We start from the raw sequence: 72,089 nt of genomic DNA, 5'->3' as shown, positions 1-72,089 counted from the left end.
TGCATCTTTCTACTACCTAATACGAATAGGTTTAAAGCTCTTGAAAGTAAGTCCTCTTTTTGTTTTCTTCTTCTTCTTGATTTATATCAGTTATTTTAAGTTTTTTCGGTGATTTTCGTGGTAATGTAAATCAATTAAACATATATATTTTTTAAACAAAAAGACTATTTTTTTCCTTTCATTTGATCAATAACATCATGATTCCCACTATCTTTATATTTACTGGTTCTTCTCCACAATAACTTTAATTAATACCTAAATCCACCACTCACATAATTCATAATATTGGTTTTCATCCTTTAGAAAAAAAAAATAATGTCTCCACTAAAAACTGTTTTATGCTTTTCCCTGCCTATAAATAGTCTTTTAAAACTAAATGCGTGTGCTCACCACACTCTTATCTTCTTAACCATATCTAGCTAGCTATGGCTAATTCCAACCAAATAGCTTCTGATCCCAATTTCACGGTCCAAACTCTTGATATGGAGATGAACATGAATCTTGATCAAGAAGAGTCCACCTTTGACTACTCAAAACGGGCTCAATGGCTACGTGCAGCCGTCCTTGGAGCCAACGATGGTTTGGTCTCAACCGCATCCTTAATGATGGGTGTTGGTGCAGTCAAGCAAGATATTAAGGCCATGATCCTCACCGGTTTCGCCGGCCTAGTCGCGGGTGCTTGTAGTATGGCTATAGGAGAATTCGTCTCGGTTTACTCCCAACTCGACATCGAGTTGGCTCAGATTAAGCGAGACAAGACTAGAACCATCAATGATGGGATCGGTAAACAACAGCCCTTAGAGTTAGAAGCCAAAGAGACTGAGAAACTTCCTAACCCAATCCAAGCCGCAGCAGCCTCGGCTCTCGCGTTCTCTATCGGGGCGATGGTGCCACTTCTGGCGGCCGCGTTCATAAAACAGTATAGGGTTAGGGTGGCGGCTGTGGCGGCGGCGGTGACGGTGGCTCTCGTGTTTTTTGGTTGGGCTGGGTCGGCTCTAGGGAAAGCGCCATGGGCTCGAGCCACGGTTAGAGTTACTATCGGTGGGTGGGTGGCTATGGCCATAACCTTTGGGTTAACAAAACTTATTGGCTCAAGTGGGCTTTGATATGTAAAGAAAATAAAAAAAATATATTTAAAAAAAGGGTGAGGTATTGTAGCTTTATTGTTTGAATTAATGTCATGTTGCTTTTAATGTAGATGAGATGAATGGGCGAGGAAAGTCATCATGTAAGAAAAATAACAAATCTAATTAAGATTAATGTTAATTGTAATATATTATATATCACTTTTGTATTTTACTATTTTTGGTGATTTGTTTTTTTAAATTTATCTTACCGAATTTGAAATTACACACTTACTATACTAATAAAATCTATAAACAAATTGGCCAAATCAAATTGACAACAAATTTGATCGATTTATTGAATCACTAACATGCCTACTTATCAAATAAACTATATAACATTATTGTGGATTGTCATATATTTTTTTTTTAATTTTAAAAAAAACTATACTAATTATTTATTGGAGCACTAATTGTACTTATTATATCAAATAAATTATAAAACACTAATAATACATTTGAATGCACATTTGAACTAATGACCTACAATTGAAAATACTTTGTTTATATTACTTAACACCTATTTACTATAATTTTTAATAATTATCTTTTATTATTTAAATTATTATTTGGGAGCTCAAAATTTTAACTTATAATTATTTTAGTGCCGGGTATTTTATTAATTAAAAAAAGAAATATAAATTCCTTTCCGAAAATGGGAAAGGAGAGAAAGGTTGCAATAACAACTATTATTATTTATACCGACGCATAATTTCCGGCGCAAACTAAGCATTGTATAACATGGCGGCAAATAATTATAACCGTCACTATTTTCCATCAAACTTCTTTCTTGCCTAAATTAAGACCTTAAAACTTTACATAACAATGAATCTTGTGCAGGATCTCAGAATTTGAGGCCCAATTTAAATTTTTTAGAACACTTAAAATAATAAATATATATATTTTAAAAATTTTAATAATATAAAATGAAATAAAAATGATTAATATGTTATAATACAGAAATAAAAAATCAAATGGAGATAAAAAAAAAATATTTTTTATATTAAAAAAAGAAAGAAAAAAAATTAAGATTAATAATATAATATATAACTTAACCTCCTAATCTTGTGACAGTAGTAAGTAAAGCTCTGATTTTTGGGCTTACCTAGAGACTATATCTATTATATTACAAAAAATTAAACAAGTTTCACCATGGTCCACTTCAACATATTTTTTTTTGGATTTTGAAATCCTTTGGGCTGCTTTCAGGTGGGCCTACAATAGTCTATGGGCTGGATGGACTTACTCATGCCCTCTTTAACTCTAACAATGGAAACTAATAATTGAGAACAAGTAGAATCTTTAAGGATTAGCTTATAACAAGTAGTTAAAATCAATAATTTATGTAAAATTGTTAGTTTTTTTTTTATATAAAATCTTAAAAGTTTAATTTGAAAAAATATTAATTATTATTATTTATATATATAATTAATTATTTTATATCTAACCAAATTCAAATTTTTTTATATAAAAGTAATTAAAAATAATAATGAGTAAATAACACTATAAGAAAAATTATATTTATAAAATTAATTATATTAATTTATTTATTTGAATAAATAATAACTTTTTTTATTTATAAATATAAATATGTTTCTTAATGTAAAATATTATAAAATCGTAATTTAAAATTATTTATAAACTCGTAAATCGTGAAATTTTATTATCGTAAATTTAAAATCATAAAAATTATCTATTTAAGATTTTATTTATAATTAAACTAGTTAAGTTATCTGAAATCGTAAAGTTGTATTTTTAAGAGTTAACTCGAGATTTTATTACTGTTTTAACTATTTGTATGAAATCTTTTGTTAGAGATTTGAAAGATTGTGTGAATATATTTATCTGACATTGATTGAGTTTCTTTCAATGAAAATATAGTGGGACGAGAGATTTAGTAAGTAAAGATTGAATGGCTAAATTGAATGAAAGATTAAGAAGAGAATTAATTTTTTTTAAATATAATGAGATGAGAGTTTCTAAATTTGAAGTGATAAATTTTAACATTGGTTTTAGTGTACACCCTAATTATAATTAGGGCTGGCCTCAATCAACCCATGTTTGAGGACTTATGAAAAAAAAAAAAAATTATTATTATTTATTTATTTATTTTTTAATGTTATATTAAAATTAATAATTTTGTATTACATTTAATATAAGTATTTAGTTTGAATCTATGTAAGGTTTGATTGGGCTATTTAAAATGTTTTCGTGATCTTTTTAAACTATCTTGATTTTTTTTCAAACCTACAACTCTAAATCCTTGTAGCAATTAATATTACTCTTGATAACATAAAAATCAAATAATATCGTATTTAATTAGATGCCTAGAAAAAATAACCTATAAATTAATGAGAATAATTCAATATATATAAGTTATATTATCTATTCACCAATGCTGTAAATAATCATAAAATATAATTGGAGTTTAGTAGCTCTATGTAAATATAATTTATTTATTTTTTAGACAATTTTTTTTATTAATCTATATATAAATATATTTAAAAGACATCTCATTTAGTTAAAAGTTGAAAAAGGGATAATGTTTAGTAGCTAGATTAGATATATCTAATCATCTGTTTGATAAGTTTTAGATATTGATCTCATAATAACAATTTAATAATTTTTATTCAAAACAGAGGTAACAATCAAATTTTAAAATAAGAAAATTTTAAAATATTTTTTTTAACTAAATAAATGTAAAATAAACAATAACCAAAAAAGGTAATGTTTTTTAATTGAATAAATGCAATTAAATTGATTAACAAATATAAATAACAATTTAAAAGAAATTTTTATATTTATATTTGAAATAATTTTTTTATTATAAAAAGTTAATATTAAATAAGTTAAATGTTATAAATACTAGCAGAAATAAAATGTATACTTAAATATTTGAAATTTTGTATTTACAAACATTACTCGTTCAATAAATCCAATGTTAGGGCTAGGGTTGGGCCGATCAACCCCTCGGCAGCCCAATCCTAAAAAACAATCCTCAATGTCTATAAAGTATATAATCATAGTAAAAAATGAAATTCAATTTTTTAATGAAAGATTATTTGTGCTAATTCGAATTATATGTAGTTTATTATTATTATTATTATTATTATTATTATTATTATTATTATTATTATTATTTTTATAAAAGAAATTCTTAAGTACGTTTGTACTATTTAATTTACCAAACCAATTTATTTATTTTTTAAATGGTCACGAGTTCATATAATTTACCATTAGTTCATCCAAACCGTTTTTTTAATTGACCAAATTGAAACTCAAATTGACGCCAATTGTTTGGTGGTATATTTTGGTATAAAAACGATCAAACAACATTAATTTATGCATAACGACAACAACAAAAATAGTTACAAAGAAATGAAAAAAAAAAACTTAAAAGTCCGATACCTATAAATCTATCCAAGAAATGACAAAAATAACGAGCTGAAAAAGAACTGTCCACATAAAAGAAACATCGATCACATCCATAAGCATAAAAGACAAAAACATGAACCATACAAACACATTCACAATGAAGCAAAACCATACAAGACTATAAGTGTTTTAATTAAGAGAGGATGAGAGGTAATATATAACCTAACCTTCTAGCTTTGTCATGGACCATGGTTTTACCCTCTTATTTCACACATCCTTGCCAACCCTCCCAAGTGTAGCTATATACATAAATAAAAATTTTGAGGAAAATTATAATTTTTTAAAATGAAAAAATTCGTTTAAGTACAACGATAAAGCATTACATGAAAAAAATAAAAAATAATACTATATAAGTTAACGAGCTCGTAATTCTAGAGAAGAATAATTAACTCCCGACAGATTCTACTGACTTTTATAAACTAATCTTATAAAGCTTCATAATAATAATATTATGAATGATATGCATAAACGACTACGATTATTGAAAGTTCGATGATTTATCTCTAACCAGATAATCCACCAAAAAATAATTAGGCTAATAACCACATATGTAGGAATGCCATATCAGCCGCACCAATCTAAACTTTCCAACAACTACATAAAAACTCGGGCATCACTCAATGAATCTCACTCCACAAAAGACTTCAAATACTAGTCATTCATCGATAATGCAAAAATAAGTGAGTTGTCGATTCAACCTATCCGTGACACATATGACTAGCCACAATATGATATTTTTTCATGCACATATCATCCGTTAGAGTTCCACCATGAATTAAAATATTGGTCTATTAATTTTGAATAAAATCTTTGACTCTTAAAGTTGTTCTCAACGAAAAAAATTATAATTATTAATATATATATATATATATTATATATATATTTTAAAAGAGATCATTAATTTAATTATTGAAGATGGTGTGAAAGGTGGATATGGTCGAAAGCAACTGAATTAATTGCGTGAGAGATAGTGAACATTTATAAATCCAAAACCATAATTGGGTCATGTTTGGAATCTTACACATTTTAATCACAAACTATATAAATTAGGAAAATTTTCGTGCGATACACACAGATAAGGATAAAAATAAAATAAATTAAAAAAATTATAATAATATTTATTCAATGTTTAAAATTATTAAAATAAAAAATATAACACTCTCATTTCACATTTTATTCACTTCGATAAAACAATTTATTTTCTCACATATTTCATCACATATTTTTTCGAATGAATCTCTCAATTCGTGACTTTACACTTTCACTTTGTCAATCAAATATTTGATTCATATTTTTTAATAATTAGCATCCTGACCTCACACTTTGGTCAATTAAATATTTGATTCATATTTCTTTAACCACTTTCAAATGATACTCGTCTATTATTCATTGATAAACCACATCTCAATCACATTTGGTTAAAGGTTGTACTTGTTTTGTTAGGTTGCAAGTTCGAAACCTACAAATAACATTTTTAAATTTATTTTTAACCGTTTTAAGTTTATGAGCGGGTCAACCCACAATCCGACCAAAGTATCCATTTACTCTCACATAAATATCCAAATTAACCACAACTCTCGACCCGACAATCCGGACACTTTAAAAATTAAGCATCATTATATATATATATATATATATATATATATATATATATATATATATATATATATATATATATATATATATATATATAGATTAGTTAGTTAAAAATTTGAACTTTTATTGTTAAAATGTCTCGCGTTCATTAAATTTGGTGTTGAATCTTAAATATAAAGTGTTGTTAGCCTAGTTGGTTAAAGGGTTGTACTTGTTTTGTTAGGTTGCAAGTTCGAAACCTACAAATAACATTTTTAAATTTATTTTTAACCGTTTTAAGTTTATGAGCGGGTCAACCCACAATCCGACCCAAATATCCATTTACTCTCACATAAATATCCAAATTAACCACAACTCTCGACCCGGCAATCCGGACATTTTAAAAATTAAGCATCATTATATATATATATATATATATATATATATATAGATTAGTTAGTTAAATATTTGAACTTTTTTTTTTGTTAAAATGTCTTGCGTTTAATCAAATTTGGTGTTGAATTTTAAATATAAAGTGTTGTTAGCCTAGTTGGTTAAAATGTTGTATTTGTTTTGTTAGGTTGCAAGTTCGAAACCTACAAATAATATTTTTAAATTTATTTTTAACCGTTTTAAGTTCATGGGCGGGTCAACCCACAATCCGACCCAAGTATCCATTTACTCTCACATAAATATCCAAATTAACCACAGCTTTCGACCCGACAATCCAGACACTTTAAAAATTAAGCATCATTATATATATAGATAAGAAATTATGGGTTTACAGTTTTGGTTAGAGTGGTCTCAAAACCAAGTATCTATTTACTCTCACATAAATATTCAAATTAACCACAACTCTCGACCCAGCAATTCGGATACTTTAAAAGTTAAGCATATATATATATATATATATATATATATATATATATATATATATATATATATATATATATATATATATATATATATATATATATATATATATATATATATATATATATAAAAAAGAAATTATGGGTTTACAGTTTTGGTTAGAGTGGTCTCAAAACCAAATAATATGATCAATCATTAATTAAAATATCAAATAATTTTACTTTTTTTTATAGTATTTTAAATTTTAATAATATTTAATATATTTTAAAATAAATAAATACTTCTAGTTCCTGAACGATCTTTACTATTTTATCCAACTCATTCAACTATTTATAGATAATAATGTGTTTTATTTAATAAAATGAGAGTTGATTTGATTGACATTTTAACAAATTGTTGTTTTCAATTTTGCAGGCTAACAAACATAAAATCTGATTTAGTAACTTATTTTAGTATAACTTGACCGAAACCATTCACGAATTTACTTTGAAATACCTATAATATTTCATAGATATGGATTGAAACAAATTTTCTTTAAAATATATGGTTTGTGTTTTAGTATTTATAGTAATTGAATATTTAAAAACTATATTTTATTTTAAGAAATTCACCCACCCGTCCTCATCCTTTGGGATATATACTTATTCAGGGTGACCCTTCCTTTATTCCTAATTCATAAATTAGGTTGTAACCCTAATCTATTAGTTCCAATTAATTATTTTCCAGCTCCCTCATTATTAATCCCTTCCATGCCAAACTTTCAACATCAACCCAACAAATTACTTAATATTTTGTAGCCATAAATACTGAGAACTTTTAAAATCTTATAATTATATAATTTTAAGTCTAATTTTAATTAATTTCTTACAATTTTAAATTTAAATTAATTTAATTTTACGATTTTATAAATAGGTTCCATTGCATAGGATTTTACATTAAAAATAGAAAATTTATATTTATAAATTATATAAACAATCATTCGTTGAAATAAATTACTTTAATTGATTTTATAAATATAACTTTTTTTAACTTATCAATGTATAAAATACTTATTATATATATAAATAATAATATATAACTAATATTTTTTTTCATTATTTTAAATAAACTTTCGATTTTACGAGTTTTAAACTAAAAAACGATTTTAATAAACTCTCATTTCTTTAGAATTTTGCATCTAATTAATCCCCTTTTAAAATTTTTACATAAAAAAAAGTCAGCCCATGATTTAATTTAGTTGTTTTTCATACTATTGTGCCTCAAATAGTTTGTCTAAAGTTTGAGTTGGAGTTATATGGGTTTCCTGAAAAATATATTTTTTTTAATAATGTATTTGAATGAGATACAAATATTTTTTAAAATATTTTTTTAATTTAAATATATATATTTTTTAGATTAAAATTTTAAGCGGTTATTTGTTATTATTATTTTATATACTCATAACAAAATAACAAGGATATACTAACTTTTTTCTACGCCCAAATAATTTTATTAAATAATGTGTACATTTTGTTTGTCATACGTACTGACATGTACATTTTGTTAAATATTATCATTATTATCATTAAATTTAAATGCATATCTCAAAATATATTGTGTACATATATATTTTGACTAAAATGTTAGACCAAAATTAATTTTAAAAATATTTAATAAATGAAAAAAATATAATATATTAAACTAAAAAAGAAAAAAATTAATTAAGTTAATTAAATCAAGACAATAAAACTTCAAATACACAAATTAAAAGAAATAATTTGAAGATATTTAATTAACAAAATATACAAATTATGTTCATATTGGAAACCATTTTTTTTATTCAGGATAATGATATTCTCTTTTATTTTTATTTTAAACATATATTTTATTTTTTATTTAGTTGATACATAAATAATAATTTATTAAAAATATATTTTGATCAACAAAGTAAATAATGACGATTTTTTAAAAGATAATAATTAACTAATTACTTAATCAAGTTATTATTTTTTTAAGCATGTTTCATTATATCATCATCTATACATTCATCAATATATAACACGAAATTTCCCAAAATTGTAAAATGTTATATCGATGTGTTTATGTGTCATAATAAAAAAAATTCACCTAAATTCTCTAAAATACACTATAATTTTTTTTAGATATTTCAAAATTACATTAAAAAAGAGTGTATTAATGATAAAAAATTATATGACTAAATATATGAAGTTTGAATCAATAATTTTTTACCATCAAATTGAGGGGAGGGTTTTACAGTTCATCCGTAAATATTTTCAAATAATTTATTATTTTTTATACAGAACTTGGCGAGTTATCTCCCGTTTCTAAACAAAATAATTGTATTGTATATATGATATCCTTGTACAAATAAAAATGGTGTCCTTCAAAAACAATTAATTATACACTCATATATATATAGTCTTACATTAGAAGGAAATTTTTATAAACATGATTATCCATAAATTTCTTGATTTTCATATTGAGTAGCTTAAGGTAAGTCCATCTTTATAATGGGTGTTCGAAGAAATGAGAGATTGAATATCAACTTTGAGATATATATTAATATTGGTGAGAGAATTGACCAAAACAACTAATTTAATTTTAACTATTTAATGCTATTTTAGACTTGAATTTCTATAATTTTCTGGCCAGATTATAAGTGCCTATATAAGGATGTTCTCTATCCCCTCTGTATATACATCAAAATATATCCTCTGCAAGAGTATATTTATTATTATTTTTTTGAAAAATTTTGTTTTCCTTAATTAGATCCGATGAACATTATAAATGGGGAAGATAGAGGCGCGAGGAATTACAGTGTCACAGTCACTGAGCCGGATATCAACGACGATGATTCAAGAGACAAAAAAGCTTACATAGCCGGAATCTTAAATAAATATATCCAAATTTTAGATAAGCAAAGTCGGTATTTTATAGGTGCGTTATCTTATTGGGATTAATTTAGATGAAATAATGTTGGAATATTTCTTAACTGTGTATATATATTAACAAATATAAACATGTCATAATATTTCTTAAAAAAATGTTAGAAAAAACTTAGAAAACGAATATTTGCATAAAAATCCTGTCACGTTTTTCATCATTTTGAATTTGCCCTGACATCCCATCATGATCATAATTGAGGAGTTTTTTTAAAACCGTAGTTAAGTGCCAAGAGAAAAATCTGGAAAAGTCAGATAATTTTGATTTATCTCTGGCAGGTTATCCAGTCAATCTGGACTTTGATTATGGAGCTCTAGCACATCTTCAAGCTTTCTTCATAAACAACATTGGGGATCCATTCATTGAAGGCAATTATAGCATGCATTCACGAGAATTTGAAATTGCTGTTTTGGATTGGTTTGCCAATCTATGGGAAATTCAGAAGAATGACTATTGGGGATATGTTACAAATGGTGGCACTGAAGGAAATCTTCATGGCATTCTAATTGGGTAATTAATTAAGTTATAAAATATCTTCATGGAATAGATGATCTAGCTAGCTGCTTTCAATTAATCAAAGACCATGCAAATATGTTAATTATATAGGAGAGAAGTTCTTCAAGATGGGATATTTTACACGTCACGAGAATCGCATTATTCCATCTTCAAGGCAGCAAAAATGTACAAAATGAAGTGTGTCGAAATTGATACTTTATTCACGGGTGAAATGGATTACGAAGATTTCAAGGCCAAGTTACTTCGTAATAAGGATAAGCCGGCGATAATCAATGTCAACATAGGTGCGTGTTTATGTTTAAGAAGTCCACGATAATAATTGTATCTAAAATTGTTAATTTGTTATGCTATTGAAGGAACAACGATAAAAGGAGCAGTTGACAATGTTGATATTGTTATACAAATTTTAGAAGAATGTGGATTCTCACATGATAGATTCTATATTCACTGTGATGCAGCATTATTTGGAATTATGATGCCTTTTGTGGATCATGTAAGTTTGTGATAAATAATTTATTAATGACTTTTGATGGATAATTTATAGAAATTGAATTATGTTTGACTATATAGGCACTTAGAGTTACTTTCAAGAAGCAAATTGGAAGTGTAACAATTTCAGGGCACAAGTTTATAGGATGTCCAATACCTTGTGGGGTTTACATAACAAGAATGCGACACATTAACACTCTCTCAAAAAATATAGAGTATATAGGTTCTTCCGACACCACTATAATGGGAGGTAGAAGCGGTCATGCTCCAATCTTTTTGTGGTATGCCTTAAACATAAAGGGTTATAATAGATTTCGGAAAGAAGTTGAAAAATGTCTTACAAATGCTCGTTACTTGAAGGATCGGATTGTGGAAATAGGGATTAGTGCCATGCTTAACGAGTCGAGCAACACGGTTGTATTTGAGCGGCCTCTAGACAATGAGTTTGCCCATCGATGGCAACTCGCTTGTGAAAGAAGCATGGCGCATGTAATTGTGATGCCCAATATAACCGTTGAAAAGCTAGATGAATTCTTGGATGAATTGTCGAAGAAACACTCTCAATGGTACAAAAACGGGGAAGGAGTTCAACCTCCTTGTCTTGCAGCCGATATAGAAGAAACACTCTCAATGGTAAAAAAACGGGGAAGGAGTTCAACCTCCTTGTCTTGCAGCCGATATAGGGGGAGACAATTGCCTTTGTCCTATTCACAAATAATTATACTATTATACTTATGTCAATGCATCAAACTATCTTTATTAAATCAGTATGATAATAATTAATAACTTATAAACCCGTTGGATGCAGGAACACACAACTATTTGAACAGCATTATTTATTATGCACTTAATTTGTAATATTATATATATATATATATATATATATATATATATAAATATATATATATATAAATATATATATATATATAAACATATATATATATATATATATATATATATATATATAAACATATATATATATATATGTTTAGGATGATATTAAATAATCGGGAAGAATGCTAATTTTATTACTGAACTATAATGAAATATTCACGTATATCATTGAACTATTTTTGTTCGCTCATATCACTATAGTTGAGATTAATGTTCGTCTATATCATTTGTTAACAAAACATCCAAATCCGTTATCTTTTCTGTTAAAAGATGACACATTTGATTGACATGTCATTTTTTAAAAATTAATATATATTATATTTTTTTCATATTTCTAAATAATAAAACTCTTACATTTTAGATATATCGATTCATACATTTACCCAGATAGATTCACCTTTCTAAAACAGAACAAGAATCCAAAAATATAGGAAGAGAAAGGTGAACAAATTCTGAAGGGATAAGAAAGCATATAGGAAGAGAACAAAAACAATAATCCAGAAATAAGCCTTCAACAAAAAGAAGAAGATTTGTAAACTTCATTACCTGTCATCATTGTTCATTGTGAACTTTGTTTGAGACTAATTAAAGTAAGAAGAAAAAGTTGAGGTCTAAGGCTCGACTAAAGTCAAAGTTCGTTGTGGTAGGGTTCTGAAATCAAAATCTCATCTCTCATTGCCCTCAATTCTCTCGCTAACTCGTCAGTCTTCCTTCAGTTCCTTTATCTGAGAAATCGAATCCTTTGAAGAACAAGAATCGGAGAAGAAGAATGGTGGGCCTAGCTAGTTAATTAGGGCAGGAGAGGAAAATTATTAATGACTTTGTAAATATTTTATTATTTAAAATTTTAAATAAATAAAAATATATATAATATATATTAATTTAAAAAAGATGACATTTCAATATATTAATTAAAAAATATGACATGTCAATTTCACATGTCATCTCATTTAACAGAAATTTAACGGGGTTAGAGGTTTGGTGGAGTAGTGACATAGATGAATACTAATCTCAACTTCAGTGATATGAGCGAACAAAATTTAGTTCAATGATATATCTGAATATTCTATTATAGTTCAGTGATAAAATTAGCATTATTCTCTTAAATAATCTATTGTATTAAAACCATATAATAGTAACGTGATTATATATGTTGTCTACTTTCTCATTGTTTGATTATATAATTAGTAAGGTGATTATGATATAGCTTTTCTGATAAACATTTTTATTAACGTGTGAAAGATAATTGTTGAGTCTAGTTTGTTTTATATATTTTGAGAAGAAGTATAAATTATATATAAAGGCTTGTTTGGTTATGGGGTGTTTGAATAGACCTAGATTATTTACAAAATTTTAATATCTGAATTATGAGATTGGGCTATTTATTGGAGTAAATTGAGATTTCAGACTTTTTTTTTTTTCTTTCAAATTTCACAATTTTAGACTTTTTACAACGATTTCAAACGCCGTTAACTTATTATATAAGTGTCATTTATAAATAAAAAATTAATGTCATTAATTTAGTTACTGAATTTGAACTATTGAGAATTTTGACTACCGATTTTGTAAAAGTTCAATACCTAGCTAATCATCTTTTCAATGTAAGATAGGACTAGAGATGTCAATGAGGCGGTTCGGGGCGACGAATGTTTTTATCATCCCGTCCCGTTTTTACTTCGGAGATTTTTTTAATACCATCTCTTTGCCGTTCGATTTCGAAGAATTCTCGCTGGTTACCGTTTATACCATATTTAAAAAAAAAAATTATACAATAAAATTATATAAACAGATTTTTAAATATATTATATATTTTATTATAAAAAAATAAACTTACACTTTTATAAAATATAATAAATATATATATTTGTGATTTTATATATTTAATTATATTTTTAAATTATTTAAAATAAATAAGATAAGATTGGAAGACATAAATAATATATATCCTCGTTCCATTCCTAATCCGGTCAAATTGGGAAAAACACTCCAGACGGAGTAATTTGATTCGGTTACGCATAAGATTTCAGCTTGTCATCCATCCTTATATAGGAGCTATATATTTTTTTAAATAGGAGAAAAACAAATAAATAGAGTAATTTTATTATTGAATAAATTTATTAGATTACATTAGATTATCTTGTAATTTTCAAACTTAATTACTTATTCAAATATAGAAAAACAATAAAAAATAAATTAATGGGAATAAACATTTTTTTAATAATAAATAATTAATTGCTACCAAAAGATAATTATCAATAATCTTTAAATAATTAAAGTGATATTTAAGGGGTGTGTCTTTGACAATATTTCTCTGTCTCTCCTATTTGTACCTTGTTAATGGAGTCATCAGGGGTATCAGAAGAGAAGAACCAAATGTTGCCGGAAACCTGTCATCCGCTCTCCGACGTATCGCCGGGAAAGATCAGCAATGTCGGCGCCGGCAAACTTGTCCAGAGAAGGGAGGAAAACAGAGAGACTGTGCCTCGTAGACTACTTCTAGCAGTGACAGAGCCAGGAAGAGAAAAATAGGGAGAAAGAAGCTTCTATATCCATTGTGATGGAGCATTATTTGGGAGTATGATTCCTTTTGTTAAGCATGTAAGTTTGTGACAATTATATTATTAGTAATTTTGTAAATTTGGAATAATGTTTATGGTTGTGTTAAATTTTCTTAAATAGGTCCTTCAAGTTTCTTTCAAGAAGCTAATATGAAGTATTACTATTTTCAAATACTAGTTTGTGGGATATCAAACGCCTTGTGGAGTTTATATAACAAGGAAGTAATACATTGACTCTTTCGACAAATATCGAGTTTTAGGTTCTTCGGACCACTAGTGAAAAAGTGATCTTTACCGACAGATGATACCGACATATATATATACCGAAAAGGTTTTTAAACCTTTCGTTGATATGAATTTTTACCGAAAGATGTATATAAATCTTTTGATATTAACCTTATCTAATAAAAACGAAAATAATTTTAATTGTTGAAAGAGGTAACTACAAAAGATTTATATACATATTTCGGTATTGACCTCATCATAAAAACACGAAAATAATTCTAAGTGTTGGAAGATGCAACTACCGAAAGATTTATATACATCTTTCGGTACTAGCCTCATCCAAAAAACACAAAAATAATCTAAGTGTTGGAACAGGCAACTACCGAAAGATGTATATACATTTTTTCGGTATTGACTTCATCCTCAAAACACGAAAATAATTTTATGTGTTGGTAGAGGTGAACGTATTGGGTATTCCCCAAAACACATAAAATAATTATACGTGTTAGAAAAGGCCAAATACCGAAAGATTTATATACATCTTTCAGTATTGGCTATTCCACAAAAACACGAAAATAATTTTAATTGTTGGAAGAGGTTAATATCGAAAGATTATATCATTGCTTTCGACTTTGCATCTTCCCCAAAAATCTCTAGTTAAGATCATTACCGAAAGATATTTAACATATCTCTCAGTATTCCACATATAAACCGAGAGATTGACAAATCTTTTAGCATTGACCCTCTCTTCTAATTGGTTTTTCACTATCTTAGTTTGTCTAAACTTCTAAGCACATCAAGTGTGTGTCATTTTCTAAGTATATGGATTGTGTTTAATTTTTTAAGTGTATATGATTGTGTTTGATTATATATAATGAAGTATGTAATATGCATGTTTGTGTTTGATGATAATTAGGATCTGTGTAGTGTTTAATTATAAGATGTGTGGGGATTGTGTATAATTTTAAAGCTAGATGAATGTGTGCACATATTTGTAGGATATTAAATGTGTTAAATTAATGTTGTTCAAACTAAGAAAGTGAAAAAATAAAGTTAAGTCCAATACCAAGAGATATGTTAAATATCTTTCGGTATTTAAGGGGAATACCGAAAGATATACCCATATCTCTCGGTATTTCCCCTCATATCCCATATCTTTCGGTATTCCCCATAAATACCAAAAGATATTTAGCATATCTCTCGGTATTGAACTTCTTTGTTTGCTAAACTAAATATTGTTTACTTTCTAATTAGCTTGTCTAAACTTCTAAACTAATCAAGTATGTGTTATTTTGTAAGTATATGGTTTGTGATTAATTTTATAAGTGTATATGATTGTGTTTTATTATATATAAAAAGTGTATATGTATATTTGTGTTTGATGATAATTAAGATATGTGTAGAGTTTGATTATAAGGATGTGTTGAGATTGTGTAATGTTTTAATGATATGAAATGTGTTAAATTAATGTTGTTGAAGCAAATTAGAAAGTGATGCCAATACCGAGAGATATGTTAAATATCTTTCGGTATTTAAGGGGAATATCGAAAGATATACTCATATCTTTCGGTATTTGACTCTTCCAAAGAGGTCAACCCTAACCGAATTTACCAAACCAATTTATTTATTTTTTAAATGGTCTAAATGTGAAGTCTAGAATTTATGATCACGAGGACACGAGTTCATGTACTTTACCACTAAGGTATGAGTCTCCATCCAAACCGTTTTTTTAATTGACCAAATTGAAACTCAAATTGACGTCAACTGATTTGTGGTATATTTTGGTGTAAAAACGACCAAACATCCTTAATTTATGCCTAACGACAAAAAAAAAATAGTTACAAAGAAATGTAAAAAAAAAAACTTAAAAGTCCGATACTCATAATATCTATCCAATAAATGACAAAAATAGAGAACTGAAAAATAATCATCCAAATAAAAAAAAACATCGATCACATCCATAAGCATAAAAGACAACATAAACCATATAAACACATTCACAATGAAGCAAAACCATACCAGACCTATAAGTGCTTTAATTAAGAGAGGATGAGAGGTAATATATAACCTAACCTTCTAGCCTTGTCATGGACCATGATTTTAACCCCTCTTATTTCACACATATCCTTCCTAACCCTCCCAGTAGCTATATATACATAACTAAATCTTTTAGAAATATTATATTTAAAAAAAAAAATGAAAATAATGGTTTAAGTTTAACGACAAAACGTGACATATATTAAAAAAATATATAAAATAAAAATAAAAAATGGTACTCAATAAGTTATCGAGCTCGTAAATTCTCGAGAAAAATGATTAACTCCTGACAGACTCTTCTAGCTTAATTTTCTGATCTTAATCTTATAAAATGATGTAATAATAATAATATTATGAATGATACACATTGAACGACTACGATCATTGAAAGTTTGATGATTAATCTCCAATCAAATAATCCACCAAAAAATAATTGGGCTGATAACCCACGTATATATGTAGGCATGTTATATCAGCCGCATAAATTCAAACTTACTAGCAACTATCTAAAAACTCGGACATCACTCAATAAATTTTAGTAATAATCCATAAAAGACTTCAAATACTAGTCATTCATCGATAATACAAAAGTAAGTGAGTTGCTGATTCAACCTCTCCGTGACACATACAACTAGCCATAATACAACATTTTTTAATGTATATATCATCCGTTATAATTTCACCATGAATAACGCTATATCCAAATAACGAGATATTGGATAAAATCTTAGATTCTCAAAGTTTTTCAAAATTTTCCAACGGAAAAAATTATAATTAAATTTAACTATTAATATATATATATATATATATATATATATATATATATTTAAAAGAGATCAATAATTTAATTGTTGGCGATGGGTGAAAGGTGGATATGATCGAAAACACATGAATTAATTGCCTAAGAGATAGTGAACATTTAGAAATCCAAGACCATAATTGGGTCATGTTTGGAATCATACACATTTTAATCACAAATTATATAAATAAGAAATTATGGGTTTAAAGTTTTGGTTAGGGTGGTCTCAAAACCAAATAAGGTCTCATTAATTAAAATATCAAATAATTTAATTTGTTTTTATAGTATTTTAAATTTTAAATATTTATAATATTACTATCATTTAAAAATAAATAAATACACTTTTTGGCTCTTTAATAATCTTTATTATTTTATCCAACTCATTAAACTGTTTTAGATAATAATGTGTTTTATTTAATAAAATAATAAATTGAGAGTCGATTTAATTGATATTTTAACGAATTGTTGTTTTCAATTTTATAGGCCAACAAACACAAAATCTGTTATAGATTGAAAATTTGCGGTTTTTATTTAGCGATTTAGAAATGTATTTCAGTATCACTTGACCAAAATGATTCACGGATCTAATTTGAAATACCTCTAATATTTCATAGACATGAATTGAAATAAATTTTCTTTATTGTGCTTTAATATTTATAGTAATTGATAACACTAATTATTTAAAAAATTATATTTTATTTTAATATATTCCCAATATAGAAATTCACCCACCTGTCCTCATCCTTTGGGATATTTATTCAGGGCGACCCTTCCTTTATTCCTAATTCCTAAATTAGTTTGTCACCCTAATCTATTAATTAGTACCTCCCCTATTACTAAGTAATAAGTTTGGTCATAATTAATCCCTTTTATGCCAAACTTTTACCATCAACCCAACAAATTACTTAATATTTGCTGGGTTCTCTCTTAAAATTTAAATTTTTACGATTTTAAATTTAAAATAATTTGATTTACGATTTTATAAATAAGTTTGATTGCATTGAATTTTATATTAAACAATTATTTATTTAAATAAATTATTTAATATAATTAATTTTATAAATATATATAACTTTTTTATAATATTATTTATTTATAATTATTTAATTAATTATATACTTAATTTTATTTAGCTTGTCAAGGTATAAAATACTTATTTTTTATATAAATAATAATATATAACTAATACTTTTTAAATTAAACTCTAATATTTTAAGTAAACTTTAGTTTACGAGTTTTAAACTAATTAATGATTTTATAAATACTCTCAATAGAAAGTTTTGCATCTAATTAATCATATTTCAAACATTTTACCTAAAAGAAAAAAAAGTTAGCCTAGCTCAAAACAAGAATACAACCCATGTGATTTAATTTAGTTTTATTCTTTAGGCCTCAAATACTGTCTAAAGTTTGGATCTGAAGTTGCATTTGGGTTTACTGAAATATAATTTTTTTTAATAATGTATTTCAATGATAAAAATACCTTTTAAAATATATTTATATATATATATATATATATATTATATTAAAATTTTAAATAATTATTTGTTATTATTATTTAATATACCCATAACAAATAATAATCCTTATACTAACTTTTTTTCTACAACCAAGTAACTTAATTATTAAATAATGTGTACATTATGTTTGTCATTATTATCATTAAGATTTAAATGCATATCTCAAAAAATATTGTGCAGATATATATTTGTCTAAAACGTTAGACCAAAAGTAATTTTAAAAATATTTAATCTATAATAAATGAAAAACAAAATTAGTATATTAAATTTTGTACAACTAAAAAAGAAAAAATAATAAAATTAAAATCAAGACAATAAAACATCCAACACACAAATTAAAAAACAATTTGAAGATATTTAATTATCAAAATATACAAATTATGCTCATACTGGAAATGTTTTTTTTTCTTGTAATTCAGGATGATGATATACTCTTTTATTTTTATTTTAAACATATAATTTTTTTATTATGTATTCAATTGATACATAAATAATAATTTATTAAAAATATAATTTGATCAACAAATTAAATAATGATTATTTTTTAAAAGATAATAATTAACTAATTACTAACCAAATTATTTTTTTAAGCATGTTTCATTATATCATCATCTATACATTCATCAATAAACACACGGAAAATTTCCCAAAATTGTAAAATGTTATATCAATGTGTTTATGTGTCCTAATAAAAAATTTACCTAAACTCTAAAATACACTATTAATCTTTAGATATTTCAAAATTACATTAAAAAAAGAGTGTATTAATGATAATATATATATATATATATATAACTAAAATTATGAAATTTCAATCAAATATTTTTTTACCACCAAATTGAGGGAGAGGATTTTACAGTTCATCCGTAAATGTTTTCAAATAACTTTTTATTTCTTTTATACAAAACATGGTTTCTAAACAAGAACATTGTATGATATATATCCTTTGTACAAATAAAAATGTGTCCTTCAAAAACAATTAATTATACACTCATATATAGTCTTATATTAGAAGGAATTTTGTATATAAACTACCCCATAAATTTCTTGATTTTCATATCGAGTTGCTTAAGGTAAGTCCATCTTTATAATGGGTGTTCAAGATATGAGATATATATTAAAATTGGTGAGAGAATTGACCAAAACAACTAATTTAATTTTAACTATATATTTAATGCTATTTCTATAGTTTTTGGCCAGATTATTAGTGCCTATATAAGGATGTTCTCTATCCCTCTGTATATACATAAAAATATATCCTCTGCAAGAGTGTGTATATTTATTATTATTATTTTTGAAAGATTTTGTTTTCCTTAATTAAATCAGATGAACACTAATGGGGAAGATAGAGAAATTGTGCCGGGGAGGAATTACAGTGTCACAATCACTGAGCCGGATATCAACGACGAAGATTCAAGAGACAAAAAAGCTTACATGGCCGGAATCTTAAACAAATATATCCAAATTATGGATAAGAAAAATCAGTATCATATAGGTGCGTTACGTGATCATAAATCCACTAGATTTGCTAGTTAGATAACTTTGATTCATCTCTGGCGCGCAGGTTATCCAGTCAATCTGGACTTTGATTATGGAGCTCTAGCACATCTTCAAGCTTTCTTCATAAACAACATTGGGGATCCATTCATTGAAGGCAATTATAGCATGCATTCACGAGAATTTGAAGTTGCTGTTTTGGATTGGTTTGCCAATCTATGGGAAATTCAGAAGAATGATTATTGGGGATATGTTACAGTTGGTGGCACTGAAGGAAATCTTCATGGCATTCTAATTGGGTAATTAATTAAGTTATAAAATATCTTCATGGAATTGATGATCTAGCTAGCTGCTTTCATATCTAATCAAAGACCATGCAAATATGTTAATTATGTAGGAGAGAAGTTCTTCAAGATGGGATATTTTACACGTCACGAGAATCGCATTACTCCATCTTCAAGGCAGCGAGAATGTACAAAATGAAGTGTGTCAAAATTGATACTTTATTCACGGGTGAGATGGATTACGAGGATTTCAAGGCCAAGTTACTTCGTAATAAGGATAAGCCGGCAATAATCAATGTCAACATAGGTGTGTTGCTTAAGAAGAAATCCATATAAGTACTTTTTATACATTATTGTGTCTATTTGTTAATTTGTTACGTTATTACAGGAACGACCATGAAAGGAGCAGTTGATAATGTTGATATCGTTATACAAATTTTAGAAGAATGTGGATTCACACACGATAAATTCTATATCCATTGTGATGCAGCATTATTTGGAATTATGATGCCTTTTGTTGATCATGTAAGTTTATGACAATTAATTTCTTATTACCTTGTGATGGATAATTTATGCAAATTGAATTATGTTTGTTTAAATAGGCACTTAAAGTTACTTTCAAGAAGCAAATCGGAAGTGTGACAATTTCCGGGTACAAGTTTATGGGATGTCCAATACCTTGTGGGATTTACATAACAAGAATGCGATACATTAATACCCTCTCAAAAAATATTGAGTATATAGGTTCTTCTGACACCACTATAATGGGAAGTAGGAGCGGCCATGCTCCAATCTTCTTGTGGTACGCCTTAAATATAAAGGGTTATAGTGGATTTCAAAAAGAAGTTGAAAAGTGTCTTACAAATGCTCGATATTTGAAAGATCGGATTGTGGAAATAGGGATTAGTGCCATGCTTAACAAGTTGAGCAACACGGTTGTATTTGAGCGGCCTCTAGACAATGAGTTTGCCCATCGATGGCAACTCGCTTGTGAAAGAAGCATGGCGCATGTAATTGTGATGCCCAATATAACCGTTGAAAAACTAGATGAATTCTTGGATGAATTGTCGAAGAAACACTCTCAATGGTACAAAGACGGGAAAGGAGTTCAACCTCCTTGTCTTGCATCCGATATAGGGGGAGACAATTGCCTTTGTCCTCTTCATAAATAATTATACTATTATAATTATGTCAATGTATCAAATTATTATGATAATAATTAATAACTTATAAAGGGGATGCAGGAACACACACTATTTGGACTACATTATTTATTATGCACATAATTTGTAATATTATATATAGCATGTGTTTTAGATGATATTAATTAATCTATTGTAATAAAACCATATAATTAGTAACGTGATTATATATGTTATCTACTTTCTCATTGTTTGATTATATAATTAGTAACGTGATTATGATAGCTTTTCTAATAAACGTGATTATTAATTAACGTCTGAAAGATATTTCTTGAGTCTAGTTTGCTTCATATATTTTGAGGAGAAGTATAAATTATACTTAAGGCTTGTTTGGTTATATGGGGTTTTAACGAAATAAAATTTTAAGTTTTTATCTTAAACCACCAAGCTAAAATTTATTATGTTCAAAAATACAATAAATTTGATTAAACATTTTACTATTTGAAATAAATTAGTTGCCCTAACCCGAGAACTTGTCGGGCATACCTCAGGGCCGGCCTTGCTGAAATGACAAATTAGGACTCTTTATTGGGGTCATTTTAGTCTCATTACAAAAACGAGATTTAATCTTAACAATTTTAAACATCGTTAACTTATTATATACATATCATTTATAAATAAAAGATTTATGTTACTAATTTATCTACCGAATTTTAAAAATAAAGTGTTTTAAGTACGAATCTGATAAAAGTTCATTATCAGTTATCTTTACAAGTTATAACATTGAAATTTGAAAATTTATCAACGATTGTAACCAAAATTTTGATATTTATAAAGAAAGATGATAGGACCCATAGTTTTTTATTTTTTAAAATAGAGATAAATTTTCCAAATCATGATTGATTTTGTAGGTGTCTTCGGACAATTCTTAATTAGTATACTACAGGTTTTGTAGGTTCATTAATTGGGGTTTGATGAAATGTCTTTATTGATTCTTTTATTTTAATTTATAATATTTATAGTGGTTGTTACACTACAAAACTTAAGCCCAACTAAAATCTATAAATAAAATAAACAGTGTATATTATAATAGAACAATAGTTTAGTGGTTTTTAAAATAAATAGTGTATATTCAATTTTTCAAGTGAATTATCTTTTTTTTTTAAAAAAAAAAATAGGAGAAAAACAGATAAATAGAGTAATTTTATTAAATAGATTTATTAGATTACACTAGATTATCTTGTAATCTTTCAAATTTGATTATAAATTGATGATAATAAACATATTTTAATAATAAATAATTAATATCCAAAGATAATTATCAATAATCTTTAAACAATAAATTGATGATAATAAACATATTTTAATAATAAATAATTAATATCCAAAGATAATTATCAATAATCTTTAAATAATTAAAGTGATATTTAAAGAGGCTGTCTTTGACAATATTTCTGTCTCTCCTCTTTGTTCCCTGTTAACGGAGTCATCAGGGTTATCAGAAGAGAAGAACCAAATGTTGCCGGAAATCTGTCATCCGCTCTCCGACGTATCGCCGGGAAAGATCAGCAATGGCGGCGCCGGTAAACTTGTCCGGAGAAGGCAGGAAAACAGAGAGACTGTGCCTCGTAGATCACTTCTAGCAGTGACAGAGCCAGAGGAGGGGAAAAAAAGGGAGAAAGAAGCTTACATGGAAGCTATCTTAAACAGATATAAAGAAACTATGATTAACAGGAGTCACTATCACATAGGTGATCGATCATAACTCCTTTTCTTTTCATTTCAATACTATTTCATCATCTTATATAAGTGAATCTACTTTTTATGCAGGTTATCCAGCTAATCTGGACTTTGATTATGGAGCTCTAGCACAGCTGCAAGCTTTCTCCCTAAACAACATTGGGGACCCATTCATTGAAGGCAACTATAGCATGCATTCACGAGAGTTTGAAGTTGCTGTTTTGGATTGGTTTGCCAATCTATGGGAAATTCAGAAGAATGGTTATTGGGGATATGTTACAAATGGTGGCACTGAAGGAAATCTTCATGGCATTCTAGTTGGGTATGTAATAACTTAATTAACTCCACGGTTTCTAGTAGTTTTCAATATAATTGAAGATCATGCATGTTATGTTTATGTAGGAGAGAACTACTTCCAGATGGGATACTATACACATCAAAAGATTCACATTACTCCGTCTTCAAAGCAACTAGAATGTATAAAATGGAGTGTGTCAAGGTTGATACTTTATTCACGGGTGAGATCGATTATGAGGATTTCAAGGCTAAGTTGCTTCTTAATAAGGATAAGCCGGCGATCATCAATGTCAATATAGGTTTGATGTTGTTTAAAATGAAATTTAAAGTAGTATTTTGTTTATTTGTTAATTTGTTACATTATTATAGGAACAACGGTGAAAGGAGCGGTCGATAATGTTGACATTGTTATAAAAGTTTTAAAAGAATGTGGATTTTCAGAGGATAGATTCTATATCCATTGTGATGGAGCGTTATTTGGGATTATGATGCCTTTTGTTAAGCATGTAAGTTTATGATCTTTATTTTCTTAGGTAATTTTGTAAATTTGGAATAATTTTTATGGTTGTGTTAAATTTTCTTACATAGGCCCTTCAAGTTTCTTTCAAGAAGCCAATAGGAAGTATCACTATTTCTGGACACAAGTTCGTGGGATGTCCAACGCCTTGTGGAGTTTATATCACAAGGAAGCAATACATTGACACTCTCTCAACAAATATTGAGTTCTTAGGTTCTTCGGACACCACAATCATGGGAAGTAGGAGCGGTCATGCTCCAATCTTTTTATGGTACGCTTTAAACAAAAATGGATATATAGGATTTGAAAAACTAGTCCAAAAGTGTCTTGCAAATGCTCGTTACTTGAAAGACCGGCTTAAGGAAGAAGGGATAAGTGTCATGCTCAATGAATTGAGCAGCACCGTGGTGTTTGAGCGGCCTCTGGACGATGACTTTGTCCATCGCTGGCAACTCGCTTGCCTGGGAAGCTTGGCGCATGTAGTTGTCATGCCCAATGTCACTATTGAAAAGCTTGAAGAATTCTTGGATGAGTTGTTAAAGAAACGTTCTGAGTGGCACAAAGATGGTGGAGGAGTTCAGCCTCCTTGTCTTGCAGCCGACATTGGAGGAGACAATTGCCTATGTTCTATTCACAAATAGACTATTATGTTATGTCTATCAATTGGTTTGTTTATCTTATTGAGGCTATTTTGACAATGAATTTTGTTTCTAAAATATCTATATCCAGATTTTTTAGAAAACCCATGTTAGAAAAAGGCAGAAATGTTAACAAATATCTAGTATGAAGATAATAAATCAAAATTGTTTCTTAATGAAGGTCACAAAGTTTCAAAAGAATAGTAGATGATTGAGGAAAATAAATACAAATAAAACTAATTGTAGTTGAATAAAAATTGATATTTGATACATGTGACATATGAAGATAGTTTCAATTTCAAAAGCCGACACCCCAAAAATGTGTAAAGTTCGATTTTCACCGACAACCTAATGATTTAAGAACGTCATGTAGTGGGTCAGGGTAGGGTATAAAGTATAAAACATTTTTATGGACTGGGTCCTTCTCTCAGGCAATCTTGGAAACAAACTCTGAAATGGTGATCATACACAACATGTTCTTGTCCTATCTAAAAATCTATAGCTGGCACTAATTATTGGTTTATTAGATCAAAGAAACATTTTTTAAATGTATTTATTTTAAAAGAAGAAAAAAACAGGCTTGCACATACATATGTTCCTATACTGATGGCCGAGCTAAATTGAACCTAAATTAGGGGTGTATGTTCCTATACTGATTGTGATTGTGATGTATCAAAGACCGGAGGGACCGATTCCCTAAGCAGCCATGTTCCTATTCATTTTTTCCAAATTAGTCAGGTTCGTTACTTTATTTCTATTCCTAGACTAGTCACAATCACTATTTAAATTCAGTTAGTTTGTTATTTTTTTAAATAATATTTTTATATTTTTTAATAATATTATTAAATTATTTTATTATTAATATTTATTTAATAAATAATTAATTTAAAATATTTAAAAAAACATAATATACTATTTAATAATATTATATTTAAAAAACATAACAATTCCTAACCAAATAATGTTTTTATATTTTTAATAATATTATTTTTCTTTTGAGCAAGAGAAAATGACAAAATCAGCGTATTGAATAATTTAAGAAGAATATTAATTTACGAAGGATGTGGTCAAAATGGTTATACGTTGCAAATGTTCCCAATACAAAAATTAATAGTCTTTTTTTTAATTGTAATATTTATTAATGGTAAGATTTTTATTAATTATTAAATAGTATATTATGTTTTTTTAAATATTTTTAATTAATTATTTATTAAATAAATATTAATAATAAAATAATTGAATAATATTATTAAAAAATATAAAAATATTATTTAAAAAAAAAAAACCAACTAAGTTTAAATAGTGATGGTGGCTAGTTTGAAAATAAATGAACAAACGTGGCTACTTGAGGAAAACTTAATGAGAACATGGTTACTTAAGGAATTGATCCTTGTGAGGACACTGCTCAAATTGAACCTAAATTAGGTTTTGCTAATGAAGGTTCAGATAATGTCGAAATTCAATATCAACATAGGATGTGGAGCAACATGTGGTTGATGATCTTCCTATTGTAGATTGACCTAATGTAATGTGGGAGTAGAGAGTATGGAGACCGAATTCAAATTTAAATTTGGTGGCTCACAAATTAAAAAAAAAAATGTGGTTATAAGGGAGTTAAACACATCACCCGTAAAATTTATCGTCTGACTCGAACTCAGGACCTCTCAAAGAGGCTAAAATTATTCACATTTTTTAGCGTTAGGTTAAAAAAAAGGAATAACCCACAAAATTAAAATAAATATAAGAATAAACTTGATTAAAATAATATATATATATATATATATATATATATATATATATATATATATATATATATATATATATATATATATATATATATATATATAACAATATTGACTCGTCTAAAAAAACATTTCATAATATATAACAAAATTATTAAAATAATAAGTTGTAACAAAAAAAAACAAATGTATTAATAGTAATTTATCGATTATGATGTTTTTATGATTAGATTCAACGAAATACACCTCTTTGTATCAAATTCACAATCATTATATTTATTCAAATTTGTTGGCCACAAAATTTGAATGATCAGCTCTGATTCAACAATTAATTATTATATTATATTATATAATGGTGTGATAAAAATGAATTTATATAATTATTATATAATATAGATGAGAAAAAATTATTATATTATAGAAAAGACTAAGGAGTAGATAAGATTTATAATATATATATAAAAAAATGGGATTCATGGAGAGTGGGCTATTTGAATATTTTGTCTCACACCCAAGGTTAGGCGTGACTATGAAATTATTGATCACTATGATAGAGGAACGTTGGATGAGATGGGAATGTCATAATCAAGATCAATTCGATGCGAAAAATATTGCCAAAAACAATAGAAAAGAGGGTAACAACTTTCAAAGAGTGATATGTACTCATAATTTTATTTTACTACAACTACAAAAGTATATGAAAATTTGAAAAAAAATAAATAATACTCGATCCAAGTTATATACAGGGCCGACTCTGAGTAAGCCCGACAAGCCTTCGGGTTAGGATAGCTTACTCCCGGGGCAGTTCATTTGTAAAATATTAAGCTATTGAGTTAAATTTATTATAATTTTAAAATAAAAAATGTTGTAGCTTAGTGATTTAAGATAAAAACTTAAAAATTTTATATGATTATGGGTTTAAACCTAAACAAAATAATTTTTGTATCAATTTTTTAAACTAGACCTAGGTCCAAGACGGTTAAAATCTCGAATTGATTCTTAAAATCTTACGATTTTACGATTTCATATTAGGTTAACGAGTTTGATTTTAAGTAAACTCTTAAATAAGTAAACATTTACGATTTTAAATTTACGATAATAAGATTTTACGAGTCTATAAATAATTTCGATTTTACAATTTTATAATATTTTACTTTAAAATAAATAAATTTATATTTAAAAATTAAAAAATAAAGTTATTATTTATTTAAATTAATTAATTATAATTAATTTTGTAAGTATAATTTTTTATAATGTTATTTATTTATTATTATTTTTTAATTAATTTTATATTAAAATATATAATTTCTTAAAATTGACTAAATATAAAATACTTAATTATATATATAAATAGTAATAATATATAACTATTATTTTTTTCAAATTAAAGTCTTATGATTACCCTCTAGATTTTACGAGTTTATAACGGGTTAACGATTCTATGTAAATTCTCGATTTTGACAGCTTGACCTAGGACAACAAAAATATATCGATATTTTTTTACCGGGCAGCCCAAAACTCAAAGCCGACTATATAACTCAAAAAGTTATAAATGATCGCGAAAACGATAATTGTACATTCTCTTTTTATTAATTTGGCTCAATTTTTTATATGATATCTGCATCACATTAGGAATTATTAATGAAAGAGTGACTTAACTATGACAATGGTATAATGAAAATGTGACTTAAATATGTCAATGGTAGTTATTCAAACAGTTTATTTATGCCTTTGATTAAAATAAAGGATGGAGTAAGCTGTTAACCTTGAGAACTAATTAATTACATGCTTAGTTTTTAGGTTATAATCTCTAATAAGTTTGAAATTTACTAAGCTGATAATAATTTTAACGAATAAGTTATTGCGAATAAATAAAACCAAACACATACGAGCGTTTAACGAATAAGTTGGATAGTAAGGAGTAATTGAAAAAGATAAACTAGAGCGATTAAACGTATTTAGTGATTCAAATAAACAGAATCATGAAGCGAATATGAACATTTAGCTAATAAGATTGATTCTTACATATCCACAAATTAATAGACGGACTTTGGGTTTTCTGATCTTTCTTTAACCCTAACATGTTGATAAATAAATTCGATTTTGATTGCTCAAATCTCTTTTGTTCTTTTTGTGTTAATCCTTTATAACACATTCAATACACTTAGCAATTTTGCCCATATTTTCCAAATTATCTTTACCAAAAGTTGTAATAAAACTTTCGTACATAATATCGATCCATTTGTTTATTTCATATCAATCTTCAGTTGGATCCAGTTTTGATTATGAGTCGATCATTTCCCCTCGATGACATTGCCATATCCAGGCTTCGTGGAGAGTTCAATCTGGTTTAATTTTTGTGGTTTTGATGATGTTGAAGGTGAATCAATCAGTTTATTCAGTAGAGTATTTGTTGTGTGGCAATGTTGGGGAAGGTGTGGCAAAATCAGTGAAACACAGTTGATCAGGAACAAGATACACCCTTCCATTATTATTGATTGATGGTGGAAGTGTATATAGTCGACTTATGCAAAAAGAGTCACCTTCGACAAAGTGTTGATGGAAGTCCAAGCGATGAAATGTCAACATGGTCAAAAATGGTTTGTGCAGGTCGGGATAAAATGAGAGAGAAGTAAGGATGAACATTATAATCTGTCTAGCAATTGAATAAAAACAAATAAATCACCAATATATTTATGTCATTCGTCAAGAGAATCACATTACTATCACTAATATATTTATTTATCTTTCATCAAGAGAATCACATTACTCCATCTTCAAAGCAACAAGAATGTATAAAATGAAGTGTGTCAAGGTTGATACTTTATTCACGGGTGAGATAGATAACGAGTATTTCAAGGACACGTTTCTTAATAAGGATAAGCCAGTGATCATCATTGTGAACATAGGTGTGATTTTGTTTAAGATGAAATCAACAATAGTAGTCTTTTATACTTGTTAACTTGTTATTCTATATCCATTATGATGGAACATTGCAGGTAAGTTTGTGACAACTAACCACTAATTTCTTAGGTAATCTTGTAAATTTGGAACAGGTTTCGGTAGTTAAATTATGACAGTGATTATGTTTGATTAAATTTTTAAATAAGCACTTACAGTTTCTTTCAAGAAGCCGATCAGAAGTGTGACCATTTCGAGGCACAAGATTGTGGGATGCCCAATGCCTTAGTGGGGTTTACATAATGCAATACATTAATATTCTCTCAAAGAATATTGAGTACATAGGAAGTAGGAGCAAACATGCTCATATCTTCTTGTGGTACACCTTAAACATAAGAGGTTATAAAGGATTTCAGAAAGAAGTTGAAAGATGCCCTACAAATGTTCGTTACTTTAAAGACCAGCTTGTGAAAGTATGGATAAGTGTCATGCTCAATGAATTGAGCAACACCATGGTGTTTGAGCGACTTTTGGACGATGACTTTTCCCATCGATGGCAACTTTCTTGCATGTAATTGTGATGCCCAATGTCACTATTGAAAAGCTAGAAGACTTCTTGGATGAGTTGTCCAAGAAACGCTCGCAATGGTACCACCAACATAGGGGAGGAGTCAGCTTCCTTGTCTTGGGGCGGACATAGAGGGAGACAATTGCCTATGTTCTATTCACAATTAGACTATATATTTTGTCCATCAACCGGATAATCTTAATAATTTGTTAGGCCGTAAGGGATTTATTAGGCTATTTTGGGAACAACTTTTGTTTCTAAATCTATTTACGGATCCAGTCGATAAATTTCTTAATCTAGTTTTAATAAAGGTTTCAAGGTTTAAAAAACAAGATGCAATTACTCATAAAACAAAGTAATTGAACTAAAAGAGATAATATTAATCCATGTAGATCACATAAAACGATGGCAAGTGTCAATTTCAGAAGCGAACACCCCAAACCATCTTAACCATGTGAGGGTAAAGAAAGGAGAATGACTTTGACATAACCTAATAATGAAATCAAACTTTGTTAAAACTTAAAACTCAATCAATATGATCTAATGGGGCATAATTCCATAAACACATAAAACACATGTTTATTGACAGGGTCCTTCTTCTTGCCCTATTCCATTTCTAAAAGAAGGGTTGGTCGAGATTTCCAGATTGCCTTTGAGAGAGATCATCATCGACTTTAGGATATTTTGAGAACTTGGTTTCTGCTATTGAGATATTTGTTTACAAATTCAAACAATACCCTGAATTGTCTAAGTTTCTTATTCCTCTGTATTGAACTGTTTTGGCTAAATAATACCCTGAATTGATGGTCTAGTTATGGATTTTTAATGAATCTTTTCAGCTTCCCCTATTGAATTCTTGAACTTGCTATACACCTGCAATGACTCCAACCTATTTGGTATTATTCCTACCACAGGCAATTCACATTGGTTTGAATGAAAATTAAGAACAGATATGTTATAACTTAGGAATTTTATCGAGCAGGTTGTGTGCATGCCCCTATCCCAGAGATGAAGTTAATCTACTTTTCTAAACCAAACTTTATCTTTTTCAATTGATCATATTCTCACCTGAGATAGAATCAGTCTAGATTTCTAAACCCAATTCTTATATTTTTCAATTGATTGCATTCAAACATTTTCCATAACTCAAATGAAACAATAGCATCTCTAAAGCGTAAAGTTGCATTACAGAACAGAGAATACAAAGATAACAGGGATACCGTTCATTAATCGACATTTTCTGGTTCAGAATCGGAAGACACGAGCACGTTCAAGTCGACAGGAACAGCGTCTTCAACGAGGGTCCAATCAGGCGGGAACGTAACAGGAGGATAAACAGTGGGTTTGCGATTGATGTCCCAAGGCTGAGACTTTCGAGGTCGGGTCTTCATATGGTGCTTCGTAGCCTTCTTCTGCGGTCGAGAAGAACAGTCTATCTTTAGTCCTGTACTGACTCCAGTCACCAATCTTGGGGATGTGTTCGATGGCGTATTGCCGGAAAACCCAGATGAGATGAAGACCGAGCTCGGAAGAACGGGCATTTTTACTCCAAGTAAAGCAGAGACGGACATTTCTTTTTCTTCTTCTTCTTCTCTCTCACTGAAATTCCTTTTGAGGAAGAAGATGATAAGAGTTGTTATCCTTTTGGTGAAAATGGGATTATGTTTATCACATCCTGCTATATAGTCCTATACGACATCGTTTCACTACACAATTCCAAAACAAGTCACATTTCTTTATTGTCACACAATATAGATGATACATTAATAGACCAAACATTATTTTACAATTTTACAATAGAAACAACAAATATTATTGTAATGAATCACATTATTTGTTTCAAATAATCACAAACTTATGGGTATTACTAGAGTAGATTCGCCCTTGTCGACATCAAATGTACTCTTGTAAGCTTTCCCCGACGAATCCACCACATCAATTTCGTAACTTCCATGGAAACCCGTAAACCCGAATTGCCCTTGCTCGTCAATTTGTCCCTTAGCATGCGAAAGCCACTCCCGTCTTAGACTAAGGTACCTTTTCCCCGCTTCATTAACATCACCTTCTGCATTCACTAAATACGCGTTGTCTCGACTCATAAACAACTCCCAAAATCCCCACATTACAATCCCATCAACCGATGGGTGGGCGTACGCCTCTCTTAGCATCACTTCAAGATCGTCCGCCCTAATAAACTCGTTGTTTGATGACACGTCGAGCTCGGTGAACCATATTGGGAGTCCGAGAATTCCCAATTTGTCGAGGGAAGATGAAACAATTGTCCCAATTGGACTATCGATATGGCCTTGTATTCCTATTCCTCCCACCGGAGCCCCTTGTTTTTGGAGATTGGAGATATGTTCTATGTATTTCTCAGGGCATGATTTCGGATCACATCCATCTTCAACGTGATAATCGTTGACAAATAGAATTGGTGATGGGTCAAGCTCGTGGGATGTCTTGAACATAGTCGAACGAATATCATTCCCTAACCGGTTTTGATAAAACGAACCATGTAACATCTCATTGTTCACGTCATAGTGCATGAATTGGCCTTTGTACCGAGTGAGGAGTCCGTTCATGCGGTTTTGAATGGCTTTAGATAAGTCGTCGTTGCTTAACGCCTTAACCCATGATTGAACCGTTCCATCAACCTCCCAGAAGATGCAATGCCCACGGACTTTCATGTTGAAACTATTGCACAACTTCAAGAGTTCGTCCGCATCTCTATAGTTCAAGTTTCCTTGTTGTGCTTCGGTCCAATACCATTTCAACTCGTTTCCGAAAACAGACCAATTGAAGTGTTTGGTAAAGAAATCAACAAAATCCTCATTGTCTATGTTTGATCGGCTTATACATGATCCAAATGGAAAACTGTTTTGAGTTTGCTTGACTCGAATCATCGTCCCAGCACTTAAACTCGTTCCCGAGAATTTCAAGACAATGTCGCGTTTCCTTAACTGCATTAGTTTACAAAAACACATTGATCATAATAAGCCAACTATATAGCATTCTCAAAAACAAAATTGGTCTAGCTATCTTTTGTTTTGTTTTTAAATTCGGGTGTAAAAACTCAAACTCATTACCTTGAAAACGAGAGTTATTATGCTCTACCACTAAGTTATTAGTCTTCATAGAGTTTCTTTTTGTCCTTCTCAATTTCTTTAATCTCTACTTTGTGAAAGCCCGAGTTTAGTTTGTAAGATTTGTTTTTCGATTCGGGTTTATTTTTTGGGTGGCTAACATGACTTCCCACATTTATAACACAATTTGAAATATCGCTGGGGTTACCTTGTTCGTGAGGCTCTTTAAATGTTTAAATCTCGCATGTCGATCTACTGGGAAGATCTGAACCCCAGCAAGCATAAAGTCGACTCCAGGAACTGGACCTTGCACATAGACCATGACCTTCGCCGGTTGCATCTCTATTCTGAAAGAACCACCAATTTCATGCCATCGGTCATCAGCTAATTCAACTTGGCCACCATTAACCCATTGACTGTCGACTCCAACCGCAATGTTGACATTTTGAGGCCCACTAGCAGTCGAACCAATTCTAACCCATGCAGAGACTTGGTATGTCAAATACAGTTTCAATTTATCTGTGATCATCTGAGCAGGACCCATCCAGTTCTGGGTCCGGTTCGTAACAAGAATGTATCGGCCTGTTAGTGGCTCATGAGGACCAAGAGTTTCTCTAGCCATGGGAGGTAATATAAGTGGTGAACCATTTCCAACACTTAAATTGCAATTACCAAGAGGAAACCACCCATTTGTGCCATTGCTTAGACCACTATTTGTTATTATGTTAATCCCATAACACGGATTCTGCAAGTTTAAATCCCATAATCAAATTATGTTTTAAGAACTTTAACTTTATTCGACAAACCTCAATAACTGGAGGAACCGGAGGGGGCGCCTTGGCTGCATGTTTCACGACCATATTGTCTAATAGAATGTCAGTTCCTTGAGGAGGACCTTCCAAATATATCACCACCTTTGAAGGAGATCCATTTATGAGAAATTTCCCCTGCAATTGAACCCAATCTTTGTCCGTAGCTTTCACTCTTGAAAATGGAGCCAATAAAGAACATGTTAGAACATGACAATCTTCAAAGCTCAATTCAAGAAAATGATCAAGAAGAGTCTAACCCTGCAATTCCAATGTATTGTTCGCGATCAGACGCCTGCACCCATAGTGTGGCCCGAACATCTGAGCTTGTCACGTTATTACCAAAGATTCGAACCAGAGCAGTTACTTCATAGGCAAGCTTTCTTTGAACTCTTCCAGTTATCTCCTGTTGTATGCCATTCCAGTTCTGTGTTCTCTCTGTGGCGCTGGCAAAGAATTTCCCAGATTTTGGGAGTATCTTGCCGTCGCCCATTGAATCATGTAAAGCAATCTTACAACCACCTCTTGCAGTCCAATTGTTGAGCCCATCATCAAAGCCTGGATTTAAGATTATGTTTTCGTCTACAGAGACCGAACCTAAACTTGAACTCTAACAAAGAACAAGAACATCCATCATATGAATGAACAAAAAGAAAATCTTAAGAACAGTAACATGATTTATTAGTCAAGTGGCTGTACCTCTGTGATTTTGCTCTCCATGTTCATATTTAATCTCTGAAGAGTTAAAAGACAGAATAAAAGAAGATGAATATTCCTTCATATATATTCAAGTTTCTTAACATTACAGAAAGAGGAAACATACCCTTAATCTGCTGCTGCTGCTGCTAATGATGATGATTATGATGAATGTTTAGGGGTAAGAAAACATCCCATTTTATAGGAGGGGAAGATGAAGGAGAAGACCCGACCCATCTGGGTCCATCCTAGGATCCAGCTAACCGTTTATCAAATTGTATTTCAGAACAGCAACTAGGTTGCCCAGACATGATCCCTTTTCCTTGTACTCCAAACATGCAAATATAGATTTAATGTTAATTAATCAGGTGTCAATTCAATGATCATCTTTTATGTTGACTTGCAAGGAAGATCACCATTGACATTGCTTGGATTGAAATGGAAGCTTGTGGCATCCACTAAGTAAGTATTTACTCAACCATCCCTAGCTATTTCATATAGTTTGGGTTTTGATAATGACTTGTAACCAAATAAATTCAAAGATCATTGATATAAATAGACTACTAATTAACTGTTAACTCATGGATTCAGGAAGAAAATAAAAAAGTTTGAATGACTTGTAAGAAATACTGAAAACACCCATGTAATTGATCTAAGTTGGTTCGAATTCCGTCTCAAATTGAGTTACCTCTATCTTTCCTTCAAACCCTCAAATAAACACTCCCCCAATCTCTCTTCCGCTTATTTTGATTGACTGATCCATTCATAGTCCTCCGTGCTTTTCTGCCATTAAAATCGCTAATAGAGGTGCTCTCCCGACCGCCTATATTAAAACTTTAGTGAACCGATTTCATGGGCGTAGAAAGAGTCGACTAGTGCCCATGCAAGGTTTAGGAGCTCTATGGATTTTGCGATTATAATCCTCTTGCCACGTCACCCGGGCTAGTTTGATTAATGCTCCATTTAAACATGCATTTATTGTTGTTAAGTTACACACTAAAATGATACATGTCACTCCAAATCATAATAACATCATAGTTCAACCTTCACTTATATATACTAATGGGAAGAATATCTCTAAAATTGAAACTAATATGTGAAAATAATTTAACATAACGGAATGTCTTTTAAATAAATAAATAAATTTATTCACGTGGATATTTATTTTTTATATTTTTTTAATTTATTTTTTACATTTTAAACAGACCTTCTTTTTCTATTTAATATATAAAATTAAATAAATAAAATTTTTCTTCTTCGATCCACCATCATCTTCATCCCATATTCATCCCCTCATTTTCACAGCCGCCGCAACCAATCCATTCACATTCAAGAACTCAACAAACGAATCTCAATCTCTAGAGAATGTCGCAAATTATTTTTGCTATTTCTTTTTAACTAAATCATTCATAGACTTTGATATTGCTATTAGGCCTGATAATACAGGCTTGTTTCGTGATCTCATCATAGGATGGACCAGTTTCGATCAAACAATATAATATCTATAATAAACCTCGTTTATTTGCGATTGAACTCTATGATTGAGGATCTAACTAAATGAATTTCAAAATCCTAGCTGAAGCGATCTTGGAACTAGTTTTTCCTTTACGAAGAGGAGGTGATATATCACATTTAACTTATCAACTCCAACTTTGATTATAATTAAAGCTAGAATCTCAATAACCGTTTCTAGAATCTCAATTTTATTTTTCAAAACTCTAACCATCACAGTTAACCGCTAAAAACTCATTGTTCTAATTCCCTAACGAAATCGGAAATTGCAGGCAAGTTATTCGAATGAAATCCAGAATTTCTAGTTTCGATGTTTCGTATTGAATATATAATCTATTGCTTTGACATCAATTGAGAAGAACATAGAGTGAAATTCAGAGAGAAGACGAAGTGGGTCTGAGAAATGGTAGATGTGATTTTGAAGATTAAGATCTAGAAGGAGAAGAATATGAATAGGTGAAGGAGGAGAGAAAATTGAATTTTTATTTATTTATTTATTAAATGCAAAGAAAATTTCAGTTTGAAATGAAAAAAAAATAAGTTAAAACAAAATATAAAATAAATATCCACATGGATAAAAATTTAACTTCGTTTTAAACATTCCGCTATGTTAAATAATTTTAACACATTTTGACAAGTTTATATACATAAATAGAATTTTACAAATTTATAAATAAATTTGACACCTCATTCTAACTTTATAAATAAAATTGACATTCTTCCAATATATTAATATAATTTACTATGTAAATGGTTATAAGTTGTTTTTTGGTTGATTATTAAAAAAAAACAAATGCATATTCAAATCATTGACATATTTTATGTCAATCTAAAATAATTGGTTGTAGTTTAGTATACTTAAATAATAATTTTTTTTAGTGGACAAAAAGCTCAATACAAAAAGGGAAAAGATATTGGGAACAAAAATAATGTCACAAATTGGGTATGATTTGCCATATGTGCATAAGAGAACATGGCTCACTTTGGGGAAATTTGAGCAGATGACCCTAAAAATAGGGTGAAATGAGGAGAGTGAGGGTGAATAATTTAAATATCGTTGGTGACCCTCTTTTTTTAATGACAATTGTACCCTTGCGTAACGCAACTCCAGTTGCGTGACTCAACCGGATTATTTTTTATTTTTTATTTTATTTTATTTTTTTCAAAAAAAAAATTTCGTCTCGCGATTGCGTAACGCAATTGGGTTGCGTGACGCAACTGGGGTTGCGTGACGCAACTGGGGTTGCGTGACGCAACTGGGGTTGCGTGACGCAACTGAGGCATTTTCGTCCAAAAAATTTCATAATTAAAATTTTTTGAAAAATAAAAAAATAAAAAATTGCGTCACACAACCTGAGGATGCGTGACGCAATAAGGACATTTTCGTCAGAAAAAAAGGGGTCACCAACGCTATTTATTTTATTCACTCTCACCAAACGCAATTCACCATGTTTTTAGGGTCATTTGCTTAAATTTCCCTCACTCCAACGTTAAACATGATTTCAAAACTGAAATTTTAAAATTTTTAATATTAAAACAGTACTGCAGTGCTGAACATGACTCAGTTCATGACTAAACGAATAGAGTCGAACATTACCTTCAAAATCCTTGAGCCAAAAAAGTTATTTTTGTTTTTTAATATATTAGTTTTATTTTAAACACTTTTATTAATATGTTTTTCTTATTATACTAGTTAAATCATTTTTTTAGTTACATGGATAGTTTAAAAGACAATCACAAATTTTTTTGAATTTAGAATAATATTTGTGAGATGTAAAGTCTTTTCACTCTGATTATAAAAAATAAAGAAATAAAGAGTAAAATTAACATTTTCTAATCCACATGTCATTATATATGTTAAAATAATAATAATAACAATTCGACAGGATTGAGGAATGAGATAAGATTGAGTTTGAACAATTGCCAACAAGAACTGGAAGCTCCTCAAGATTATAATATAGGTAAAATATAATGGGAAATGAATATATATATATATATATATTTTTAAGGTGATACTGTTTTTAAATTAGTATATACCGATTAAAAATTTAAAATAATACAAAGACTTTATTTACCATAAATTAATTAATCAAAATACATTCAAATAAACACAAATAAATATGTATAGGTTGGGTAATTTTTTTATTCATACAGTATACCGTACTAAAAGTTATGGTATAAAATATTATACCGATATCGTACCGAAATTTTTTGGTATGATATAAATAATATACCGATCATACATAATATTCACGGTATATCGAGATTTCAGTACGATATTAATATTATACAGTTTATACATAAAAGAATATATATTTACTTAAAAAAAACTATACGTATACCAAAAAAAAGTTAAACAAAATTAAAAATAAAAGAATTTTATTATAATTATTTTTAAATCTAACATATGTTAGAGGTTAACTTTGTAAGATATTCATTGGGTTTATTAGGAAAATAAAATTAAATTAGTATCATATCTTATCTTGTCAAATAAAATGTCTAAAAAGGTATATATTCAATAATATTATAGTTAAACTATATTTTGATTTTAATTTTTAAAACTAATTTTTTATAATTGAATTAATATCAAATTTATTTAGAAAAAAATAAATATAGAGATAAAATAGATAAAGTTTTACAAAAGATGAAACAAATTTTCTAAAATGAGTTAATTTGTTAATGACCATTTGATCATAAAAAATTCAATAATCTAATTTTTGAAATGAAGATTATATATATTTTTAATTTATAAATATTATTTCAGTCTTTCGGTATACGGTAATTATAGAGAAAGCGACGTTGGGAGCATCTACTCCACAACGACCCACACCTAACAGACATGTGAAAACAATAAGTTACGGTGAAAAAAAAATATAAAATTTATCAGATAAAAAGTTAGAAAGAGAAATGCATGATCGGGACAGAATGCTCCCGAAAATGGTTTTTCTCTCTAACTTTCTACATCATAATTTGTTTTCCACGTGTCTGTCAGGTGGGGTCGCTGCCCCCAACGTCGTTCTCCCCCATCATAATTCATACTGATTATATCAAAATTTTGATATTGGTACCATATCTTACAATTTTTTTCGGTATACTAAAAAATTGATATTTTTCGATATTTTACAGTACGATATTTTTTGATATATCAAAATATAAAGAATTTTGCATTTTGAAACTACTATTTTGGAATCCTTATGTGATTATATTTTAATGATACTACAATATTAAAAGGGGTTAATTAAACATTTGTAAAAGTTAAAGAGTGATATGAAGTCATTATAAAAGTTGAATGACTATTATTATAATAAGACATGATCGTCCAGGTTCAAAGAACCTGAAACAACGCCAAGTTCATAACGTTCGATTTTCTTGGTTTTCTCGATCATGCACAGATAGTCATAGAAGAGAGCTTCATTGTTTTGAGAATAAAAACCAGATTTCAAGTATGAAGATGAAGAAGAAGAATTTATTGCATCCACCTCCCTCAATTAATGTAAGTAATTAATATTATAAGTGGGTGTAATATGATATGACGAATCAAATAGCTAGGCACTAGTGTAGTAAATATTTATCAATTGTAACGATAATTTGTGCTAGCTAGTTCATTGTAAATACTTTTTCATATAAATATCTGGCTTGAGATACAAATAATTCAAAGTTTAAGAACATAACTTAATTAGCCAAATATATGTTTGTACATTTTTTTTATGTTTTTATTTTTATTATCAATTTCTCATCTAAATGGGAGGTATGAACTAAGAAATGCTTGTATTATAAAATATAAAATCTACATCAAATGGGTATTGGTTACAATTACAATAAAATGGTACCTAACAATTATGCCTGTCATAAAAACCTAAACCTCAGAATTAACGTACGGTTTCTTAATTAGCATCTTATAAGAAACAAACGATTGACACAACCTAGACCTAGGCCAATCTTATATTAAGGAGAAATGAATCATAAACATACATTTATAGATAGAGATCGAGGCCAATCTTCCGATTAAGAGACAAAAAAACACTGATCATTTGTTTAGAGACATAGAAGAAAAATAAGATCATGTGCTACGAGGTGAAATGTTCTACGTGTGGTAAGACCGGCTGGGAAGGCTGTGGGAAGCACGTAGCTTCCGTCTATCACCGTATCCCAGACGGTAACCACTGCCAGTGCAAGGCTTGGCCCGGCGTTCACCCGAACGCCGCTGCCGTCACTGCAGCTCCTGCTCGGGCCATTGAAGACGTCGTTGGTCCAAGAAAAAGCTGCACCATTCTCTAATTAATTAATTAATTAATTCTAGTTTTATTTTTATTTCTAATTATGAATAAGGGTTTGTTTTGTATCATATTGCACCTTTAGTTTACCATTGTAAACTCATTTGCTGCAATAAGTTTCAGTTTATACTTTTTTTAAGAGACAACATTATTTTTGTGTTTAATAAAATACTTATTACTTTGTTTATTAAGAGATTAATTACTTTGTAATTACTAGTTACAACATCATAATTCTTCTAATTAAGTCCAAAATTAATTAAGCCTAAAATATAACTATATATTTTTTAATAAATAAGTTTGATATTCAACATAAGATTTTGCTACTCTTTAATTTTGAAAATGAAGTTTTTTGTTTTATTTTTATTATTAAACTAGAGCTAAGTCTCTACAGATATTCAGTCCTCCAGCTTCATTTGCGATTGATTTGGACCCCAAATTATGCAGCGGACCTCCTTTTAACTAGTTGGGCTTGGGCTTCATTTATTAGGCTAAAACTAAGTCTCGGCTGGATTCTGTTTGGTCTAGGCTTAGCCCAATCTGAATAAAAAATAGTACTCTATTATTTAAGTGAACAAATATTAGGAATAGTAGTTTCAACGTGTTTTCACGATGAAGTAGCGTAATTGTCTAAATTCACTTGTTATAAACTATATGATTTTATTTTTTAAGGATTTTTAAATGAAAGAGGAGGTATGGAGATTTATTTCTAAATGGTTCAAACAAAGTTGAATATTGATAGGTAATTTTTTTTATCGCGTGGTATATGTGAATGGGGAGATTGTTTGTCTTTAAATGATTATTAAGTGAAAGTAAATAATTTATCTCACTAATGACTCGAGCGAATGTGAAAATTGAAAGAAAATGTTCTACTGTATTTGTTGGTGGTTTATATTTTTCAATGCGGGGTATGGTTGAGTATAACTAGTGTATCTTTTAAGTAGGGCTGACCCCGAAAGTTGGATATGTATGAGGACCCTATAAAACCTTTTTTTTAATTTTTTTTTAATATTATTAAAAATGTATAATAAATTAATACAAAATTTTCCTTTTTCAGTAGAATAGTGACTATATAAGTTAAATGTTCAGAACCTTAGTAAAAACATATTTTCAACTTTTTAAGGGCTCTCTAAAATAGGGCTCTATGTTAGCATATATTGCATTACCCTTGAGCCTAACCTACTCTTTAGGGACGTGAAAATTGTAATATAAGAGTTGAAAATGTGATTCATTTATATCAAGAAGCATAATATATATTTGTCATAAATAGAGATGACTGAGTTTTTGGTTTATATATTATTATAGTTTATATTGTAATTGATTTTAATTATTTAATGAGTTTGGGAGTAATATTTTAGTTTCATGATTTTTTTTTTGGGAAGAATGTCAATTTTACCACTGAACTATAATGAAATATTCACGTATATCACTGAACTAATTTTTGTTCGCTCATACCACTGAAATTGAGATTAATATTCTCTATGTCAATACTTCACCAAACCTCTAACCCCGTTAAGTTTTTGTTAAATGAGACGACATGTGAAATTAACATGTCATCTTTTTTAATTAATATATTGACATGTCATATTTTTTAATTAATATATATTATATATATTTTTATTTATTTAAAATTCTAAATAATAAAACATTTATAAAGTTATTAATAATTTCCTTCTCCTACCTTAATTAACTAAACCCACCATTCTTCTTCTCCGATTCTTGTTCTTCAAAAGATTCGATTTTTCAAATAAAAGAACCGAAGGGAGACTGACGAGTTAGAGAGAGAATTGAGGGCAATGTGAGATGAGATTTTGATTTCAGAACCCTACCACGACGAACTTTGACATTTAGCTGAGCCTTAGACCTCAACTTTTTCTTCTTACTTCGACCAGTCTCAAACAAAGTTCACAATGAACAATGATGACAGGTAATGAAGTTTACAAATCTTCTTCTTTCTGTTAAAGGCTTATTTCTGGATTATTGTTCTTGTTCTCTTCCTATATGCTTTCTTATCTCTTCAGAGTTTGTTCTCCTTTCTCTTCCTATATTTCTGGATTATTGTTCTGTTTAAAAAAGGTGAATCCATCTGATTGATTAGGTGAATCAGAGAAGAAGAATGATGAGTTTAGTTAATTAGGACAGGAGAGATAAATTATTAATGACTTTGTAATGTTTTATTATTTAGAATTTTAAATAAATAAATAAATAAATATATAATATATATTAATTAAAAAAGATGACATGTCATTATATTAATTGAAAAAGATGACATGTCAATTCCACATGTCGTTTCATTTAATAGAAACTTAACGGGGTTAGAGGTTTGGTGGAGTAGTGACATAGATGAATATTAATCTCAACTTCAGTGGTATGAGCGAACAAAAATTAGTTCAGTGATATAGGTGAATATTCTATTATAGTTCAGTGATAAAATTGACATTAATATTCCTTTTTTTTTGGATGTACTCTTATAAATATAGATTTTTGTAACAAGTTACTTGTATAATTATTAATAAAATATATATAGAATTTACAATTATCTAGTGAAATAGACATTTATTAGATGAACTTTCATATATTTTATATTCATTACTTTCCCTTCTTTCATTATTGGTTTTAAAGTAAGGTCTTATACTCTTATCAATGTGTAAATTGGTCCAGTAACCTAGCATTAAGGTTACCTAGCTAGCTAGGACCATTTTTTTGTTTCTACATAGCAATGTGCAAAACATGCATGTACGTGTCATATTAATGGCTTCATGATTATGTTAGATATTTTGGTTCACAACCCAGCCAAGAAGAATTTAAATGGTTGTATTTTAACCTTTTTAAAAGAAATTCCACTAAATGCACAATCTTATTTATATTACAACGAGACAATAACAAAAATTATTAATGAATTGTTTTTTTTTTAAAAGAAAAAACTCATTTATTGATTTATTTATTCGCAAAAAACACAGCCCAATTGATAACAAAAATTACAATTCATTATAGAATTTGTTATAAGTTATCAGGAATATACTTAACTAACATTCTCAACAAAAAGAAATACTTATAACTTAAAATTGTTAGTCCTCACACAAGAAGCTAAGAAAACCGAATTACGTATAGAGTCGATAACAGTTTCATTTTCCGATAAAAAAAATTCAAGAGCATTAGACGAAAAATGAAGACACTATAAGCTCTCTAGCTAAATCATTCATCAGCAGGTTTTAAAAGAAAATAATCACCTTTAAACAAATCATGATCTAGGCCAAGTTGAGATCCACCTTGAACTAGATTATATCCTTTGAACAAAGAATTCAAGTTTTTTTTTTTGTTTACGAGATGTTCCAGATGATATATAGACATATAATAATCCCATTTCCCCATCTTCAAAGCAGAAAGAATGTATAAACTAGAATATGTTAAGATTGCTACTTTATTTATAGACGAGAATGATGATAAGGACTTCAACTGCATAGCTGGATCTACATAGGAGTTGTACTAGCTGAGTCCAACAATTTTTATTTTATTACCTACTAAATTTGTATATATTACAACCTTTTTGTATGATTAGAATTAAGTATAAGATGAATTGGTCTCTAGTTCACTAAAATGTCCTATCGTCTTTTAAAATGTATATATAGTATCTAAAGTGGCATATTCATCATGTGAAAAAAATTATTGAGAACATTTTTCGTTTACTGTACGCGATGGTTTTCCACCCCTTCCAAGGAAGATGGATGTTGTGAAGTGAGTGTTTTGCAGTTGCCTTCCAGAGACACTATTTGCAGAGATGTCGACATAATCAATGACATGTATGACTATCACGCTCGTGGTTTTACTTATCGTATGAAATATATATATATATATATATATATATAAATGTTATATTTGAGAAAAGTTCTCATAGTATATTGTTATCCTTAGTGACAAATAAAGTGTCTTTGTTGAACTGGGATGCAATGCAATACGATACGATGGAGGGATGAATAAGTTTCGTGTGGAGTCGTTATTCTCTTTTCGATAATTTTTTTTTCCGATTGTGTTATGCTAAGTGAAATTTTGAGAGTTTAGGATTCCCACTTAAATCTCTTTTTCGAGTGGAGAAATGATGAGAATCTAAAGTATTCAAATTAAATATAATGAATCATGTCCTTAACACAATAAATTTAAAATATGATAATTGTAATATTTTTTTATTAGTCTAGTATTAAGCTATTGTATTGTAATTGTTAAATTAATTAGTATTGAGTAGTATTTATGAAAGGACTAAATCAATATTTATTATAAATAATAATTTATATATATATATAATATAAATAATTAAATTTAAAATGTATTTAATAATGAGTTATAATGTTAATAAAAATATTAAATGTTTATATATATATATATACATTTAAATTATTATATTTACATAATATAATGAACTTGACAGTATTTGTTAGGGGTAAATTATTTGGGTGGCACTCGAATTATTTCGATCGCTCACTTTTAGCTCTTAAATTAATTTTTGAAATAAATCGTACCTTCAACTTTTAGAAAGGTCACCACCAATGGCCCTTCCGTAACTTTTTTTTGTTAAACATAACGGCTTAAACTTAATATATATATATATATATATATATTATATATTATCTTTAATCTTATTTTTTATATTTATATATATAATTATTAAATCTCTTATATATAATATTATATATATTTTATTATTAATTTATATAATTATTAAATCTCTTATATATATATATTATTTACTTTTATTTATATATATATAATATTATATATAAGCGATTTAATAATATATATATAAATATAAAATACAAGATTAAAGATAATATATATTTCAATCCGTATTGTTTAACTAAAAAGTTGATGGAAGGCGATTGGTGATCTTTATAAAAGTTGAAGGGGCGATTTATTTCAAAAATTAATTTGAAGGCCAAAAGTGAACGTTCAAAATAATTAAAAGGCCCTCAAAGTAATTTTTCTTATTTACAATAGTTTTATATATATTCCAACATTTATACCAACTAAAATTTGAACTATGGTCTATTCAGTAATATTACACCATTCACAAATCATTCCTTAAAACATAATTCTCAATATGAATCGTTCAATCTTTTACGCCTTCGTTAGCTCAGCATTAGGCCTACCTAGTATCGACACGATAATACACGTTTAGTATAGTCAACAAACGTCAATCTTCTTCCTATCCAAAATAACTTGTTCGGCCTCCAAATTTAAAGTAACATAATACCAACTAATGTAAAATGATCCAAATTAGTAATTCACAATTAATAACATAAACAATAAAGTTAGTTATCTAACCCATATTTGAAGGCGGTGTGGTGGTTAACTATCAATGCAATGCTTAAAAAGTGTATAACTACCATTTTTCGTGGGGTTGTTCTAATCATCGTCCTATCCTTATTGAGCGGAGGGATGTGGTTCTAACTAGTTGGTCTTTCAGATTCGAGAACAAGTGGTTGACTAGAGATGGTTTTATCTCGAAAGTGGAAGGGTGATGGGCGAGTGAGGTCGTGTTTGGCTCCCCGTCATCTAGACTATTTATTAAGCTTAAAAATCTACGGAAGTTGCTTAAAAGTTGGTTTATGGGGGACCGTGCATTGTTTTTCACCAAGGTTGAGGTTTTAAGTCGTGAAATTTTAACAATTGATGGTGTAGAGGAAGTTCGTGATCTCTCTATTACGGAAATTTCTACACGGATTCATCTAGTGAGTAAGTTGCTTGAACTATGTAAAGTGGAAAAACTTTGGGGCAAGATAATGCAATAGAGCGATTTGGTTGCGGGAAGGAGATAAAAATACTAAGTATTTCCATGGAATCTCTACAACACAAGCGAGAAATAACACTACTAACTCGATATTCATTGATGGTGTCGTACATGAGAACACACCAACTATATCTAATAGTATATTTCAATTTTATAGAGATTTATTTCATGAACTATTTCGGGTTAGAGCAAAGCTAAATGACATCAGTTTTGCATCTATATATAAATGCAAATGAAAAATGCATGTTGGAAGTTCATTTCTCTATTGAGGAGGTGGAAGCGACAATAATGGATTGTGGTAGTGATAAGACTCCCGGGAGCAACGCTTTTACTTTTTTTTTTAAAAAGGCTTGGGAGTTCCTTAAGACTGATATCATGGCGGCTATGAATCATTTTTTTAATCAATTTTTATCTTTTGAAAAAAGTTGGAATTATATGTTGATTGTCATAATTCATAAGGCAACCAGTACTATCGACGTGAAGAGTTTCCGACCCATCAGTTTGATTACATCATTTTACAAGATAGTCTCAAAATATTTGGCAAACAAAATGCGTGGAGTTTTGGGTACGGTTATCTCTGACAATCAGATGACTTTCATCAAAGGCCGTCAAATTTTCGATGCGACACTAATCGCCAATGAGTGTATTGATTCATCTAACTCTAGAGGCGATAAATGTGCTTTTGTCAAACTCGATATCGAGAAAGCATATGATCATTTTAACTAGGAGTTCCTTTTTGATATTATGGGTAGAATGGGTATGTGAGAGAAATGGATCGGATGGATTAGATTTTGCGTATCGACGATCAAATTCTCTGTTATTGTGAATGGGAACTCTCATGGTTTCTTTGAGAGTTCAAGGGGTTTAAGACAAGGGGACCCGCTTTCCCCTTTATTAATTATTATTGTTATAGAATGTCTTTCTAGAATGATGTTGTGTGACAAAAATGCAGGTTTGTTTTGTGGGATGGAGTGCGGTTCGAGACAATCTCCATTCTCTATGTCTTATCTACTATTTGCATATGACACTCTTTGCATGATTCAGGCTACTGAGAGAAATGTCAAGCACTTGCGTGATATTTTATAGTTATTTGGATCGTGTTCGGGAATGCGTGTTAATTTGGGTAAGTCTGATATCTTCTTCTCTAATTCAGTTTCGTCTAGGAGAAAGATTAGATTGACATGTATTCTGTGATTTAAAATTGGGATTTTTCGTCTACGTATCTCGGGCTCCCTCTAGGGGCTAAAGCTAGCTCCAAAGCTTCTTGGGACCCGATCATCAGTAAAATGGAGAGGAAACTTCCCATTTAGAAAACTAAGATGATTTCTAAGGGAGGTCTTTTAGTCCTTATTGAGAGCGCTCTTTCTTCAATTCCAACTTATACAATATCTATATTTGTCCTCCAAAGTGTGTGGCCGTGAAAATGGAGAGAATTATGTATAAATTCTTATGGGGATTGTCTGATTCCTCATTTTCTCATTTAGTGAGTTGGGATAATGTTAAATTAATAAGAGAGCAGGGGAACTAGAAATGTGCAATCTTGTTTATTTTAATAAAGCCTTATTATTATCCAAATGGTGTAGTAGATTTGCATATGAGCAATAGAGTATTTGGGTCAAATTGATTAAATGTAAATATGGTCAGGATAAGTCTGGTTGGTTCACCAAGAATTCTTATAAACTCGTGGGATGCAACATTTGGGGTGGTATTTATGCCACGTGGAAGATTTATCATGAGCATTCAATTTTAATTGTGGGTGATGGAAGTTCGATTAGTTTTTGGGACGACACTTGGTATGGTGGTAAATGTTTGGTGAAGGTTTTCCCCCAGCTTGCTTCTATTTTTATTTGTAGAGTTGCATCGTTCAAAAATATGTTTGACATTCGGTCTAATGGTTTTGCTAACCGTATCAGATATAGAAGAAGATTGAACAGTGAAGAAAACATGTCCAATGGTAGACTTTTGTTCATGGTTAGAAATAAGAGGTTAAACTCGTCTTCTCGGGATTATATGCAATGACGTGATTTGAATAACTTTAATGTGAGACATTGTTACACTTTGTTAAATAAAGTTAGTCTGATAGATCTTGGTTGAGAAATTTATGGGAGTCTAAGATGCCTACCAATATTTCCTTTTTTAGTTGTAGTGTATTCACGGCGGAATTTTCACAAACGATTAATGTATGAAAAAATGTATGATTATTGTGAGTCGTTGTCATATGTGTTACAAAAAGGTTGAGACAACTTCTCATCTACTTTTACATTGTCACGTTGTTGCAAGTATATGAAGTCTTTTTTTGGAATTTGATTGGAATACAATGGGTTATGCTGGAAACTGTTAGTGGCTATTGGGAGGCATTGATTGTGGCGACTAATAATGTGAGACTTAGAAGATGGGTCTTTATCCCTATAATTTTCTGGTGGACTATCTGGCTGGAAAGAAATCAAAGAACTTTTAACAATAAAAGTAGGTCATTAAAGATTATTCACAATGCCATTATCTGGAAAACCTGTGGATTCGTGTAAAGATTTTATTGTGTTTCTTGAAGATCTTCGAGCTAATTAATTATTATAATATTGTATTTAATTTGTACATAATTTTTTATGTTATGTGTTTATTGTTGTGCTTAAACGAATTTTTAATTAAATGAACAATTTCAAAAATAAATTATAATATTCATAAATATATATTTACAAAAAATTTTAAACTATAAAATAAATTAAAAATAGATTTAACCAAATATGTTATGTTCTAAGTAATTTTAAAAGTTATTTTAGATTTATTTATTATAATAAAAAAATAAAATGAGACATTGTTAGGATCGGGATGGCCGATAGGGGACCGGGGTCCGGATAATCGGTAATCACTTACAACACAACACACAACACAGACTGGAACTAATCCGGTTAAAGATTAGAACTGCTCTTAACACAACACAGATTGTCACAGACTCCTGAACTGGGTTAAGGGGCAGAAATGTCTGTTTCAATCTGAAGCAACGTATGCGATTTGGTTTGGAAGATATTTATGAGAAATCGGTTTAAGGAGGAAGCCGGTTTGGTTAAGGAAGTTATGAATTAGTTCGGTTGAGATATTTAGGTGTTTCGGTTCGGTTGATGGTAGTAAACCAGAAAAATAAAGAGTAAGAACACAAGACACAAATTTTTATGGATGTTCGGAGCAAACTCTCCTACGTCACCCCTTCTTCTCAAACAATGAGAAGGATATTCACTAAGGAATATTCAACAACACAATACGATCGAGTCTTATTTACTGCTCGTCGTTCACTTTACAATACTCACACAGTATTTGTAATACACTTTTACAGATTTGTAAATACACATAATGCAAGACAATTTCGGAAATTTCAATCACTATTCAAGGTCGCGCGTAAGATTTCTTTTTCACTATTGCTCTCTTTCTTGTCTCTCTTGGGAGACGCTTCGACTTCCTTTTATAGTGAAAGGATGACAACGATCATCTTTTCTCTCCAGGAGATTGGTCACTGGAAGTCGTGCCGGTTTAGAAAGATTGCGTGCACGCCTTGCCATTTTGGACATTTGGCAGACATGCATTAGGCCGGCCGCCTGAATCGGATGTTGCTTGCAAACTTAGGTAAATTAGTCATCATTGCTTTCGTTGCATGCTTCTGATCCGGATCTTTCTTCTTGCATGTTTCCAAGAGATATCATATTACGTCATCTTCACAGATTCATCATTTGACATAATTTTCCATTTAGCATTATGATCCTCAATATTTTGAGTCAGCCGGATAATGACGTTCTTGTTTTTCAGCCGATTCGGTTAGAGGGGTTCAACCGACCTTTCTTGATCATGACCGGATTTTTGAACAAGAGCTTCAACCGGTCTGATGCGGCTTGAGCTGTACCTGCACATGGAAGTTAAGACTGATTAAGTTCTTTGGCCGGATTAAAATTAACTTACTTAATTTTTCTAACAGACATTATAGGTTTAAAATAATATTTTAGAATTGAACGGAAAATTTGAAAAAAATAATCAATTACCATATTTTTATATTTTTAATTAATATAATTAGAGGAAATTTTGTATCATATGTTAAAACTTTATTTGTAACTTTCTTTTACAATATACATATATCCTACTAGTTAGAATATTGTAGGAAAGCGACAAGTGATCTGTAACTTGATATTTTAATGGGGAAAACCATTGATATTTTAATAGGTTGCTATCATCTTCTTTCTCATTATTATTTAATATACTCATTTATTAATCCATTAATGCTGATGAGAAAAAGACAAAAATATATAATTTATAAGAGTGGACACATTTGAACAAAGATTCTTTAAAGGATGGGACAGAAAATCTTTATTCACCTCTCCATGGAGGGATGGTTATCATGTGCCCTTGTTCTTCTATACTCTTCTATACTGCTGGCCCATTTTTATACCACACAAAATACACCAATTAATAATCACTTTTTTATTAACCTCCATCATTTTTGTAAAGTTTGTCGAATCACAATCGCGTTCCAATACTATAGATAGAGGAAGAAAATGGGGTTCATCAAACGAGAAATGATAGGGTTGGGGAAGGGGATTACAAGTTGTTATTAGTCAAGTTGAAAGGTTTTTGTATTGGAAGTTATTTTTTTTTTAATAAATAGTTATTGAAATTATTTTATATTTATTTTTTCATAATTTGTATGAATTTCTACTATTGAAATTATATATGTAGACGAGGAATGACAATTTTGAGTTTTGCTTACAAACCCTTTTTAACAAATAGAATGATATTGAATATTTTTCATTATTTTTTTTTATATAATTTGCATCTAATTCATTAATTGTTTATTTTAATTTTATAATGTTATTTTGTATTTTTTATAATTAATTTAATTTGATGACAATTAATTTTTTAAATAAAATAAAAATAAAAGCCTCTACTATGAAGGGCGGTACACCATTTTGTCGGGATGTTACTTCTCTAACCGCTAGTTCTTTCAATAATAGCACACAAAATAAATAATAGAAATGATAGGTGGTGCGACTCCTCACGTGGCATGTCACGTGATTTTTTTTTTTTTGAAATTTGTTTTTACAAAAATAACGCACTCTTCCTCTTCCCACCTATGACCCCCTATCCCCACAATCGCCCCTATCATTTCTCGTTTGATGAAACCACATTTTCTTCATGTATCTCCTTCCCATTCCCCTTCGATTTCGCCTCTATCTCGCCTCTTCCTCTTTGCATGATTAGGAATCTTCATTCTCCATTTGACTATATCATTTTCTGTTTGACTATCGTTCTTTAATCTCTGTTCGACTATACTTCTCTGTTCTACTATAGTTGTCATGTTGTATAAATTGTGTTGTCATGTTCTGAAAACATCGATGTAATGTGGTAAGACGTCTTAGGTTAGTTGTTTTCTCGTGTTGTATAAACTGTCATGTTTTGAATATTGTATTGTCATGTTGTATAAATTGCGTTGTCATATTCTAAAAATGTCTGGAGTATTGTGTATCATACATTTTGATATTGTTTTATTAAATTTCTAACTATCATTAGCTTAAGACTAGAATATCATGTTCTCAAAACTATATTGTCATATTTTCAAAATTGGAATGTCATTCTCAACTGGAATGTCATGTCTTTTCATAATTATATGATGATGTCTAACTGTGTAAATCTTTTTTTAGGGTAAAGGTATCTAAGAGATAACTTTTCCACCCCGCTTCTTCCAAGAAACAAAAACTAAGAAAACCAACCATTATAAACATCCAAACTTCGTCATGCACTCAAAGAGCAACCATCTCAAACTATCTCCAAAATGAAATGTCATTATTTCTTAAACTGGAATGTTATATTTATTAAGTTGAAATGCCATGGTTATTAAACTAGAATGTCATGTTTCTTAAAATAAAACGTCATGTTTATTAAACTGAAATGTTATGTTTATTAAACTGAAATGTTATGTTTATTAAACTAGAATGTCATGTTTCTTAAACTGACATATAAACTGAAATATGTTTATTAAACTGAATTCTCATGGTTATTAAACTAGAATGTCATTTTCTTAAATTGGAATGTTATGTTATTTAATTGGAATGTCATGTTTATTAGACTGAAATGTCATGTTTCTAAAACAAGAATGTCATGTTTATTAAATTAAAATGTCACGTTTCTTAAACTGATTTGTTAAACTAAAATGTGATGTTTCTTAAATTGAAATGTCATTTTATTAAATTGGATTGTCATTTTATTACACAAGAATGTCATGTTCGTAAAATGGATTGTTAAGTTTATTAAACTGGAATGTCATGTTTACTACACTGAAATGTCATATTTATTAAACTGGAATATCATATTTCTTAAACTGAAATGTCATGGTTATTAAACTGAAATGTAATGTTTCTTAAATTAAAATGTCTTATTTTTTAAATTGAAATGTCATTTTATTAAACTGAAATGTCATGTTTATTAAAATGGAATGTCATGTTTCTTAAACTGAAATATCATGCTTCTTAAACTGGAATGTAATGTTTCTTAAACTGGAATGTCATATTTTTAAACTGAAATATCATGTTTATTAAACTAGAATGTCATGTTTTTAAACTAGAAAGTCATTTTATTAAACTGAAATGTCATGTTTATTAAATAGAAATGTCATATTTCTTAAACTGAAATGCTGTTTTATTAAACTAGAATGTCATTTTTTTAAACTAAAATGTCATTTTTATTAAACTAAAATTTAATGTTTCTTTAACTGAAATGTCATGTTTCTTAAACTTAAATGTCATATTTATTAAACTTAAATGTCATGTTTCTTAAACTTAAATGTCATGTTTCTTAAATTGGAATGTCATGTTTATTAAACTGAAATGTCATATTTTTCTTAAATTGAAATGTAATGTTTTTTAAACTAAAATGTCATGTTTATTAAATTAAAATGTTATATATTTCTTAAACTAAAATGTCATTTCAACATGTAACTTTATAACACTTTACAAATATCCAAATATATTACAATATACAACATGGTCATACAACTACTATATTATACTATCTTTGTTGTTGAATATTGTCCCCATAGGTATTATCTTCGGAAAATATTGTAATGACTACATGAGAAAGTTGAGAAGACAAAAGTGATGTAAAGGAAAGTTGAGTCGAGACTGAATCATTCAATTATTATTGCATTGATATTAGATCATGCACTATTGCGGTTTTTGTCACTAAATTTTTTTCATAAAACAAAATAACGACAATTCAATTATAAGCACAACATGACAATGTAGTATAAACAATATGACAATTCAGTATAAAAAACATGACAATTCAGTACAAACAACATGACAATGAAATATTTGTACCTTTACAATTCAATTTATACAATATGACAATGTAGAATAAACAAAATGACAATGCAATTTGAGAAACATGACAATGAAGTATAAAATAAATGACAATGTAGAAAGTTTTACATTGTCATGTATAAATTACATGACAATTTATGTTAAGATGACATGCTAGTTTTGCTAACATGACAACGTTGTCTTGAGAATATGACATGAACGTTTTAAGTTTAAGCAACATATTAACTTACATAAACACTTTCAAAATGTTTCCAGAAAAACATCTAACATTTCTAACACACAAATTGTCAATTTCTAAATTAAATGTCTACGTTTTTTAAAAATTTTGAACAATAAATGACTATATTCCAACATACTTGTTAACGTATCAAATGTCCTATTTCTTCGGTGTCTTTAAAGGTTAAAGGAAGGGTAGTCTTCTTCACTTTGACAAAGATTTCTTCGGTGTCTTTAAAGGTTAAAGAAAGGGTAGTCTTCTTCACTTTGACAAAGATGGTGAATATGGAGCCAGATAACTCAGGAGACGACTTTGCCGAGATGGTGAAAACAAAAGCTTGCGATATTTTTTTTAGAAATCTGTATCAAATCGCAGGTGAGAAGTGGAAGGGAAAAGGAAGAGGCGAGATAGAGAGAAGGCTAATGTTTGATTTTGCGGGAAAGAGGCGCGCAAGCTATCTTTGGAATTTTTTTTTTTATAATTTCGCTTGGGGAGTTGCTCCATATCATTTCTCAATAATAAATAATAAATTTTCTATTCACTTTCATAAAATTTGTGCTATCATCATCTAACTCAACATAATGGACTCCACCTACAATTGTACTCCCCCAATGTGTAGGTATTCCTTTTATTTGATTTTATTTTATAACAATCAATACACCTTTACAAATTTTAATAGTTTCTCGGTCCTCATTTGATTTATGAGAATACCCATTTTCATGTAAAATACCTAACATGATCAGATTCTTCTTTACTTCAAGTATATGCATAACATTACAAAGAGTTCTAATAGTACCATCATAAATATTAATTTTGACTTCACTCATGCCAATAATACTACAACATTTATTGTCACCTAAGTGAATAGAATCAAAATTACCTAACTTGTATGAACTAAATCACTCTTTGTTAGGCGTTATGTGATGAGAACATCCTAAATCAAGAATTCATGCATCCTTAAATTGACTGTTTGTAATTGAAAGTACATCACCATCATTATGCTCCGAGTCATTTTTCTAGACAATGTTCACCGACTTAGAAGATTCAGCATGATTAATCGTCTTTGGACAACTTTTCTTTATATGTCACGTCTCCCTACAATTATAACAATGAAACATTTTTTTTCTCTTTAACTTGGATCTAGATTTTCCTCTTCCATAATGCTCTTTTTCTTGATTCTTCCACGACATTGATTTCCTGTAACAAATAAACTGTCGGATTGAGAATTTTCCCCTATATTCTGTTTCCGTTAGTTTTAGACCAACAATGTTGTAGTTATTTCTTCAACTTTCATAGTTTTCTGTTTCATATGTCAGAGTAGTCACCAAGTGCTCATAGGAAGACGGTAATGAACACAAAAGAATCATTTCTCTATCTTCACCATCGATATTCACACCAAGCTTCGCTAGATCCGTGATTATCTAATTGAAGACATTCACATGTTGAGCCAAATCTAAATCTTCGTGCATCTTCAGCCCAAATAACCTTTACTTTAGATACAACTTCGTTGTCAACAATCTGGACATAAACTGACATTCTAATTTTTTCATATCTAAATTAGAGATTGCAGATTCATCACATGATACCTGATTTCATCTACCAAATAAAGTTGTATGGTCCTCGATACCCATTGTTACAACTCTTCCCAATCTTTTTCCTCCAATCATGTTGACTCTTCAGCACGCAAGGCTTTCAATATTCATTGTTGCGTCAATAGATCTTTAACACTCGTTTTCCACAAATCGAAATTATCCGTACTATTGAACTTTTCAATTTCAAATCTGGTACTAGAAGACATCTCAACAAACTCCAATACAAATCAAACAAGTTCAAAACTAAAGCTAAACAAAGTCTCAAGAGCTTGTTGAAATATGAAATCAAATAAGCCTTTTACTTATTTTGACAAATGAATAGGACCTAAATCAAGGAAGCCCTAAATTTTCTAATTTGTTTTTCTCTTCTACCGTAAGTTGCTGCTACTATTTTCTCTCTCATTTTTTAAAAATATATCTTCAGATCTCTATTTTCCACAGATTGAAAAATCATATATGAAAATCTTCCTCTTTCCTTCAGATTCTACTCATCTATTTCCAATAATAGAGAGAAAATCGAAAACCTTGTTTTTCAACTTTTCACGGACTAAAGAAGAGGCATAATTATTGTTACAGCAACTGAAATCCATCTCCGTCTGGAAGTTACGATTATTCAAGCAAGCTTCACCCTTTTTCTCCACCACTGTTGTCGATATGTTCTGAGAATCAGAACCCGAACGCTGAACACAACATATTTCACTTTAATTAGTTTAGGTTAAATTTTAACGATGTTCTAAGACCAATTGTTGATTCGAGTAACCACATAAACTAATAACAACAGCGAAAGTAAAAGTAAAATAAAGAAAACAAAATATAACAAGGTTCAACTAAAATGTTATCTTCGAGAGTGTCGTCAAATATATTATTTCACTCTTAGAGTTAAAACTCTATATTATATGATATTTTTTTTTGGGAAAAACGACTTAGCGTCATTTCATTAAAAATTCTCAAAAACGAAAAAAACCCACGAGTTTAAGAGATCATTCTAGACAGACCTAGAATGATTTTAAAGTCGTAACATTCTGAATAAAAGCTAAAAAGCTAAAAATGTAAATGAATTATCTGATTACAATACTTTCAATTCTAGTGAGTTCAAAAAACGGTAAATTTCAGTTCCTACAGATATTCCAGTTCTGTTCCGTGCTTGGAATTCTTCTCCACGTTCCCGCGAGGGCGCTGCAATCCGATACAATATCTTTCCATAACTCTTAAATGCTAATGCGGGCTATTCCATATACCCTTGCATTCCGTTCTTGCTAAATGTTATACACCACTGCTCCTAAGCCACACTTGAACACGCTTGTTGTAAATCTATTTCCCTTGGCTTTGAGTAGTGTCGCTTCTTTGATTTCATTCCATTCGCTCGGGAAACTGATCAGCTCCATACTTTTATAGAATCTATCCCAAAACTCCGAAGCAATACATCAGCTCCCGAATATGTGATCAATGGTTTCTTCATTTCCGCTGCATATAAGACAGCTCGCGTCCGGGATGCTCATATACTTGCTGATACGATCACGAGTTCTGAGTCTTTCCAAGAAAGCGAGCCATATGATGAACTGGTGTTGAGGGATAATCTTTGTTGACCATACAAGAGAAGCCCATTCTACTTTCTATGCTTTTTCCCGGGTTACCTCTCATATTTTCTTCGATACCAGCTTCCCATTGTCCTCAACTTTCCATTCATGAATATCCGGTCTGTTGTGTAGTTGTATGTTACTTATATGATCAAATATCCTCTGTCCTTCTGGATTTCTACTTAGTAGTGAGTCCCAATTCTCGTCTTTAATGTCTCTGATTTTCACTTCTGCGTAGTCCCTGATATGGGTATTTTGAAACTCCTCCTTGTGGATGATAGGCTAGTTTTCGAACTAGAGGTCGTGCCAGAATAGTGTGCTTTTCTCGTCTCCTAGTCGGATGTCATAAAGATATGCAATATTGCTTCTTAGTTTAAGAATCTTTTTCAAAGACCAGCTCATACCTTCATGAATTTTGCAAGTCCAGATGCTGGTTTCGTATTTCATAAACCTCGTATGCACCCATTTGATTCATAGTGACTCTTGATTGCGCTCTAAAGCCCGTAGATGCTTGAAGGTGGTCAATTCACTTTTAGGAGAAGTAATGACAATGAATGTCACGCTCATTCTCATATCGACAAATTTCTAATTAGTGAATCAATTTTTCGAGGATTTTCTAATATATTTCAAAAGGTTCTTCTATGGAGTTGTTTAGATCACCGACCAATCTTGATAGAACGCCGAAAGATGGAGAGAACATGTCAACCATTTAAATTCAAAAATAAATGATTGATCAAAGAGAACTTTATACCGCATGTGTAAACATGGTGGGTGAATCAGTCATCGGTTGGTTCTCCGTCAAGTAATCTCTTTGTGAATTTAAGAAATCTACATAAGATTCTCAAAAGTTGGTTCGTGGAAGATCGTGCTTTATTTTGTGCTAAAATCAATTACTTGTATAATGAAATTAATGTCATTAACGGGAATGAGGAGATTTGTGAACTCTCCGCTGAGGAGGTTAGTTCTCAAATTCACATTTTAGCAAGTTACTCGATATGCGTAAGGAATAAGAAACTGGGGCACGCCAGCAAAGTAGAGCTACACGGGATCTCTAACGCGCAAGCAATAAATAATGAGATAAATTCTATCTCGATTGAGGGGGGAGTTTATGATTGTGAACTTAAAATATCTACGAGTATTGTCAAATTCTATAAGGGTTTGTTTAAGGAGCCATTTAAGGTTTGACCTAAATTGAACGGTATAACTTTTGATTCAATTAGTATAATATAAGAAGATACGTTGGAGGCTCGTTTTACGTTGGAGAAGGTTGAGGAGGCCATTAAGGGGCGTGAAAGTGATAAAGTGACAGAATACGGTGGTTTACTTTTGCTTTTTTTTAAGAAGGCGTGGCCTTTCCTTAGAATTGAAATTATGGAAGTAGTTGATTTTTTTTACCGATTTTTATCATTTTATAAGAGTTGGAAATATACTTTGATATGTCTCATTCGTAAAGTTTTAGGAACTATTGATGTGAAGAATTTTATGCATATCAGTATCGTTTCGTCATTCTATAATATTGTCGCAAAATGTTTAGTCAACAGGTTGCGAATGGTGTTAGAGACGGTCATATTTAATAATCAGATGACGTTCATCAAAGGTCGTCAAATCTATAATGTCGTATTAATAACCAATGAGTGCATTAACTTAGCTAATTCAAGAGGTGAAAAATATAGTTTTGTCAAATTAGACATCGAAAAAAGCTTATGATTGTTTTAATTTGATGTAATGAACAAAATGAGAATGAGTGCGAAATGGATTGGTTGAATTAGATTTTGCCTCTTGATGATTAAGTTTGTTGTCATTATTAATGGAAGTTCTCAGGTATTTTTCGAGAGCTCTAGAGGGATCATATAAGGTGATCCACTTTCTCCTTTTTTGTTCTTCATTATTATAGAAGCTCTCTAAAAAATGATGGTTTTCGCAAAAAAAAAACTCAAGACTCATCCGTGGAGTGAGTTGTGAGTCAAGAAGATTTCATTTCACCATATCACATTTGTTTTTCGTTGATGACATGCTCTGCATGGTTTAGGCTACTTATAGGAATTTTAAACACCTTTGAGATATTTTATGGTTATTCGGTGCATGTTTCGGTCTTCGAGTTAATCTTAATAAGTTAGACATCTTTTTTTCAAATTCTGTTTCGAAGAGAAGAAGGATAAGGTTGGTAAATGTGTTGAGGTTCAGAATTGGTGATCTTCCGTCAACCTATTTTGGTATGCCATTAGGTGCTAAATTACGATTCAAGGCCTCTTGGAACCCGATTATCACTAAAGTAGAATGTAAATTGTCTAGATGGAAAAGTTAAATAATCTCAAAAGGGGGTCTTATAATCCTCATTAAGAGTGTGTTGTCATATATGGCCACATATATGATATCATTATTAATTCTCTCCAAGAGTGTGCGGTGAAAATGGAGAGAATAATGTGTATATTTCTATGGTGTCTTCGAACTCATCGTTTCGTCATCTAGTTAGTTGGGACAAGGTTAAATGTTTTAAAGATCAAGGAGGTCTAGATATTCGAGATCTTATTTCTTTTAATAAATCTCTTCTATCGAAATGGTGTAGTAGATTTGTAATGGAGCCAAATAGTCTTTGAGCATTGATAATCATATGTAAAAATAGTAATGATTGGTCTGGTTGGTTCACCAAAATGTCTAATTATCTAGCGAGGTGTATCATTTGGAGGGGAATTTATCCTATGTGGAAAAGTTTTCATGAACACTCTAAATTTATTGTGGGGATGGTTCTTCGATTAGATTTTGGGACGACATTTAGTGTGGTGTCAAAAGTCATGTCACAACGTATCTTGAGCTTGCTTCTATTGTTATATGTAGAAATGACACAATGAAGGACATGTTTGATCATCGGTCTAGTGATTTTGCTAGCCAAATTAGATATAGAATGAGATTAAATATTATGGAGACTTCGTCTCATAATAGAGTTTTACTTTTGGTAGTACGCAAACAAGTATCACCGTCTAAAAAAGACATTATGCGTAGGCAAGATGTTAATAGTTTTCATGTAGGGCATTGCTACAAGTTATTCGCTAAGATGATTCCATATAATTTTTATTGGAAAAAACTTTGGGAGTCAAAAATTTCATCCAAGATCTCGTTCTTTGGATGAAGTGTTATTCATGGTGGAATTTTAACAAATGATATGTGCATTAAAAAAAGTTGTATTATGGGTAGTCGTATGTGTCAAGAAGAGGTTGAATCGGCAACTCACTTACTTTTACATTTTCGAGGGGTGACTAGTATTTGGAGCATTTTGTAGAGTATTACTGAGATTCATTGGGTGATGCCCGAGTCTTTAGGTAGTTATTGGAAAGTTTGGATTGATGCGGCTGATATGGCAGACCTAAATATTTAGGTTATCATCCCAATTATTCTTTGGTGGACTATCTGGTTGGAGAGAAATTGTCGAACTTTCAATGATCGTAGTCGTACGATGTGTATCATTCATAATACTATTATTATAATGTTTCTAAGATTCGTTCAGGAAAGCCAGTAGAGTCTGTCGGAGGATTAATCGTTCTTCTCGAAAATTTACGAGTTCGATAACTTATTAAGTATTATTTTTTATTTAAATGTCATGTTTTGTCGTTATGTTTAAACAATTTTTTTTTCATTTTTAATATACATGGACATATTTCAAAAAAAATAATATCGATAATAATAATGAAATAAAAAACACCACTAAAATAAAAATGAAAACACATCCACCAACCTATACATTTAATGAGATGAGCGTATTTATGGATAATGTTTTATTGTAGGATGGGAGTATTTATTGATGGGCGGGTCTTTGATATTGGGGAGGGTACATTTAAGCATTCTTCACAATTATAAATGCGTGAAGAAGTAAGGAATTAAGATTTTTGAGATATCAAAAAGCTTTGAGAAAGAGGAGCATATGGGTACCCAAACCGTCCTTCATATGAATCAAGGTCATGGAGAGAATAGCTACGCCATGAATTCAAGTCTACAGGTTTCTTTCTCCCTCACTTTCACACCTTTACATTAAGTTACAAAATATTTTCTTTGTGTCGGTAAAAAACATGTTTTTTTTGGGGGGAGAGGTACTATTTCACCATAAAGACAATAAAGTTTTTTTTTTCAAAAATTGAAGCAATTATATATACACAATGGAAAATGAATTTACTAGAGCGGTTAGATTGTGGTGGAAGAATCTCAAAGTTTATGAAACCCACCTCAATTATAAAATAATAGGTTGATTTTATAAAAAAAAAGATATCTAAGAGGTAATAGGTATAATATTTGGTATATTTAATTAAGTTCTTTATACATGATTTTGTTTAAAATTACTTTTTATATATTTAATTTTGTTTGAAATTACTCATTATACATTTATTTATTTTTGAAATAATTAGATTTTTCAATCCGTACAAAATGAAAAAATTTAACCCCAAGTAATTCTTATTATAAACCCAAGCAATTTTCATTATACCGTTGATTTCAAATCATCTTGGTAGCTAATTTAAAATTAAAGATCACTTAATTTTTTAGTTAGATTGTATTTCTCATATTTGGATTAGAGTTTATTTTAACTAATAAACTCATTTCGTTTTCAAATCAAATTACATTCATTCTCATTAAGAAGATAACCATAATTTTCGTGTAAGTCTTGTCTAGTCGGCCGATTCAAACATATTACGAATTTTATATATTACTATATCTATTTTATATTTCATAATTTCTATCATATTGTTTACATTTGAACTATATGACTATCGAATATTTTCCCTCCTTCAACATCAATATGTTTTATTGCTTATTGATGATTTTTTGAGTACAACACAAACACACAAAACATTTAAATATAGAAGAGACAAATGAGTAACAACTTCGTTGTCGCCTTAGTTTGTAACATCGTTGTCTGGAAATGTAACAAAACAGATGCATCTTCGTTTAAAAATGAAGTTGATGAAGAACTAATTAATTTTAAGACGAAGATAAAAACATTGCTCGTAGTAGTTGTTAGAAAAATAAAAAATAAATATATCACATATAAGAGGAATTTGTGCTTATTTTCAACACAAATTAATAGTTTATAATATTTTAAATAGTTTCAGATATTTATGATGTAAATTCAAACAAAAATAAATGTACATGAGCAATTTTAAACAAAATAATGTATAAAAGTATATTTAAAACTTAGTTAAATATATATGAAGCATTATACCTATTACATTTTTTTTATAATAAATAAACTATTTAAAAAAATAAAAAATATAAACAAATATATTAGTAATTTTAAAATGTAACTATATATGTGATATTATAAATTAAAATAATAAATGTATAAAAAATATATATTACTATAACTTATTTTGTTTGATGTTTGAATATATATTGTAACGTAAAATATTGACCCTTTTCGAAAAAAGATTTTTGATATTCGATAGTCACGTCTCATAACTCACATTCTTTTTGTGGCTAGATGAGAAACTAAATTGGTAGGCGCAACCAGAGTACATAAAAACATCAATTTAGACTATCTTTAATTTTTTGAGTCGTTATCTATTTTTCTCCTCGAGAAATTAGGAAAGAAAAATATTTTGCATGTTTAAACATATTTTAGAGATTTTATTCTTAGTTTAGTGTTTGGTTACACGTGAGAAAGGACATTCGCGCTATGTCTCACGTGCCTGTCAAATGCGGTCTCTATTTTTGGTCATTTAAAAGAATATTTTTACATCTTATTTGTTTTTCTAATCCTATGACATGCGTATAAAGGTAATCCAGACCTAAACATGTGTCTACTTTTGTATCATTTGTTCATAAAACAAGCGTCTATGTCATTAGTCATAAATCTAAAAATAAATAAGAAATTTACTAGTACAGGGAGACGAGCAACGAAGGTTCGAGAAACAAATATACAAAGTATTTTTCCAATCTTTTGCGATTCACATCTGTTCACCCCTCCTTTTTCCCTGAGAAAAGCTCTCTCGTCTTCCCTTAGAGCCAACCCTCTTCGCCCAAAAGAAAAAGTCGCTCTTTTCATTCTTCTTCTACTTTCTTTTTGTAAGCCTCCAACTGCTTCTCAGCCTCGAGTTGTCTTCTTTTCCGTCTCAAGTCCTTATATATAATTAATTAGATATGAGGATGAATTCCTTATACTATTTTCCATTTTTAATAATCTAATTGTGAATATTCGAACTTTTAACGATGAGTACATAATTTAACCTTATATCATCATTGTATTATTAGTCTTTCACGTGTCTTTATTTTGTTTTCAAAGTGATATATATTTGAGATTTTAAAACAAACTCAATATTTCTAATAGTATAGGTATAGTACAAACTAACAAGCAAAAGAGAACAAGCTTAAAGACAATCTAACAAGCAAAATATTTTATTGTCTTCTTTCCAATGTATTTAGATGAAGGTGATGAATAAGACACTGCCCATTATGAAGGACATCATCAAAGACATGTTCCTCAATCAAACACCATTTGATATGATAGAGACTTTTAGGATTGCAGATCTTGGATGTGCTTCAGGGCCCAACACCCTTTTATTCGTGTCCGAGATTATCGACACCGTCTACAAGCTGTCTAACCAGAATATCAATAACAAAATCCCAGAGATATTAGTCGTGTTGAACGATCTACACAAAAATGACTTCAATAACATATTTATTGTACTACCATATTTCTACGAGCAATTAAAAGAAAAATATGGATATGAATTTAGCCAAAAGTGTTTTATCTCTGGTGTGCCAGCATCTTTTTATGGAAGGATTTTTCCAAGAAAAAGTTTGCACTTTGTACACTCTTCTTATAGCATTCATTGGATCTCCCAGGTTTGTTTGTTTTTTTATCGAAATTAATTATTGTTTCATTGTTTATCGAAAGTTTATAACCAACTGTTATTATTTTTCCATAATTTGTTACTGATTATTAAAGGTCCCAGAAAATCTTGACAACAAAGGGCATATTTACATGGAGAAAACGAGCCATCCTAATGTGTTCAATGTATACAAGAAACAATTTTACAAGGACTTCTCATCTTTCCTTACTCATAGGTCACATGAGATTCTGCCTAAGGGTAGAATGGTCCTTACTCTTATTGGAAGAAACATGCTTGATCATGATCCATCTGAAAATGATATTTGGTGCATTTATGAACTATTAGCCCAATCACTTCTTGATGCAGTTTCTCAGGTTTAAACTTTTGTTTAAAAATATGATTTATAACTCTTTTATAAGAAGATATTAGTCCATTTACTAATATATTCATTTATAATATTTGTGGCAGGGGCTTATTAAACAATCAGAGGTGGATTCATTTAATTTGCCTGTCTACCATCCTTATAAAGATGAAGTAATGACAATCATTCAAGAGGAGAACTCTTTTGATCTTGAAAAGTTACAAGATTTTGATTGTGACTGGGATTCTGATGATAAAAACTATGATTGCAATGACAAATTATATAAAAAAGGAAGTGGAGAATATTTAACAAATTGCATCAGATCGATTACAGAGCCTATGTTGGTGAGACATTTCGGAGAGCTTGACTTGGATTATGTGTTCGAGAGATACAAAGAACATGCAGCTAATAATCTCGAAATGATTAAGACAAATTATATCAATCTCATAATTTGTCTAAGTAAGAAATAAAATGTATGTTCCATCTATATTTATTTATACTATTTAGAATTTGTTTGATCTTGAATTATAAAAATATTTGGATTATAGATTAAAAATCTTGTTTGAATAAATGTAATCTATTTGAGTTAGGTTATAATATTTTTTTTTAAGAAAACAGCATAGTGTCATTTTATTAAAAAACCAAAAAAAAAAAAAAATACAAAAGTTTAAGATCAGATCTAGACAATTTTTAGATTTGACAATGAAACAACGATTGAATTACAAACAACAATAACAATCAATTAATTCTTATAGCGTTTTTACTTTGATTCTATTTATGAATTTCCTAAATGAAATATCTCATATTTGGCAGAGCTTTCTATTTTTTTTCATTCTTTTCAATTCCTCTCTAGGATTGAATGAGTGCATTTCCATCTGAAGTTATATCTCCCCAAATATTTTCAGCAGTTCTACTTCTTCCACTTTGAGTTCTTGAATTTATTTATTTCCAGATATTGTAGATTACTACTCCAAATTAGCATTTCAGCATACTTACATAGAAGGATTTTCCTTTTGCTTTATTCTTCATCCACTCTTAGATTTATTCTCATGTTCCTAGAAAGTTGATGATGTTCAAGTTTGCAGCATACCTCCTTCAAATTTGTATTACAAAAGAGAATTCCCCAAATAAATGGTTTATACTTTCCTCAACTCCCGAACGTAGGACACAATTGATATCAGGATGTTTATGTATTTTTAAATTATCTTTTGTTGTCAACCTTTTTCTGTATTCTATCTAGAGAATAAATTGATGACGATGAATAATCTTTGGAACCATACCACATTATGTCAATCTACCTCATGTCCTCTTGTTCTAACCATTTCTCATGTCTGTCCTGTAATGAACTTCTTGTTGCTTTATATTTCCAACATATTTCATCATTTCTTTCATTGAGTTGCTTCTGCCTCATTAGGTTTAGGATTTTATCACCTTTTGGAATACGCCTCAGAAGTGAATCACATTTAACTTCATAGACGTCTCTAAATGAGTACTTGATGCATTCTTTTCTAACTCTGCTTCCTTGCATTTCTTCTTTGAATATAATGGGAATATTATTCAGCCAAGGATCATGCCAGAATAGTACCCCTCTTTCATTTCCAATTGTGGTTCGCACCATTTGAAAGGCATATTTTCTTGTTTTTAGGATCTTCTTCAATGACCATGTCATTCTTTCATTGATGCTTCATGTCTAGATATTCTACTATTCTTTCATAACTCTTGTATTCACCCATTTGACCCAAAGGGAGTCCGCTTTCTGCTCCAACTCCTATAAGTTTCTGATGGTGAGGTTTTGTTTCATTCAACACAACTTTTTATTCCTAGCCTGCTTTCTTCTATAGGAGTGCAAACATCCTCCCATTTGACTTTTTTGTCTCATCTGCCTTGTGTTCCCCAGATGTAATCTCTCATGATTCTATCGAGTTCAGTCATTATTTTCTTTGGGATGACTATCTGTTGTGCCCAGTAGCCAATAATTTTAAAGATGACTCTTTTAACGAACTCGATTATACCTGCATAAGACAATTTTTTTGTAGCCCAACCCAAGACATAATTTTTAACCTTTTCTATCAGTAATCTGAAGTGATTATATCGGAGTTATTTTGATGACAAGGGTACTCCAAGGTATTTCACTACTAGTTCACCTTCCTCGATTCCCATAATATTGAATATGTTTTCCTTCTTTTCTTCATTAACCCCTCCATAGAAAGCCTGACTTTTGTTCTCATTGATGTATAAGCTTGTAATACTCGAAAAGATTGTTAAAGCTTCTTTGATTCTACTAACAGATTCAACATCCGCATAAGCCACACAAAATAGATCATCTGCAAAACATATATGGGTTATTGCTTCTTCTTTGCAGTACGAGTAAAATTTGAAATAATGACTTCTTAGAAGCATTTTAAAAATGCAATCAAGAATTTCTATTGTTAAGACGAATATGTAAGGAGATATAGGGTCTCCTTGCCTTACTCCCCTTTCACCCTTGAGAAAGCCTCCATTAATACCATTCACGCTCACAACAAAAGTGAGGAGTGGAAACACATTGCATAATCCAATCAATGAAAATGATTGGAAAATCTGCAGTAAGGAGGAATTCGTGGATTGATCCTCATCTGATCGAGTCAAAAGCTTTTCTAATGTCAATTTTGAAAGTCACACGTGACGATACGTTTTTCTTGCAATATCCATTCAATAAACTCTACATGAGTAGAATGTTATGGAAAATAGAGCGTTTAGGAATAAATGTTGATTTCCATAATCCTACAAGCTTATCAATAATTGTTTTCAAACGTTGCGTAAAAAAAATTTGAAATAATTTTGTAAATAACATTGCATGAATTGTTTTTGAAATTTAATTTTTAGGAATCAAATTCAACATTGTGATGTTCCATTGCTTCAATATTTTTCTATTTTGGAAGAATTCCAAAACTCCTTCGCTTACATTTTTACCCACTATTTCCCAGTTTTCTTTGAAAAAGTTCGCGTTGAAACCATCTGGTCTAGGCTTTTATCCCCTTTCATCGAAAACACTGCTTTTTTGACTTCTTCCATACTGATACTTGTAATCAATTGGTTACCACTTTCTTTACTGATTTTCCTTTTCACAATCTGTTGAAGCAATCTTCGGTTGTCCTCTATTATTGTGCTCGTTTCTGTTCCAATCATCATTTTATATAAATTTATTGTTTCCTCATAAACTGCTTTTTTACCCTATAAAACTTAGGTTATAATATATATTATATTTATATAAAAGTTTTTCTTATAAAAAATAAAATAGGAGTGTTTTGATGTTTTAATTAATGAATTTAATGATTCAATTAATTAAAAGGAGATGTGATATAATTGTTTTAAAATAAATCAAATAGCTATAGATTAAAGAAGCTAATTGAGATGGAAACCAAAATAACATATATTTATGTTGGAAGGTAAAACAAATATTAATATTATATTATTTATTTTGAATCTCACAACAATGCTAATTGCGTGTGGTTTGGGTTATATATAACATATAAAAGCTTGATTGATTTGGATTTTTTTATGAGATTTTAATCTAAAATTTAATATAAGTTTTAAATTATTAAATCACTAAATTTAGTAATTAAAAATACACTTAATTTATTTTTATAAAATTTTATTTCTAATTAAAAAAAATAACAATATAATAATTGAACCAATTAAAATATCAAATAATTAAACAAGATCCTTAATAAAAACCAATTAAAACACTCAAATAACCAACATATAACAAACTTAGTAACAATGTTGTTGGTTGGGCCATTTGAATGTTTTTAGTCTTTTTATTTATTTGTTACTTTATTTATTTATTTTAATAGCTTGTTTTATTAATTAGAGACTTTGACATTTATAATGTTATCTATAATCTGTACATTGTTCCTTTCCTAATACTTTATTATATAAATGTCCTTTCTGAATAATAACATCTTTTTCTTTTAAAAAAATATTAACATGCTCAAATATGAATAAGTTTCTCATATAGATGTATTTTTCTTCCAAATATCAATCTCAAGGAAACACTTATCCAGGCCCACCAATAAGTTGGATTGATATTGGTTATTTCAAGAGTTTTTTATGGTTTTATTAAAAAAAAAGTCTTGTTTGATAAGAAAATATATATCAAATGCAAATAACCTTTGAACAAATCATAATCAAAGCCGAGTTCAAATTCACCTAGAACTAAACTAAATTCTATCATTTGAACAAATAATTCAAGTTTTGTTTACTAATAACTTATTGCTGATGAAATATTAAGCACAAATAATCTCAAATCACCAAGAGTGTATAAAATTGGATGTGTCAAGATTGATATTGAATTGACTGTTGAGATTGATTATGAAGATTTCAGACCAAGTTGTTTTTGTAATAAAGATAAACATGCAATGTCATTGTTTAATAATTTGCAAATTTTTATTAGTTATAAAGTAAGCGTAATCACTGTTTAAAAACACATCATTCTAAATCGAATCTCATATGGTATTGAATGGCTAATGATTGATATTGAGCTATATTAACCACATCTGACATTAGTTGACAGGCCATCCTTATGTGTTGTAAAAAAGGAAAGCGAAAAAGAAAAATATTAACTGTTTTATTTTTGTATGTGGTTGTCATTGCTCAAAATTGCAACTATGTTGGTATTGGTATTGGTCAATATCAAACTTACAGAAATTTGGTTGATGTTGAGTATACCAATAATTGTATAAGTTGTTGACATTGCCCAATATCAAACTTTTTTTTACTAACAGCGGATAAGACAATTAGCTTTAACTCTAATTTAAAAAATATACAAAAACATCCTTTTTCAACTTCAAATCACCGCCTTCTTAATTTCATTAAACAAACCATTTTTAAACATCTTTATAACATAATCAATCAACAATTTTTTCTATCTACAAACAATAATATTTCAACATTTAAAAAAAATCATTCCTAACAAAATTCTCAATGCAAAATAATAAGCCCTCAATCTTCTAGGCCTTTGTCATCAAGAATATACAATATCATCGACAAATTTATAACGGGTATCCTACTCGTCGAGTAGTGAAGTACTCATCCCCGAACCCATATTTTATTTACTACTCGACCCCGAATCCAAACCCAATGAGTATTTCTATTTTTATCCACATTCCCGATTCGTCGAGTACCCGATCCCTGATTAAATTGTATACCTCTTATAGCCTAGCAACAAAAGAAGGTGGATACCCTGGGTCACAAGCCTCTCTAAGGTTCTGGGTTCGAGCCCATTAGACGACAAATTTTTCTCGTCTAGTTAATTTAATTGATGGATTTGCGGAGTATATACTTAACCCGCGAGAATTAGTCGCACTACGATAGAGAAACGAAACCCAACGTTCTATAAAAAAGATTGTAAAATTTGAAAAAGAATAAATATAACTTTATTAAATAATAAATAACTTCAAAACAAAAATGATCAAAAGTCATTCCCCCTCCCCCTCCGTCTAGTCAGTCTTCTCTCTTGAGGAGAAAGCCTTATTGGCAGCTGGCTTAAAAGAACTTGATTGAACTAGCTTGATCACTGAAAAGAAAAGAGATTTCTCGTCAAGGAAATGGGAAGTGAGCTCAACCAGAGTCTAGAAGGAATATCAAAACTTTATTCTTCAACGGGATCCGGGAATCATTTTTTTTCTCAATCAATCATGCCTCAACTAGAGCCTTTGTTCGGTAGGGCTGGACGACTTTCTTTGTCCCAACTTGGCGAATCGTATCCCCACGCAACGACTAGCATGTGGAAATCTGAAAGTCCATTGCAATCTTGATTGGGCATCTATTCGAAATGTCGGAGGGAGAACAAATGGGCTTAGTTCAAATATCCTTACCTAGTTTGAAAAAAAATAGAAACATTACTTACCTACATACTTATTGTAGTGGTGTAAAGTAATAGTTGAAAAAATATAACAATTTTGTTGTTATTATTATTAGAATTTAAAAAAAAAATTTAGAAGAAATAAATGTTTAAGTAACAAATTAAAAAATAATGTTGAGATGAAGAGTAAGGAGAAAAATGTTTAAGTTGAAGAGTGAGGAGAGAAAAATAACATTTTGTTAATAAAAAAACTAGTAAGATTTTCGTGTGATGCATACGAATAAAAATATAAATAAAATAAATTTAATAAAAAAATATATAATAATGTGTATTTTAATGTTTAAAATTCTTAATAAATCACGAATAATATATTAAAATAAAAAATAGAACACTTCTCATTCCATATTTTATTCACTTCGGTAAAATAACTCATCTTCTCACATGTTTCATCACATATTTTTTCTCAATGAACCTCTTATCTTGTGACCTTACATTTTTACTTTGGTCAAATCAAAAATCTCAAACATTACCAATTTCTTCTTTACCCTCACTTTAGCCCATTAATGCTCAATCCATCTCCTCACATATTTTACAATAAACAACCCGACCTACTTATCCTCACTTCGACTGACCAACCCATCTCATTTCACATTTATCCACCTTAATTGGACATCTCATACAATGACCTTAAACTTTTACTTTGGTACATTACCAATCTCTTTTACCCTCACTTTGACACACTAATCCCCAATTGACCTCTCATCGCGTGACATACTCACTTTGACTAACCAACCATCTCATTCCATATTTTTATCCACCTCAATTGACCCTTTAGTCGACCTTTCATTGTGTGACATACTCACTTCGACTAATCAACCATCTCATTCCATATTTTATCACCTTAATTGACCTCTAATTTTATGACATTACACTTTCACTTTGGTTAAATCAATAAACAACAAACCATCTCCTTTCATATAGTGAATGTCATTTACCCAATCACCAACTTCATCGCATATTTTAACCATCCATTCCAATTGACCTCTAATTTTGTGAATGTCATTTACCCACCCACCAATTTTATCGCAAATTTTAACCAATATCATTTGCATCCAACCATCTCCTCATTTCAATAAACCAACGTTTTTATTTCACATATTAACCATCAATATTTTTTAATAGTTTAAAAATTGTGCCTAATAGGATTTGAACTATGGTCTTCATTATGTAACATTAACACTTCAACCACTAAACTACTTAAAATTGTTGATTTTATATTTATAATTTAGTGTATACATATATAATTTATACGACTAACAAATATAGAAGATTGAATTCTAAGAATTTCATATAAGGAAAAAGCCTACCAAATATAGAAGATTAGATTCTAGGAAATCCTTAAATTTAGGATGATTGCAATCAACATTATTATAAAGATCTTAGAAGATCTCGTAACTTCTATATAGAGGGGTCTTGTCCCTCCATTGTAATTAAAAGGGGTATTTTAAAGTAAAAAATTTTTCCTCGTGCTCTTGAAAAAATACGATGAAATCATCCAATATTGCACTTTTTCTCTCTCTAGTGGACCTTCGCAGAGACACTTGTTTCTAAATTTGAGGTTGTTGAGTTTCAACTATAGGAAGAATTACTTATTCCTAAATAAAGGGAAGTTTGATATTGTCCATGTGAGGATTCAGAATCGCTTCTTGAACAAGGACAAGTATGAAAATCTACACATCGCTAAGAGAAGTTAACTCAGTCGAAGACTAAGTCAAAGATTCCTCCTCCTCGAAACCAATGTCCCTTATATTATTTATCCCCTTAAACTGTACATCCTCAAAAAATATTGCATCTCCTGTT

General features: G+C 29.6%; 8 protein-coding genes across 8 annotated transcripts; 6 read left to right on the top strand and 2 right to left on the bottom strand.

Annotated features, from left to right (window-relative positions):
- Positions 1-301: 301 nt before the first annotated feature.
- Positions 302-1,197, top strand: LOC124910191 (vacuolar iron transporter homolog 2-like). The gene has a single exon (XM_047450803.1). The coding sequence runs from the start codon at positions 426-428 to the stop codon at positions 1,104-1,106; it is 681 nt and encodes a 226-aa protein (XP_047306759.1). The 5' UTR covers positions 302-425; the 3' UTR covers positions 1,107-1,197.
- An 8,584-nt stretch (positions 1,198-9,781) lies between these two features.
- Positions 9,782-10,985, top strand: LOC124909916 (serine decarboxylase-like). The gene is made up of 4 exons (XM_047450545.1): positions 9,782-9,944; positions 10,229-10,460; positions 10,557-10,750; positions 10,823-10,985. The coding sequence occupies exons 1-4, from the start codon at positions 9,782-9,784 to the stop codon at positions 10,969-10,971; spliced, it is 738 nt and encodes a 245-aa protein (XP_047306501.1). The 3' UTR covers positions 10,972-10,985.
- A 57-nt stretch (positions 10,986-11,042) lies between these two features.
- LOC124909915 (serine decarboxylase 1-like) lies at positions 11,043-14,378 on the top strand. Its single transcript, XM_047450544.1, has 2 exons — positions 11,043-11,588; positions 14,193-14,378. The coding sequence occupies exons 1-2, from the start codon at positions 11,136-11,138 to the stop codon at positions 14,376-14,378; spliced, it is 639 nt and encodes a 212-aa protein (XP_047306500.1). The 5' UTR covers positions 11,043-11,135.
- Positions 14,379-20,314: 5,936 nt separating this feature from the next.
- On the top strand, positions 20,315-21,941 carry LOC124909914 (serine decarboxylase-like). The gene is made up of 5 exons (XM_047450543.1): positions 20,315-20,483; positions 20,553-20,784; positions 20,883-21,076; positions 21,158-21,294; positions 21,372-21,941. The coding sequence occupies exons 1-5, from the start codon at positions 20,315-20,317 to the stop codon at positions 21,939-21,941; spliced, it is 1,302 nt and encodes a 433-aa protein (XP_047306499.1).
- Positions 21,942-23,427: 1,486 nt separating this feature from the next.
- On the top strand, positions 23,428-25,165 carry LOC124909913 (serine decarboxylase-like). The gene is made up of 5 exons (XM_047450542.1): positions 23,428-23,662; positions 23,742-23,973; positions 24,054-24,247; positions 24,318-24,454; positions 24,537-25,165. Exons 1-5 carry the CDS (start codon positions 23,428-23,430, stop codon positions 25,104-25,106), a joined length of 1,368 nt encoding a protein of 455 aa, XP_047306498.1. The 3' UTR covers positions 25,107-25,165.
- Positions 25,166-31,403: 6,238 nt separating this feature from the next.
- Positions 31,404-31,971, bottom strand: LOC124945327 (50S ribosomal protein 6, chloroplastic). Its single transcript, XM_047485737.1, has one exon. It carries the CDS (start codon positions 31,883-31,885, stop codon positions 31,541-31,543), a length of 345 nt encoding a protein of 114 aa, XP_047341693.1. The 5' UTR covers positions 31,886-31,971; the 3' UTR covers positions 31,404-31,540.
- A 71-nt stretch (positions 31,972-32,042) lies between these two features.
- On the bottom strand, positions 32,043-34,989 carry LOC124945328 (endo-1,4-beta-xylanase 1-like). The gene is made up of 5 exons (XM_047485738.1): positions 34,906-34,989; positions 34,467-34,816; positions 34,204-34,381; positions 33,606-34,142; positions 32,043-33,274 (listed from the first exon to the last, which is right to left on the bottom strand). The coding sequence occupies exons 1-5, from the start codon at positions 34,930-34,932 to the stop codon at positions 32,162-32,164; spliced, it is 2,205 nt and encodes a 734-aa protein (XP_047341694.1). The 5' UTR covers positions 34,933-34,989; the 3' UTR covers positions 32,043-32,161.
- A 28,628-nt stretch (positions 34,990-63,617) lies between these two features.
- LOC124910200 (probable methyltransferase TCM_000331) lies at positions 63,618-64,882 on the top strand. Its single transcript, XM_047450811.1, has 3 exons — positions 63,618-64,036; positions 64,140-64,397; positions 64,492-64,882. Exons 1-3 carry the CDS (start codon positions 63,623-63,625, stop codon positions 64,852-64,854), a joined length of 1,035 nt encoding a protein of 344 aa, XP_047306767.1. The 5' UTR covers positions 63,618-63,622; the 3' UTR covers positions 64,855-64,882.
- The last annotated feature ends 7,207 nt before the right edge of the window (positions 64,883-72,089 follow it).

This window comes from Impatiens glandulifera, chromosome 7, assembly GCF_907164915.1.
Source record: "Impatiens glandulifera chromosome 7, dImpGla2.1, whole genome shotgun sequence".
Lineage (NCBI taxonomy): Eukaryota > Viridiplantae > Streptophyta > Magnoliopsida > Ericales > Balsaminaceae > Impatiens > Impatiens glandulifera.
Note: the sequence above shows the minus strand (reverse complement) of the source record. Positions and strands in the feature narration are given on the sequence as shown.

Excerpts from the sequence above, each read along its gene's own strand:
- LOC124910191 (XM_047450803.1), top strand. The coding sequence starts at position 426 with ATGGCTAATTCCAACCAAATAGCTTCTGATCCCAATTTCACGGTCCAA.
- LOC124909916 (XM_047450545.1), top strand. The coding sequence starts at position 9,782 with ATGAACATTATAAATGGGGAAGATAGAGGCGCGAGGAATTACAGTGTC. Across the intron at positions 9,945-10,228 it reads GCAAAGTCGGTATTTTATAG|GTTATCCAGTCAATCTGGAC; the intron begins GTGCGTTATCTT and ends TATCTCTGGCAG. Across the intron at positions 10,461-10,556 it reads CTTCATGGCATTCTAATTGG|GAGAGAAGTTCTTCAAGATG; the intron begins GTAATTAATTAA and ends TTAATTATATAG.
- LOC124909915 (XM_047450544.1), top strand. The coding sequence starts at position 11,136 with ATGCGACACATTAACACTCTCTCAAAAAATATAGAGTATATAGGTTCT. Across the intron at positions 11,589-14,192 it reads TAGAAGAAACACTCTCAATG|TCATCAGGGGTATCAGAAGA; the intron begins GTAAAAAAACGG and ends TTGTTAATGGAG.
- LOC124909914 (XM_047450543.1), top strand. The coding sequence starts at position 20,315 with ATGAACACTAATGGGGAAGATAGAGAAATTGTGCCGGGGAGGAATTAC. Across the intron at positions 20,484-20,552 it reads GAAAAATCAGTATCATATAG|GTTATCCAGTCAATCTGGAC; the intron begins GTGCGTTACGTG and ends TCTGGCGCGCAG. Across the intron at positions 21,295-21,371 it reads TGATGCCTTTTGTTGATCAT|GCACTTAAAGTTACTTTCAA; the intron begins GTAAGTTTATGA and ends TTGTTTAAATAG.
- LOC124909913 (XM_047450542.1), top strand. The coding sequence starts at position 23,428 with ATGTTGCCGGAAATCTGTCATCCGCTCTCCGACGTATCGCCGGGAAAG. Across the intron at positions 23,663-23,741 it reads CAGGAGTCACTATCACATAG|GTTATCCAGCTAATCTGGAC; the intron begins GTGATCGATCAT and ends CTTTTTATGCAG. Across the intron at positions 24,248-24,317 it reads GATCATCAATGTCAATATAG|GAACAACGGTGAAAGGAGCG; the intron begins GTTTGATGTTGT and ends ACATTATTATAG.
- LOC124945327 (XM_047485737.1), bottom strand. The coding sequence starts at position 31,885 with ATGTCCGTCTCTGCTTTACTTGGAGTAAAAATGCCCGTTCTTCCGAGC.
- LOC124945328 (XM_047485738.1), bottom strand. The coding sequence starts at position 34,932 with ATGAACATGGAGAGCAAAATCACAGAG. Across the intron at positions 34,382-34,466 it reads CAATACATTGGAATTGCAGG|AGTGAAAGCTACGGACAAAG; the intron begins GTTAGACTCTTC and ends TCCATTTTCAAG. Across the intron at positions 33,275-33,605 it reads TAAAGAGCCTCACGAACAAG|TTAAGGAAACGCGACATTGT; the intron begins GTAACCCCAGCG and ends AAACTAATGCAG.
- LOC124910200 (XM_047450811.1), top strand. The coding sequence starts at position 63,623 with ATGAATAAGACACTGCCCATTATGAAGGACATCATCAAAGACATGTTC. Across the intron at positions 64,037-64,139 it reads GCATTCATTGGATCTCCCAG|GTCCCAGAAAATCTTGACAA; the intron begins GTTTGTTTGTTT and ends TGATTATTAAAG. Across the intron at positions 64,398-64,491 it reads TTCTTGATGCAGTTTCTCAG|GGGCTTATTAAACAATCAGA; the intron begins GTTTAAACTTTT and ends TATTTGTGGCAG.